This window comes from Equus quagga, chromosome 10 (genome assembly GCF_021613505.1).
Source record: "Equus quagga isolate Etosha38 chromosome 10, UCLA_HA_Equagga_1.0, whole genome shotgun sequence".
NCBI classification, from domain to species: domain Eukaryota; kingdom Metazoa; phylum Chordata; class Mammalia; order Perissodactyla; family Equidae; genus Equus; species Equus quagga.
Window position 1 is genome coordinate 87,145,440 of NC_060276.1, and position 72,089 is coordinate 87,217,528.

The 72,089-nt window shown below is 40.2% G+C and overlaps 1 protein-coding gene across 1 annotated transcript; it reads left to right on the forward strand.

Annotated features, from left to right (window-relative positions):
* Positions 1-17,482: 17,482 nt before the first annotated feature.
* Positions 17,483-42,930, forward strand: NDP (norrin cystine knot growth factor NDP). The gene is made up of 3 exons (XM_046673590.1): positions 17,483-17,676; positions 31,932-32,312; positions 41,729-42,930. Exons 2-3 carry the CDS (start codon positions 32,139-32,141, stop codon positions 41,954-41,956), a joined length of 402 nt encoding a protein of 133 aa, XP_046529546.1. The 5' UTR covers positions 17,483-17,676; positions 31,932-32,138; the 3' UTR covers positions 41,957-42,930.
* The last annotated feature ends 29,159 nt before the right edge of the window (positions 42,931-72,089 follow it).

The window sequence follows — 72,089 nt, forward strand, 5'->3', positions numbered from 1 at the left end:
AGAATTAACACTTTAAAAATAACGGATTTTCCTATCCAGAAATAAGTTGTATTTCTCCATTTTAAACTATTTTTAAAGTGTTTTTTGGTTTTCTTTAAGCAGTTTGCACGTTTCTTGTTGAGATCATTTGTAAACATGTTATATTTTTGGTTCATTTTGTGCATAAAATAATATTTATTTTTTGATATATGAAAATTATTGATACTTGTATGTTTATGTTGTTATCCAACACTTCTTAGGAGTTATAACATTTTCATGGATGGTTTTCTTAAGTTTCAAGGTAGGTAAAAAAATCAAAAATACTTTTGTTCCTTTTCCAATATTTATACCTCGTATTTCTTTTCTTGTTTTACTATATTGTTTGGAACTTAGAAGAAATGAAAAATAATAGCAATGATTTTAATCATCCTTATCTTATTCCCGACTTCAGCTGAAAAGCCTGTCAGAATGATATAAATTGTTGCTTCACAAAATATGCCATTTATCAAGCTAAGAAAGTTTTCTTCCAGTCCCAGTTTACTACACATATTTATAATGAATGGATGTTTGATTTTATCATCTATTATTTAATTTGGGAACATCTATTGAAATTCTGGCTTTTTCCCTTGATGTGATATGTTATGTTAGTAGATTTTTGAGTATTAAATACGTTTGCATGCCTGGTATAAACTCTTTTGCAGTATTGTATTGTATTCTTTTATTTTCATGCTGGATTCAGTTTGTCAATGCAATCTTTAGGATTTTTGTTTCCATATATTAGCTAGACTATTTAATAAGCTTTCTCTGTGAATGTTTAATCTTTATCAGGATTTGATATTGTGGTTTTGCCCATTTCATAAAATGAATTGGAAGCTTTCCATCATTTTCTCTACTTTGGAATTATTTAAATAACATTGGAATATTATAAAAATGAAAATAACTAAATACTTTATTTTTGACAAGGTTTGTAATCTCTTCCACGGTTTCTGGTCTATTCCAATGTCATACTTCTTGAACCAGTTCCTAGGACTCTTTCTCAGGAAAGTGCTTCTGGAAGGTTAGTGTGCACACAGATCCCTTAGGGATCTTATTGACGTGTAGATTCTGATTCGTGAGCACTACACCATGTAGTCCAAGTATCCCACTCCTTAATGAGTCACCTTAATTCACAGAAAGATAATAGAATATCTAAGTGGATGAATTATCTCTTAGGTCTTGTTCTCCAGAAGCGGATCTTAATTTGAGGACTCATGCACATGTGATTTATTTAAAAAGTGTTCCCAGGAGAAACTGTCACAGGAGTAGTGGGAAGAAGATAGAGGAGGGGAAGAAGTTGGGTCAGGGTATGAGTTTAGGTGATGTCCCAGCCTCAGCCTGATTCCGCAGGGAACTCTGGAGGAGAAATTACAACTCAGAGTTTGTCCTGACTCGGGGCAGAGGAACTGGGCTTTGTTCTCCTGCACCCATCAATCATTGGCTAAGGGCTTTGGGGTCCAAGGGTGAGATGGGGGAGTGATGTAAACTCCCAGGTAATTCCTGTCCTGGTGCTTGTGGGCAAAGTGGCTCCAGTGGCCTGAGGTCAGTCTTTGCAAAAAGAGTTGCAGAAGATGCATGAGGGGTACACACTGGTGAAAGGGATCCCAGGGGATCTGGGCAGGGCTAAAAGAGTGCTGGCTACTGGGTGGATTCTGTATCCCTCAAGTAACCCTCCCTAGACATTGTTTATTTCAGACAAACCTTAAGTTAAAAATAGGGCAACCGAAAGTTCAAGATTACACTCTCTGATGCGTTCTGACAGTCAGTCCTTTTATGTTGGAACACTTTTGCAGACAATTGATTGCCTGGGAGTAAGGGGTAGACATCATTTTGTGAAAAGTGAGAAACCATCTGACAAGGGTGTGTGCCTGAATGGAGAGCCATATTACTTTGCTTTAAGGTGAGACATGGGAAAACTATGGGCAAAGCCAAGATTCTCCTGGAAAATTGTTTTTCATTTATTGCAGTGCATAAACTCATGGGAAATAAAAGCCTGAAGCTCTACTCCATATAATATAACAAAAATATCTTTAGCTTGGAATTTTTCAAGGCTTCAAAACATTAAAAATATCCCAGTAAATGACCCAAATTGTTTCCAACAATACAAGAAAACGAAATAAAATAATGTCTAAGGAAATTTACTCTATATGCTAGTTTGTAATTTGAGGTCTACTAAAACATCTTTAATTTTAGAAAAGCTCATCAGCTGCACCTCTTTTGTGCAATTATTAGCTAGAGTGTCAGTAATCTGTTCAAATCATAATATTTGCATATAAGGCAATATCTGTTATTCTCATCTCTATAGTAGGAAGGCATACATTCATCTTGTTCAAAAGTACTATTGGATCTTTAACAAACAAATTACCTATTTGCACTGTGTCAGATTGTATTTTTCAAAGGTGGATGATATAGATCTATCTATCTATCTATCTATAAAACATACATAATTCTTCATGCCCTTCTTACAATATGACATTGACACTTCTCCATTCAGAGGTGGCTTCTGTGTTCCTTCCTTTGAACCTGGGTGAACTTTTGTAACTGCCTTGATCCGCAGTCTATGGCAGAAGTGCTGCTGTGTGACTTCTGAGGCCCAGTCACAATAGGCAATACTGCTCCTTTTCTCGCTACATTCACCCTTAAGACCTAGCTAACATGTTGTGAGGATGTCCAAGCTATGCAGAGAGGCTGCATGTGGGTGTTCCAGCTGACAGTCCAAACTAGGCCCCTAGCCAACAACCAGCATCAAACTCAGGCATGTAAGTGAATGAGCCTTCAGAGGATTCCAGCTCCCCTTTGAGCTGCCCCAGCTGAGGCCCTAGACGTTGTTCAGGGTGTGGAGGCAAGCTGTTTCCATGGTGCTGTCTGAACTCCTGACCCAATGAATCTATGAGAGATAATGAATGATTAGTGCCATTTTGAACTACTAAGTTTTGGGTTAATTTGTTAACTGAGACATATATCAGTAATCCATCTTTCTACACTGATTTAAGACATCATTGTCATATACTAAACTTCCAAATAGACATGGGTCTATTTATGAACCCATATTTCATTGATCTGTTTAGTAGAATTTACCTAGGAAAGTGTCCTTTTGTGTCAGTATATATTTATATAGTATGGCAAAACACAAACTCCAAAATCTCTGTAGTTTAATACAACAAAGACTTATTTCACATTCACATGAATTCCATTGTGGGTCAGGCAACTCTTCAGGCCAGTTGTCTTCCATGCAGAGATTCAGTGACACTGGCTGCTTCTGTGTTGTAATGCCACTATCTTAATATATGGCCTCCAGGTCACCAAAGCATGGGAAGAGAGAACTCAAGAGTTTGTGCCCAGGATCATAAATGATTTGACCCAGAAGTGACACCTTTTCTGCCTATTGGCCAGAATTAGTCACATATCATCTGATCAACAACAAGGGGGATGAGAAATGGGGAAGAGTACATGGACACTGGTTGAGCAGCAGATGTTTTTGCCACACCCTTCATTATTCATTGTTCATTTTCCTAGAAATTTCTTGGCTATTCTCATATATATTGTACCTGATTAATTTCAGAATCCAATATATTAAATTTTAATTGTTTTTATACAAAAATACTTCTTTTTTTTTGGAGGGAGGAAATAAGCTAAAACAAAGAGGGACCAGAATGGTTCCCTATTTCATGTTGTTGGATGTTTTTATTTGTTGTTCCATTCTTACCAACCAAGACTCTTTCAGTCCCTAATTAAGTATTACTAATCATGATTTAATCTCTAGTTCATTTAGCTGAGGCCATAACCAATTCCTGGCTCCAGATCGAAAAGTTGAGGAAAGGTCAATGGCATTTTCAAATTTCCTTGATGATTTCTCCTCAGAGTAAGAAAGGATGTAAGAGTGGCCGGTAGTGGAATAACCATGTCTGAAGCATCATTACTCTGTAATTGAAACATTGGTCTGAGAAACGTAGACTTGAAATGGAAAATACGCATATCACGTGAGGGAATGTCAAATAATTTAATAATTCTATAGTTTTGGAGGAGGAGAGAGTAAAATATAGCCCTATTAATGATAAGATAAAACGTTGTATTTGAAAGAAAAACAAACCCTGCTCAAAAAGCTTTGAAATAATTATATAATTTTAATTGAAATCTCTGAAAGAGTAAGCAAATTACGGAGTTTTGTCGGTTTTCTGTTGAGCTGGCAGGTAATTCCCCTTAGCAGAGTGAGGAGAAAGCTGTGCTGTTACTATTTGTATGTTCCTCATGTTCTGAATCTGTGTAGAAATATTCACCCATTGCGTTGGAACATGACACTTCAGGTCTATCTCAGGCCTGCCTTATGCAATAAATCACAGGTATTAGTTTGAGATTACATTGTGCTTGAATGTTTCTTTTCTTGGTGTGGGCAACCAAGAGTCTGCCTGGAGAAGTGGGTATTAGGCCTGTTCCAGGAGTTTAAATATTGACATAACCCAAGCAGGGTTCAGTTTGCAGTCTTTTTCTCTTTCACATTTCCTCCTAAGTTGATCCAGTCCCATGACTTTAAAAGGCACCTACATGCTGATGACTCCAAAATTTATATCCATCATCCAGATCTCTCCCCTAAATTCCAGGTACTGTCCACCTCTCTATTTGGGTGTCTATTAGGCATTTCCAAATCAGAACTCTTGATTCCATCTCCACCCCCTCCACACGTTCCTTCAACCTTCCTTATTTCTGTCAATGACAGCATGATTAAATCCATTGTTCAGGACAAAAACCTATACATACTCCTTGATTCCTCTTTTTCCCTTCAAATCATAAAGTCAATCCACCAGCAAGTTCATTGAGAAATCTACATTCAGAGTATTTCCAGAATCCAACCACGTTTCGCTACTCCACTACTACCAACTTAGTCCAAGTTTCTACTAAGAGGTAAGTGTTAATTTGTCCATGAATTAGCCCCTGTAGAGAAGGAATTTGCCTCCTGAAAATCTCCATAGAAACTGGCCAAGGCTAGTACTTCAGGCAATCAATCCTGGTCAGCCATGAGGCTTGGACCTCAGCCCTCCAAGCATGCCTGGATAAGGGCTGGTACTTCTCCAATCATGAGCACTGATGTGGCAAATCCTGCTGTTAGCTTTCTTTTTTGAAGAAGAAGAAGAAGATTAGCCCTGAGGTAACATCTGCTGTCAATCCCCCTCTTTCTGCTGAGGCAGACCAGCCCTGAGCTAACATCTGTGCCCATCTTCCTCTACTTTATATGTGAAATGCCTGCCACAGCATGGCTTGACGAGAGGTGCATAGGTCCTCATCTGGGATCTGAACCAGCGAATCCCGGACTGATGAAGCAGAATGTGCAAACTTAACCGCTGCGCCTCCAGACTGGCCCCCTGGTGTTAGCTTTCTTTGTCATACAGCTGCAACAGGTAGCGTGGATCCTCATCTTACTCCCATAATGCTAGAAGAGATGCTGGCACGATAGGGATGGAACAAGGTTCTGCTATGTCGTCTTCTTATATCCTGATCCCTGATCACCTCAGAGGAGAGATTGGCAGGATAAAGATGGGACATGATTCTAGTGTATCATATTGCTATTACATTCTAGCTCCTCATTATATCAGGGAAGAGTCTGGTTCTTCCCTAACCATTCAGCTTAAAAGCCCCACATCCCAAAAGTCACATCCCTTTTCCACATCTGGCATCTGGGGTGAAGCCATCCCAGAGTGTGAGGGGCAAGGGGGAACTCACATATCTGCCCTGATCTTGTCTCCATGAGTTTTTCCCAGTGAATGATCTTCCTGCAGGTCTCGTCCACGTGCCAGCAGAACACTTGTCCTGGTCATACGATAGGTGTTCTGTTATGTTCGAATCCGAACTCTTGTTTATGCCTCCCCCATCCACTGTACTCATTTTCTAATCTTCCCTATTTCAATCAAATGAGAACAGCAATCGATCACCAGTTGCTCATACCAAAAATCTAAGTATCATCACCAATTTCTCTTCTTTATCCAAACCATAAATTCAATCCATCAGCAAGTTCTGCAAGAGCTCTACTTTCAAAAATATAGTCAGAATTCAACCATGTTTCACTACATTGGCCTCCTAACCAGACTGCCTATTTCCACAAAAGACTCAAGGTTGCCTTTTATAAACATGAATCAAGTCTTGTCACCCTCTAGTTCAAAAGTCCCTAGTGGCTTCCCATCACATTTAGAATATAGTCTAAATGCCTCATCGCGGCTTATCAAGGCTCTACATGACTTGACCTTTGTCTTTTCTTCCACTCCTGCTGTTGTTTACTCTGCTCCAGCCACCGTGGCCTCCTTTCTTCATTGTGAACATGCCAAGTTTGCTCCCATCCTAAGGCTGTTCCCTCTGCCTGGAATGGTCTTCTCCTAGCCCTTGCATGACTCTTACTTCTCTCGTATCTCTGTTCAAATACTACTTCCTCCTGGGTGCATTTCCTGATCACCCAGCCTAAAATAGTATTCCCCCTCACTCTGTATCCCCTTATCCCTTTTGATTTTCATCATGGCACTTATCATTACCTGAAAGCATATTGTATACTCGTTTACAAGCTTGTTGTCTGTCTCTAATGGAATTTCAGCTTCATGAGAGCTAGGACCTTGTCTGTCTTGTTTGCTACTCTATCTGCAAGGCCTAAGACAGGGCTTGGCACTGCTCAAAAATTATTTGTTGAATAAATGAATGAGTGGGACGGAAAAAAGTTCTGAAAATCATTTTTCAGATATCTGGGAAAATCAGAGGATACTGCTGAAAATATAATTATTCATCAATTCGGTAAGGAAGGTGGGGTTTTCTGCACTTAATACAGATTGAATAAGTAAATGGATAAAATGAAGCTGCTTGTATTCATCACGTAGAACAACCATGGAATACCTCTAAGCCTGTTATTTTTCTTTGACTCAAACCACCAAATATGTTTTTTAAAATTAAGTTTTAATTGAAAAAGTCATAAATTTGGGGCAGACAAACGGTTCAATATGTGAAAAAGTTCTTTTGGGAAAAATAAAGAAGTGTCAAATATGATGAGTGGTATCATTTTTGTGCGTGTGGGAGGAAGATCAAGAAATATAATCTTTCTCTGAATATCCAATCACTGACTATTCATCCTTTCAAAAGCATACGTTAATTATAAGCTGTCAGTACAAACTCCTACAACAATTATTTCTGTGTGAAATTGACCTAAAGTAGGATTCAAACTGACCTAACATGAATTTGTTGAGCTACTAGTGAATGTAGTTTGTACCTGATGGCTGAGACACACAAAGTTAATTAAAAATAGATTTCTAAATGAATGCCACATTTTATGCTAAAGGAAGTGAATATTTCTTAATACTGTGAAATTTAAGAATTTGAGAAAAGAAGACTTGACAGTAGAGTTTATTATTTTATAGCAAGAACATAAGAAATTGAAGTTCAAATATGACTGAAACAGTTCTGTTTCATTCTATGGAGAAAGTTGTTACTTCCTAGCCTGCCAGTAGTTTTATAGCATCATAATATGGAAGTCAAAGACTTGGGGCCTGTTTATAGCTGGGGCTGAGTTCACCGTTTCCTTAGGTGTTCTCCAACAGGGCCTTGTCAAACAATAACACAGAGCAATAATCTTTGAAATCTAAAGCAATGTCAGTTCAATGTCTCAAATAACCTTCACGATGAACCTCTTAAATTGGTTTTCTTTACCCATAAAACAGATGAAGCAACTGAGGTTGTAAGATGTTAACAACTTTCCCAAAATTGCAGAGCCAGTAAGATTTTCCAGGCTGGGGCAACTGTGGTGTAATTGTTAAGGATGCAAAAAAATGGAGCAGCAGGGGCTGGCCCCGTGGCCGAGTGGCTAAGTTCGCGCACTCCGCTGCAGGCGGCCCAGTGTTTCGTTGGTTCGAATCCTGGGCGCGGACATGGCACTGCTCATCAGACCACGCTGAGGCAGCGTCCCACATGCCACAACTAGAAGGACCCACAACGAAGAATATTCAACTATGTACTGGGGGGTGTTGGGGAGAAAAAGGAAAAAAATAAAATCTTTAAAAAAAAAAATGGAGCAGCATTAGAGGAGAAGATAATCAGTTGGACTTAGTATCCCAGTGAGTGGTGTCAATGGGATATTCAAATGGTGATTGCTCGGGAATAAGTGGAAATTCTTGTTTTGAAGTTCAGAAAGTAGGCTAAGAACAGAAATTGACCTCAAGGTAACATTTGAACCATGAACTAGATAAATCACTCAGGTGGGTATTAGTGGAGAAGAGAATTGAGGCCATGAAGGAAAAGGATGCCAGGGTAGGAGTGGATCCTATAACATGATGAAGACTAAGGGAAGAAAGAATTTTAAGGAAGAGTTGCTCATTTGTGTCAGATACTACTGAGGGGTCCTGTGGAGTGAGGAACAAGACCTTTGAAATAAAATGGACCTTTGGAGTCTTTACTGCTAGCATGGAGCCCCTCAGCAGTTTGACAGAGTAGTAAGTGATGTAACTAAGTAACTAGCCCTATTTCTTACCTAAATAAGGAAGAGCTAATTTTAGAACAATAATGAAGCACATAACACATTTTGTTAGAGAGTTTGTTTTTCTTCTTAAATATAAGTCCTTTTTTTCTCAAATGTTCTCCAGACTGCTTTGAATGCTTGCATTTTTAATTTTGTGTATAAAATGATTTTTCATTATCTTTATGGAGTAACTCACTGACAGAAGAATGTATTTAAAAAGAAAAGGGCTAGATAAAAATCTTTAGTTTTTTGTTACGCTAATAAAGTTATTCTTAAAGTGATTTTTATAAAGTTCAAAAGGTGCTTAAATTTAGAGCTGAGAGTCTTTTTTCTTTCGTCATCTTTTTATAAACCAAAGATTGTACTGATTTATGCCTTTGATGAGATGTACAGCATGTTGCAAGACAACGATGTCCTCTCAACGCTTTGAAGATGATCATAAAATGGCGGAAACGATGCCAAAAAAGATTATTCACTAAAATTAGCACATATCTAGTGGTTCATTAGTTTGAATTTACACTATGAAATTATTTAGAATTGGTTGACTGGGTATTTTTATAATGGCTAAAGATGTTCTTAACTCTAATTGAGCTTTAGAATTGCCTGGGGAGTTGGGGTTCGTTTTTTCCCCTGAGGCTGTCTCCTTAATTGGGTAATATTTTTGGGAGAAGGGGATGTGCCATGTTGTTGTGTTTCTAAAAAATAGACGATTTTTTAGAGTAGTTTTAACTTCGCAGCAAAATTGAGCAGAAAGTACAGAGAGTTCCTGTATTTCGCCTGTCCCCACACATGCACAAGCCTGCCCCCCGTGATATCAACTACCAGAGTGGTACATTTGTTACAATTGATGTACCTACATTGACCTTATTATCACCTAAAGTCTATAGTTTACATCAGGATGGACTCTTGGTATTGTACATTCTATGAGTTTGGACAAATGTAAAATGATATGTGTCCATCATTATAATACATACAGACTATTTTCACTGTCTTAAAAATCCTCTATGCTCCATGTATTCATCCCTTTTCTATTCCAACCCCTGGCAACCACTGATCTTTTTACCGTCTCCATAGTTTTGCCTTTTCCAGAATGTCATACAGTTGGAATCAAATCGTATGTCGACTTTACAGATTGTCTTCTTACACTTGGTAATGTGCATTTTAAAAAAAATTTCAGCTTTATTGTGGTATTATTGACATATAAAATTGTAAAGTATATGCATTTAAGGTTCCTCCATGTCTTTTTATGGCTTGATAGCTCATTTCTTCTTAGCATTGAATAATATTCCATTGTCTGGATGTACCACAGTTTACTTATTCATTCACCTACTGAAGGACATCTTGGTTGTGTCCAACTTCTGATGATTATGACTAAAGTTGCTGTAAACATCCGTGATCAGGTTTTTTTGTGGACATAAGTTTTCAACTCCTTTGGGTAAATAGCAAGGAGCATGATGGTTGGATTGTATGGCTAGATTATGTTTAGCTTTGTAAGAAACTGCCAAATTGTCTTCCAGAGTGGCCATACTATTTTGCATTCTTACCCACAATGAATGACAGTTCCTGTTGTTCCACATCCTCACCAGTATTTCGTGTTGTCAGTGTTCTGGATTGTGGTTCTTCTAATAGATGTGCAGTGGTATCTCATTGTTGTTTTAATGTGTATTTATTTCCCTGATGTCGTATGATGTGGAGCATCTTTTTATATGCTTATTTGCCATTTGTATGTCTTCTTTGTTGAAGTGGCTGTTCAGGTCTTTTGCCCATTTTTAAATCAGGTTGTTCATTTTCTTACTGTTGAGTTTAAGACTTCTTCATATATTTTGAATAACAGTTTTTTGCAGATGTCTTCTCCTAGTCTGTGGCTTTTCTTTTCATTCTCTTGACGTTGTCTTTCATGGAGAAGAAGTTCTAATTTTAAGGAAGTCCAGCTTATCAATTAATTATTTAGTGGATTGTGCCTTTGGTATTGTACAGGAAACCTTTATTTTTTACTTATTTATTTTTATTTCTTGTCTTCTCATTCTTTTTTCCAGCTTTATTGAGACATAATTGACATATACCATTGTATAAGTTTAAGGTGTACAATGTGTTGATTTGAAATATTTACATATTACAAACTGATGACCACCATAGCATTCGCTAACATCTCCATCATGTCACATAATTACCATTTCTTTTTGGTGGTAAGAACGTTTAAAATCTACTCTCTTTGCAACTTTCAAGTATTATTAACTATAATCACCAGGCTGTACATTAGACCCCCAGAACTCATCCATCTTATAATTGGAAGCTTGTACCCTTTGACCAGCATCTCTCCATTTCCCCCATACCCCAATCCCTGGTAACCACTACTCTACTTTCTAAGAGTTTGGCTATTTAGATTCCACATATAAGTGATATCATATGGTATTTGTCTTTCTCTGTGTGACTTATTTCACTTAGCATAATGCCCTCAAATTTCATCCATGTTGTCCCAAATGGCAGGATTTTCTTCTTTCTCATGGCTGAATAATATTCTATTCCATATATATTCCATGTATATATATATATATATATATTACATCTTCTTTATCAATTCATCTGTTGATGTGCACTCAGATTGTTTCTATGTCTTGACTATTGTGAATAATGCTACAATGACCATGGGAGTGCACATGTCTTCTTGAGATCCTGTTTCCATTTTCTTTGGATAGATATCCAAGAGTGGGATTGCCGGATCATATGGTAGTCCTATTTTTAATTTTTTGAGGAACCAAGGGGAGATTTAAAAAATACCAAATGCCCACTCTCCACCCCTAAAGAATCTGCTTTAATTAGACTGTGCAAGGCCTGGGTATCAGCATTTTAAAAACTCTTTCTTCAGTTCTAAATTTGAGATGCACAAGTCTAAAGCCGTAGTTCAATCTCTCTGGGTTTAGGCAATATCCTTCTATGATTAAAAAGCAAAACCAAAAGTGTTATTTGTTTTTCTAGTGAAAACTCACTATCCTGGTTCTCCTCCTATCTCTCTGATCTCTTCTTTTCAATCTCACTCAATGTAGGTGAGCTGCAGGGCTCCATCCCTGTTCCTCATCTTTAGCAGGATTCTCTCCCCTGGTGATCTCAATAAGCCACATGGCTTTAAATATCCTCCATAGGTTGACAACCTCCAAATGTGTAGCTCCAGATCTGAAATTGCCCTCAAAATTCAGACTTGTGTATCATACCATCTTCTACATTTCAACTTGGACGTCTTATAAGAATGTCAAACTGAACCTGTTCCAAACTGAACTTAATGATTCCAGCCCCACCCCTCATCAAACCTGTGCTTCCCTCAGTCCACCATGGGGCAGGAATCATCCTGGAGTCTTCTTTTTGTCACCTCTCACATCCAATTCAGGAGAAAGTCTTGTATATTCTACCCCCAAAATACCTCCGAAATCTGTCGACTTTACTCCACCTGCACTACTTCAACCTTAGTGCAAGCCACCACTTTCTCTTGCCTGGGAGACTTCAGTGACCTCTCTCCTTTGACTCTTTGTCCCTTCGCACTTCCTCATCTATCCATGATCCGTCACTACACATGAGCCAGAGTGAGCTTCTAAAAATGTAAATTATTGCTTTAAACTTACCCATGAATTCCCATCCAATTGCAAACAAAACTATATTAGTTTCCTAGGGCTACTGTATCAAAGTACCAAAAACTGGGTGGTTGAAAACAACAGAAATGTATTGCTTCACAGTTCTGGAGGCCTGAAGTCTGAAATCCAGGTTTTAGCAGGGCCATGTTTTCTTTGATGGCTTTAGGGGTGAATCCTTCCTTGTCTCCTCTGGCTTCTGTTGTTCGTCAGCAATCCTTGGCCTTCCTTGGTCCAGTCACATGACTCCTTTCCCTGTGTGTCTTCATATTATCTTCCCTCTGTCTGTCTCTGTGTCTAAAATTCTCCTGTTTATAAGGACAACAGTCTTATTGGATTAGGGCTCACCCTAATGACATCATTTTAATTTGATTATTTCTGTAAAGACATGATTTCTAAATAAGGTTTCATTCTGAGGTACTGGAGGTTAGGATTGCAACATATCTTTTTTGGAGGGGACACAATTCAACCAATAACAAAAACCCAAACTCCCTACACTGGCCAATAAAGCTTTATGTGGTATATATGGCAACTGCTTTCATCTCTGACCACACCTTCTGCCACTTGCTCCTCTCATTCTGTTCCAGCCACCTTGGCATTTCTGCTTACCAGGTTTGCTCTTAGCCTATTAACTCATCTTCTTCCTCCACTACTTCAGATACTCTCTCGTTACTGTTTCATTTTCCTGATAGCATTTGTCCCTCTCAGAAGTCACCTGGGTATATATTGTCTCTCTTGCTGTGGCACATACTACTGGTTATCTACCCAACTAATCTTCGTCCTCTTTTATCACTAAGAATCTGACTATGTCTAGTCTGCCGTGCACCCAGCCTCAGGGCATGGATCATGACTGGGCCAGGCCAGTCATAGCAATTGTGTTTCCTTTTGCAGAGATTACTGTTGGGGTGGGAATGTGGCCAAGTTCTGGTCACTGGGGTGCAAGGGGAAACCCTTGGGCTTTCTGGAAAGATTTTCCTCCTGATTGAAGAAGCAGACAAAGAACAAGTACTTTTCTCCTTCCTTCTTGACTTCTGAATTTAGATGTGATTTCTAAAGTTCCACCAGCTATCTTCTATCCATGAATTGACCTGCCAGAGAAGAAAAGAAGCCAACAATGCTGAGCTTGATGGAAGCGGAAGGAGCTTGAGTTTTGATAATGCCACGGCCACTGTACCAACCCTAGAACTATCTACTTCCTGATGGAGCGCCATAAATGTCCTTATGTTTTAAGCCATTGATACTCAAGTTTTTTGTGATTTGCCTTGAAAGCATCCTTACTGACATACTTCTCCACCATCACCATGGAAACTTTGTCTGTTTTATCTAATGCTGGAGCCCTTGAATGAGAATAACATCTGACAGGTAGGAGACACTTAAAGAATATTCGTTAATTGAATGTATGAATAAATGAAAGTACCTATTTGAACCCCAGCACGCTACTTATCTTTGCTTCTCTGCCTCAGTTGTCTTCTTGCACTTACATAATCTCTCCTTTGTCTCAGACTGCCTTACCACCCTATTCTCTCCTTATCTGGCCCCAGCTCCTAGCCTGACTCCTCTGTTCACCATATCCTCCTGGCTCACATAGCTTAGGTTTAGGCTCAGCCAAATGTCTGATTATGTGTTGCCCCACAAACTCACCCTTGTCCTCTGGTTCCCATTCTGTGCCTTTAAAGCTCAGACCCAATGGAATTCTCCTGGATGAACAACCTCCAATCTCATTGTATCTTTTGCTTTTCTTGTGGCCCTGATCATGTTCTAGCTTGCAGTGTCTCCATAAGAGAACATTTATTTCTTCTCTACAGTATCATAAACACCTTAAGAACCGGATTCATGTCCTACTTTTATTTGTGCCCCTCCCAAATAGCAGATCATTACTATAAGAGAATTGCTCAGTGAATTTCTGTTGAATAGGGGCAGCATGGAATAGTGGCTAAACCATGGTACTTTGGAGTCAGGAAACCAGAGCTCATATCTGCCATTTGCTTGCTGTGTCAAGCACAAGGAAGTCACCTAACCTTGCAGAGCCTCAGTTTCTCCATTTATAAAATAGAGAATAATAGTATTTACCTCATAGGCTTGTTGTGTATCTCTCTAAAAGAGACAATACATATAGAATATTTGGCACAGATTCCCATAGAGAGTAAGCACCCATTAAATAGTTGCTATTATTATTAATAGGTATTTTTAGGTGAATATTATCATATTTATGAGGATGATAAAGGTTAGCATTCTCAAGATAATTATAAACCATGCCTATCAAACTACATTGGTATGTTGGGATTTTGCATACACACACACACACACACACACACACACACATCTGTATCCATGATGTCAAATATTACTGCTTTTCAGTGGGCATCTTGATAAGTACCAATACATAAGAACTATGGATCTTGCTATATACCCACATAGGAATTTTCCACTTTTGAAATGTTATAGCAGAGACTATAGCTGACTGACATTGAATCTAAAAACATTTGTTTGTTTTGGAAAGTAGCTAGGAGGAAGTAGAGGCTACATTTCCATTTGTATGTTAATGATGTTAGTTCCCCTATATTTGGAAAATGTAGTGTTCAGGTCAGGTTGCCAACCTTAAAAACTGTCTCTAGCTAATTAAAGCAGAAAGGAATTTATTGGAGAGATCTTAGTGGGCGTGGTGATTGGGGGCAGTTCACAGAGTCACCAGGAAACCTGGAGATTCAGGCTCATTAAATGATGATGAACACAAATGTAGCCAAAAAGACCAGACTGCTAAGGATGCTTTCTTGGACCCTGTGTTCCCAGGACACCCACCGTCACGTGGCTGGGCTCTGTTGCCCCCAACATTGGCTGCTATAACCTCCAGGCTCTCGATTCCAAAGTGACCTCTGAATGTCTGCATGCCTTGGCCACTCCTCCTGCATGGCATATCTGGTGAGCCAGGCTTGATTGCACCTTGCTCTCCAGCAGCCCTGAGGAGGGCAGAGGAAACACCTGCTCCTTTCAGGTTCTGCAGGGAGGAGGCAGGTCCCGCCTCCCACCTGCCTTGGGATTACCCAGCCCTCCAGGGGTGTTTAGATGCTGGGTGACTCCTATAAATATCCACTAGAGCTACCAAGAGAGAGGCAACCTGAAAAAAGTACCAGAAATGAAAGGAGTGGCGCCTTGAAGGATTTCCCGTCAAGCTGACAGACATCTCTTTCTCCAAACTCTTTCCATCCTGAGTGCATATGAAATAATAGCAGGAGTATTTTCATCCTTTTTGCATGGATAGAAATTTAAAGGGAGCCCTTCTTTCTCAGCAATGGTAACGATGGCCAGTAACCACATGTGACACAGTAACCTTTCTAAAAAGCATGGTGCTGTGATGAAAAGAGTTACTGTTGCCAGATACCTATTGGTAGGCTCAGAAACAAGTCCCCTGGAGCCCAACGGGCGGAGGCAAAGCCTCCCTTTTGAAAGGGGCAGCAGATGGTATTCTTCGCCACCCCTGACAGAATAACGGCTGGAGGAAGCAGTGGGGCTCCATCTGGGAGACAGCCTGTCTTCTGTGGCCAAGCAGTCAATATGTTTGCAATCTTTACACTTTCTGTGGTGCTCTTGCAGAAGGGCAGATTGTAGAAGGCTGGAAAATTCCAACCAGGAAGAACCACACCATTTCATGTTACTTCAGAGCAGATAGAGTGACTCTGAGAACCCAAAGGAAAAGATAGCAGGGTGGAGTGGTGAACATATGTTGAGAAAGCCACAAATCATTTATTAGGAGAAATGAAACGGTGGATGGACATCAAGCTCTGATACTTGAATATGTTGGTGGCCAAAGAGTTTATTCTCCCTCCCAATCTGATCCACAAAATTGAGCCAGAAAATGTGTTCACGGCTATTTCCATGGCTCTTACTCAGCTACAAGTCATTTCCCCTTTCAGATTATTTCCATTTTTCAGGCCCAATTTCCATTTGCTTTTTGATCTTCTGCTTTTAAGACATTTAGCCAATATCATCGGCCAAGTGCCAGGTTTTCTTTCAAGGCTTTGAACTTGTCATTTATCCTTTATCCTTGCAAGTGGATTCTGTTTGTGACTGGCTAGCCCCAGGTAGACAGGATTTTCCTAGTGGAGTAAAAGAAAAGAGGCTTCTTATTAAAGAGTGGAGATAAAACTGAACATTTTAACACACCTCCTGTAAACATCAGTGACTGTTTGGACTAAAGGTTCTGTGGAAAAGTAATAATGTGATTACCAATTTATTAATAAATAATAAATGATGTGATACAGCTGAACATGACAGTTTCAGCATCACTGATTATATTGGGCTCCCAAGAGAAATTCCTTCTTAAGTTTTATGATGTATTTACTCTTCTGTGAAATATTGTTTTTTCATATTTTCAGTTTAATTCTTCATCAGTGTTAATAAAAATCCTCATGCTGGGGCTGGGTCTATCTGACATAAAAAAATGTTATAAATGGTTCAATGGTTCTTTGTGTTTTCCCCCCAAATTGCTGATGGTTTTCTGTCTTAATTTTAAGCTTTTAAGGGCAAGAATTATGAAATATTTCCCTTTATATTCCCACAGCTCCTAACAGTATTATCCAGCTAGCAAGCACTCAGACCACACACATAGTTACCTTTGCCATTTTTCTACTAGCTGTGGTGCATTGGGTTGGCCTTACCTGTTAGTTTCGCACTCACATATCTCAAGGAGTCAAGGACTACACTGTCTTGGTGTTTCTAAATCACATCTAAAGTTTTATTCTAAATTATGCAGACAAAGGCGCATATTAAAGTGCCATTCTGGATTTAATCATGGATATGCTGCTAAAAATCATTTAATGGATGAACAACTCAGAAAAGAAGAGCTCTCACCACCCACACACATCGTGATAAACCTGGGCAGCGTTTTGCACTTGCTTCAACAGCCTCGCCTGACAAGTAGCTCTGATTCCCATCTTTCTCCTCTCTTACTTAGAATTTCAACTTCATCCCGGTCAGCTGGTGAATCGTTAAACAGAATGCCACACTGTCTTTGTATTTCTGAAACTAAGTGTCTTTACTGCGGACTGCACATCTTTATGGCAGCCACATGCGTGCCAAAGAATTAGATCCAGAATATTCATTTAGCCCCTTATTATTTCCGTAATACCAAAAACCGGGGCGGGGTGGGGGGGGGGGGACTTCCTTGCCCTTGTTCTTCTATGTTGTTCCCATTGTAAGATGCTCCGTGGAAGGGAGCCCAGCGGAGGGCAGCGGCTGTGAGTCCCCGATAACTAACAAGCGCCTCACATTTCCGTGGCATTCCCATTTGCTAGTGCGCTGCTGCGGCCGCACGCCTGATTGATATATGACTGCAATGGCACTTTTCCATTTGACATTCTCTCTCTCTCTCTCTCCCTCTCTCTCTCCCTCTCTCTCTCTCTCCCTGTGTCGCTTAAACAACAGTCCTAACTTTTGTGTGTTGCAAATATAAAAGGCAAGCCATGTGACAGAGGGACAGAAGAACAAAAGCATTTGGAAGTAACAGGACCTCTTTCTAGCTCTCAGAAAAGTCTGAGAAGAAAGGAGCCCTGCGTTTCCCCCAAGGTAAGCAGGAAAACCAGCGCTGACGGCTTGCCTAGGAAATGACTTCTTTCCAAACCGAGCATTTCATCCTCCTTTCAGACAAAGAGACTACCTTTAAATACCACTTAAATTTGCATTAATTTAATTTGCATTAATCTGTAGCATGCTAGCATTGTGTTTTTTAAATGAACGGGTCTTTGAAGTCTGTGACAGAGCAGGGGAGCCTCACAGGGAGGCTGGAAAATCTCTTTTGGTTTGACTTAAAGAGATTTTATTTTCAAACTCTCTGCGTAGTTAGATGTAACTTTGTAATGGTTCTTATATTTGACCCTGTAAAAGGAGACTGAGAAGCAGCAACTTGCCGACATGGATTCCTGGAGCCCCAGTATCTTCCCCACCACCCTCATCCCTCTTACAATGGGGGCACTATTAACGCGGGCAAGCCTGCGAGTTTAAAAGCGCACTGTTTACTTTTATTACTACTTATGTATGCTGCTGATCTCCTGCCAGGGCTCTGCCGGAGTGCCTAGAATGACTTCAAACAATAGGCAACATTTATTTCTAGCTTTCTGTGTCACGCTTTGCAGGAATCCTGTTCCTTTGCACTCTTCTCCCAACGTGCAAGGACTTTGCTTCCATAGACGCAGTCAGGAGCGGTGGGGAGAGAGGAGGATGGGTTTACTATATGATTTTGATTGGGCAAAAAGTCCAAGGAAATGCATGCTGTTTGCCTTGGCCTTATTGCAAAGGGTTATTTTTAGTAGTCAGCTTGTCCCTGCAGCACCACCGATGCTACACTGTCCGAGCAGTGACCGGGAAAGGATGCTCCCACCAGCACAGGGACCAGGACCTGTAGGAATGACTCCTACAAACACCTGAGCAATATTTGGAGGGTTCTTTCAAGCTCCTGAATACAAATTCTCTCTTTAAATGAACAATTGGGCTGTAGGAGGCCTGGGCATAACTCTTTCTTGGGGGACGGGAAGTTTGACTGTGTACAGAATGTTAATGACTCAGAACGCCCTGTAACTGAGGCTCATTGTAATCGAGGAGCCCAGATAAACCTGCATGAAAAAGGGAGTCTCCCGTCTCTGCTGAGATTCAGGTGCGGGAAAGGAAGCTATTTGGCAAGATGGGAGCCCCACTTCATTCTTTGTAACTATCATTTATAACAGATATGGATGCTGCGAAACATCTCTCTTTTCGTTTCTAATATTAGCGTATTTTAATTACAAGGAACTGGCATTGGCAAATTGCTCCAATAGATAACATTAAATACCAGGTGCATCTGAAAACATGGAGATGCCTAAAATGCAGTGTTGGCTGAGGGTGTCAACCAAATACAGCATGGACTGCAGAATCCTTCTCAATTGTGCCTATAAAGCAAATGCAGATATCTGCCCATTTTCTTCTCACTAGTCTGGCTTCCGAAAGTAAACTGTCAGAGTTCTATTTGCCAATTTTCATTGTGGAGTGGGGACGTGGTTTATGGGGAACTTTTTCGATTTTCTTTAATAACTAGCCTAATAAGCATTGTTAAATGAAAATCTGGCTTTTGAATGAGTTAATTTACAACTTTGGGATATTACAACAGTTGGAGAAAGCCTGTAATGATACTATGGATTCTATTCCTACACAATATTACTGTGATTTTTGTTTAAAACTACTGCTGTTAAGGCATTTGGCTGAATGAAAATGATTTTCTTAAACTATTATTCAGATCATTATATAAGACTGTCTGAACACAAAATGCGATGTTTTGCATCATTTGCTTTAAAATCCATTTGGTTCAGGTGAAGGGAGAACTGGCTAAGGCCTTCCTGATGCCTGTGTACCAAGCAGCTGGCACCCACAGATGGAAACAAGCCTGTGGAGTTTTCAATCTTAATTCGAGTTCCAGTGACACTATCAAGGGGAAAATAAATCATTTTTCAATACATTTAACAATTTCCAACTCATTCATTTTCCTGGGCCCTTGAAAAATGGGGTAAGTTTCTCAGAATTGTAGCCACTGATGGTGGCCGGCAATTTCTACTGTATTTTAAGAACTCTCAGTTCAAGTATTATTATTCTTATTGGTTAATTATTCATTCCATCATTATTTTAATCAATTGTGCTAGTCCCGAGGGATGTAAAGGTGAATGAGACATTGTCCCATACCCTAATTCTCAGTCTGTACACTGTAGATTTTGGAACCGAAATGGACTTTGCCAATGGAGAAGCTGGGCAATGACTTCCATGTTATAACGAATCCTTTAAAATATCTGCTGGTACCCAGATTTACTTGAAATGATTGTCACTTATCAATGGGTTTTCTCTCCACTTATGATTAAGGGGTTCTTCTTAGGCCTTTACCGCCAGATCCTGGCTACACATCACTTGCACAGCTAACAAAGACCGGATATTTCCCGCCTGGGTAGAAGAAGCCTGGAAAAAGGGCAGTTTGTCCTTTCTCTGCTCCCTTGAGCACCCTTTGGAAAGGACCACGTGCTGTCTCTATCAGGGATAGCAGTGAGTCACCTACTCAGCAGCTGACATCAGGGCCACTTGATGAATCATTGAATTAGAAACATGCACAAAGGAAGATGCAGTCACTGTCTCCCACCACTTACTTGTCCCACCCCCAGGATCAAACCAGTGACCTCTGGATCTGGCCTAAATTCAACAAGCCCCTGGGAAGAAGTTGCCGGATGCTGTTCCCCAAACCCAGGTCTCCATGAGAGCCACACACAATGTTGCTTTCAAGTAATGCAGGCTTGTGTTTTCTGATGTGGGTAGGTTACTGGGAAAAAACCCTGAAGATAGCATCACCAGGGTCCTTGATTTGGTCCTTATCAGCAGATAATCCCCTGTGGTTGGATTAAAATGCCTCTGACTCCCTGGGGTGCCTGACTCACCCTAGCCAGCCCTCAGCTTCTTGGCCAGTGGCCTTCAACTCCATCCTCACCTCTTCCCATGACAATCAGTTACTCTTACTTTGTCCAAGCCCCCTGGCTGGGCCAGTGGGAGCAGAAGGGATGGGGAGGCAGGTGGAAGGACTGAGAAGTGCTAAAGCAGAGGAGGGAAGCCGGGCCATGTGAATGTGGGTGAGCTCCAGGGCCCCGATTGCTGTGGCCTGCCCTGGCTGTGGTCAGCTGTCATTTCCTCTTCGTGTATGACACTGTGGAACATATTAAAATTTCTCTGGGATGGTATGTTTGGAATTCCTCTGATGCCCCACCTCACCAACTTACCCGGACAATAAAAGCAAGGTTGTAAGCCTTTGAACAGCTGGCAGGCTATATATTTCCCCTCTTTCTTTCGCATAATCTAATTCAGAAAAGAATCCAGCTAGACTGGCAGTGCCATGTCTGGGTACTTGTTTCCTGCAAGTCCTTCCTCCACCACCTCCTCCCGCCCTCCCTGGAATCTTCCTGGGTGGCATGTGGCTTTTCTTTTCTTTTGCTCTCCACCACTCCCACCCCGCCCCCTTTTCCCTTCGCCTGAGCTCCTTCCATTGTGAGCTTGCTCTTTGCTCTGCCTGTTTTCCAGACAGCCTGGGTTCTGTTCCATCGGGGGACAACAGCCCATGAGGTCTCCCCATCTCCATAGTATTCCCAGGATGTCATTCTTGGCAGCAGCTCTGCCGGGCTGATAGGATTGGGGGGCTTTTTGGAGCCCCGAGCCTGAAGCCACTCGCAGAGAGAAGCAGCCACATGGCTCGGCTGCCCTTTAGGCTGCTGAGAGCAGGACTGGAGTGACCCGGGTTGGCAGGGACAAGCATACCATCACAGTGACCCGCACATCTCCAGCAAAGGGCTGGGGGTGGGAGTGCTATGGGAACGCCCGGATGCACTTCGGCCTACATTAAGAGAAATGTGGTTATTCTCTGTTTCAGGGGGAGAGACAAGTGACTTGAAACAAAGCTTCCTGGATCCTTGGGCCATGCCCTGCCCCCTTTTTCCTTCCCACATCCTTTCCTTCCCAAGGAGAAAGAAGGAGAGACAGGACTTTTAATTTCGCTAGCATGGCTTGAATGTCTTTATGAAACCGGTTTGGTGAAAGGGAGAGGGGAGAAATGGATCTTGCATTGAGCCGACTAAAAATGCATGGGGCTGGGGAGATGGGGAGGGATTTTTCTTTCTTTCTCTTAACAGCAGAACAACAGATTGGTTTATGAGTTGCAAATGGAAGGAACTGGACTTCTCAATTAGAAGTTCCCATTTAAGAACCTCATGTAACCCCCTCTGTGCAGCATCCTTAAAAGATGCTGCTAATGTCCTTGGGACCAAAAGGTATTAAAGAGCAGTTTACAATGCAAGCTTCCTATTCCTTTTCTTTTCCTGGGGGCTTTGGTAGTCTTTTCCGAATTAGCGAAAGTTCATTAAAAGACCCAAAAGGAAAAATTTAACACAGCTGAATTAAAATGAGTCTTTTTCCTGTTAGCTTGACAAGAAGAAAAAAAAGAAAGAAAAGAAAGAGAAAAAAGAACCAACTCCCCTCCTCTGCCACTTCTTGGGTTTTAATATGAATTATTCCATACAAGTCTCTAGACTAGAGGATCTATTTAAAGACGCCTGGCAGCATGAAGAGAGAGGGTAAAAATACAACCACTCTTTTGTCCATCAAAGGTTTTCTTTGGGAGGACATTAAGAGCATTCCTATTTTCCTGTCTGCCCCTGCCAGTGGCAACATTCCAGCTGGTAGTACCCACTCCTCACCAGTCAGATCAGCAACCTTGAACTTCTATGTTTGATCCTAGGAGAAAACAAAGGGTGGGGAATCCTTCCGAAACCCCCATGTGTGTGCAGCGGGGTGGGAGACGCTGGTACTGAAATGAGGGCTAGCTTGGCTGTGCAGGTTGCATGCTGCAAATTCACACACCCACACATTTGAGTTTTTGAGGAAGATTGTGCCGATGGCATTATTTCTGATGCCAGCTGCATCCGAAATCAGAAATTCACATCTGCAAAGCGTTTTTCTTGTGTGTCTGGCAATAGTTTGCTTGGTGCCATTTGTGCTTACTGTCCTCTTCATCAGAGGCTCTCAGAACTGATGGGTGAACGTATACTGCTAAGAGTCACACCCCCTAAACCCATTTCCAATAGTCAGAATGTAACACTCTGGATGGGGTTCACAGTCTGGAATAACTGCTTTGTTGTTAGAAAGAGTGCTGACTCAGAAAATTCAAAGAATGGGTAACTTCAGTTGGCAATATATCCCCAGTGCTTATAATCAGGAATTCCTCCAATGGGGGTCCATTTCACCCTCATGTCAAAATCTGCACAGGACCATTGACTAGTAGCTTTAAACTCGGTTGTATAAGATTCGCAGTAGATATATTTTTCTTTTTGTTTTTCTACAAAAGCTAAAAATTTTCGGACAGTTTTCTCTCTTCCAAGGCCTGGCTCAATCCCAACTTTTTCTTTTAAGCTGTGATCCAACCAATTGCAATAGCCTTTAAAAATGAAAGGGCAACAGGTTAATACATTCAAGAAGTTGATGAGCTGTCAGAGAATGCACAGGGGTGACCTTTCTGCAGTGCCACAAACCAACAATCGCCCTAAACATGGAGTCCCCTTCCATCTTCTATCGATAAGGAACAAAAATAGGGAGAGAGCAGGTCATGGGAGAAGTAACAAAAGAGAAGGGGAAAAGATTATTATTATTATTTTTTTTTTGAGGAAGATTAGCCCAGAGCTAACATCTGCTGCCAATCCTCCTCTTTTTGCTGAGGAAGACTGGCCCTGAACTAACATCCGTGCCCGTCTTCCTCTACTTTATATGTGGGACGCTTGCCACAGAATGGCTTGATAAGCGGTGCGTACGTCTGCACCCAGCATCAGAACTGGCAAACCGCGGGCCACCGAAGTTGAATGTGTGAACTTAACTGCTGCGCCACTGGGCCAGCCTTGGGGAAGGATTATTTTTGATGCTCAAACTCTGCCACTGCAGATTTTCAAATAGCACAATTTCAGAAAAGAGAACTTCCCTTAATTTCACTTACTCCCTCCCATAAAGAGGGGTTTGAACTCTGAAATTGCCTTCTTTACTTGACGTTAGGAAAGGAGGTCAACTTTTTAAGTGAAAAAAATATCCCCCATTCTCAACTCTAAGCCAAATGTAGGCACACACATAACTAAAATGGACGTGAAGAATCAAAGAAACCCAATTCTTAATCAAAGTTTAATTTTTCTTTAAAACACGAGGCAACATTTTAGAACTTGATACATTTCTGTGATTTTCCCCCAAATTACGGGAAATTATTTCTTTTCAGAATTTTTTCTTTTGTGGTTTCAAATCCAAGGGCAGAAGAATGGAATTGTTATAGGAAGATTGGCAATCAAAAGACGTAGCTGTAGTGTGGGTGGTTTAAGCCAAGCAAGATACAAGCAGAAAACCAACAGCCTGATAAGTTCAGAGTTATTAGCAATATAGGGAAACATTTTTGTGTGATTTTATTTTAACTTTGACATAGGCCTGCGTCCACAAGCGTTCCAGATTGCAACTGGGCTGAATTTAGTATTCAAATCCCACCATTGGGCAGAAAAGGCAAATTGAATGGGGAATGGAAAGACTGAGTTGCTCCTATTGTTTATGCCCCATTTCTAACTAAGGGCTCTACAGCTGTTAGGTGAGATCACTACCCACCATTCCAAAATGCTGTTGTAGATGAGGAGATTCAAATGCAGCTTTGGAAACACTTTGCTGGACACTTTGAAGAAAAGCCAACATACTCATTTGGCTCCAGGGTAAAGGGGAGCCTGTACCCTGAGATAACATTGGTCACCTCTCTTCTCCTAAGACCATACCACAGCCAGCAGTGCAGTGGCAGGGCCAGTGTCAAATTACATTAGCACCAGGGTCCCCAGAACACCTGACCACCTTTTCTTTGCCATAGGGAGAGTAGACATTCATGTGTTTTTGGAAGGAATGTGTCCCCTCGGTTGGGTTGGATATCTCAGAACTCTCGTGCTTTCTTTCCAAAGGGTCTTATACAAGGTGAGTGGTAGAGTGTGTCTCATTCTTCATGTGAGTGGGAGTGGGTGAAATGAAAGGAACCATCCGTTTCTGAAATTGTGCCATTTGAAATCATTGAAAGGGCAGTGGCAGATTTGGAATATCAAAAATAATCTTTCCTCCTTCTCTTCTGTCACTTTTTCTGTGGTTTCCTCTCTCCCTGTTTTTGTTCCCTGTTGGTGAAAAAGGATAGAAGGAGACTCCATGTTTAGGGCTATTGTTGATTTGTGGCACCGAAGAAAGGCCACCCCTAAGCATTTTCTGACAGCTCATCACTGTATCAGTCACAGCTTTTAGTGGGCTGGCTAGATTTACAGAAATCATCCAAATTCTCGGAGGAAAAGACTTCAACTGTATCGTGTTTCCTGATACATGGGTAATGAGACCTGGTCATTTCCAATTTATCCAAGATTTGTATTCTAAAAATCAGTTAGTTATGTCAACCTTTAAGAACTCAGAATGAGTCTTTCCATAGAAGTTATAGAAGCCTATAGAAACCCAGGACAAGATCCAAGAGCCACACCCAGCGGGCAACTCTTTTAGACCCAAGTCCCAGCCCAAGGCTTCAGGAATGTACCTCCCCTAACACAGAGGTTCTATACTTTATGAGGCAGAGTGCCTTGTCCTTGACCACTAGGACCTTATTCATTCTACATCTGCAGAGAAGACAACTCTTCTCACTAATCTTCTTCTATCCTGAACCAGAGCATCACAAATGGCCTCACTAGGGCATGAGGATCTGTGACTCAAGCTCAATTTAGAAATAAGGGTCATTCATGGGAAAAGTGCAGGAGGGTTGATAACCTATATCATCAGCCTATATCATCATCATCAAATGAAAGAAGTCTAATTCCAGCACGACTGATCACTATTAGCCTTTCTCCTTTCCCCGTTTGGTGGAGACTGGAAAGAAACACTACAAGTTTTAGGACAGCTTTAAGAGAAATAAGAACTGGTTAAATATCCTCACTAACTGCTTCCTGTTATTAACAACACATTATTAATTTATAAATCTTATTTAGTACATTGTAAGCACAGAATCAATTGTTTATTAAGGGGTATTTTTATTTCAGGCCACCAATGTGGCCTCATCAAGGGGAAAATTCTTACAGCTCAGCCTTCAGTTTTGGCTCAGACACCATGTTAGAACTTGTTTAGGCTTTTTTGCAATCATTAACTTCTTGAGTGAGGAAAGAACTCTTTCTGTAATATTGCCTTGGGGAATATGCAGCCCCAAAGCAGGTGCTGGCCTCTGAGAAGCTTGGGTAAAGTTAGAGAATGTTAGAAATGGAGAGAACCATAGAAGCATCTAGACCAATCTGTTCATTTTGTAAATGAGAAATCTGAGTCCAAGAGAAGGCAAGTGAGTTGCTCAAGATAGAACAACCAATGATGGGAAGGTAGGGCTCAGAGCTTGAGGTGCCCCAGATCAGCCTTCCTTCCATCAGAGCAGACAACAGTAGAATGGTCTTTAGGTTTTGGCATGTAGAGGAATAGTTAACCAATATTTCTGACAAATGAGTGCAAAACACTAGGACATGGGACACTAACAACATAGGCTAGAAATGGGTTTGGGAGGAAGAGATGAATGCTGTATGTGGGAGTTTGGATAACAATGAAAACTTCCTCTAGATTTCCTGCAAACCAGGATTTTAAGTTTCAGCCAGTCTCAAAGTCCAGTCCTCACATGCCAGTCTCTCCCTAGACAGTAAAACTATTCAATCCAAGGGCACACACACAGGTGGGGCCACTTGACAGTCAGCTCATCCCCAGAAATTACTTCTATTCCCAGTCCTTGTTTTTGGACCCCTATTTACCCCAAGATTATGATTTACTGCTTCGTTCATGGGCTATATTTCTTCTTCCTTTTTGCTTCTCTCATCTCTTTTCTTCCTCCATCATCGCCACTGCTGAGTTTGGCCATGGTTGGCTAGTAATGCAGGTTGGGAGAACGCAGAGTCTCAGCCCAGTTTGGAGGCTGTTGTTTAATCACAAGGACGTTGTCTTCTCTCTCCTAAGGTGGCACTAGGGGGGCAGACATTGCCTCACACACTCCCCCACCTCTGGCTGTAGAATAAACACCATGAGGTGACAGTGGCAGGAGCCACTCCCTTACCGCTGACCTTGCGGCTGCCCATCTTTGGAGATACCTGGGGCTGGCAGGCTGGAGGCCTGGCAGTGTTTGCAGTCAGAACCACTGCCTCTGGGTCAGCCCAGGCTTGGCTTCTTGGCTGCTACTGATGTGCTGCCAGATAGGAATAATATCAAACACCATTCATTGAGCTCACGGCATGCTTTATAAAATCCAACGTGCTGTTTACAGTTTATAAATTAAGTGCCTTGGGAAGAGGCATCTGACTTATTCTCCAAGGCATCTAGTTGACTAGATCCAATTGGAATTCTTTGAGTTCCTGGGAAGGGGCTACTTAGCACTTCACACTATCTGATTAGACCTAGAATTTCCTGCTTTTCTAATCCCAGTATGAAGTGTTATCTAGTGGCAAGCTTTCTTCTGCATTTAAGTCTTTGATTTTTTTTTATGTTGGCAATTCCTTTGAGAGAGGCTCTGTGCTCTGCCATCTTTACCTTAATCATGCCTGATATGATTGTTTTAAATTATAGTAAACATCAAATAATTCTGTTACACTGACGCCATTCCAAAGTCATTATATTTTATCTGCTTAACTTGATCTTCCTAGAAATGATGAAATGCATGTTGGATATGAGTTAGATGTTAAGGGAGTTTATTAATGTGTCCAAAAAATTTCCCAGGAAAACAGCAGGCCAAGACTCTTTGCTTGTGGATGCAGTGAGCTGAAAGAGGGAAGTAGAATAAGACATTTTTTTCCCCTGACTCTTAACTCTTATCTGCTAGAGCAAAAGGAGACACATAGTAGGTGCTCAGAGACTATGTGTTAAGTAAATATTTGTAGAAAGAAGGCACGGGAGGCAATACCTGCATATATTAGTACTGAAAACAGCCTGGGGGGAAGTCCGGATACTGAAGCAACACTCTCCCTTGCCTGGTAAGCAGGCCAAGAATAAGGCCATTCTTGGCATATGCCACTTGTCTTAGTCTGTTGCTGGAATAACTTGTGTGAAACCAGCACTTTACCCTCTGCCAGGCAGAAGGTCAGCCCAAGAGTGAGCTGATCTGTGGACACAACACCATCTCTCACCCAGGAGGCTGGGCCCACTGTAAGCTCTGCTATATTATTTCGCTGAGGATGACAGGTGGGGAAATCTGGGCACCAGTTGTTCTTTTCCACTGGTATCGTTTGGAGGGTAGCTCCAAAGTCGGGCACGCCGGCCTACGTGCCTCTCCTGCCGGCAGAGGCTCCACATTGGAGCTATTAGAACGTGGGCTCTGTACATCGGCCAAGTCCGTGTCTCAGACACTGTACCCGGAGCACGGAGCAGCCACAGGGCTACTAAGTTCAGCAGCAGAGTTGCTCTCTCATTCAATCCATCATTGGCTGGGCGGAGGTTATAAGTCCTGATAGGCAGCATTTGATTTTATGCTACATGGCTTTAAAAAATTAAAACAAATTGGAATTTTAATTTTGAGACAAATGACAGAAGCTCCTACAATACAGACATAGAACTTTTAGGCCGCCATAAAGTGAAGATCTCAAGTGATATAAATTTCCTTTATTCCTGATTTTCCTTTTTGTGAGCGCTTCCCTTGGCACTCTGCACATTCTCACCTATGCACACCCCAACCTACACAATGTTAAGACAACTCGACTCAACATCACTCTTTTCTTGAGCATTATGTTTATTTCTTCTTCAACACAACAGTATTGGTTCATTCAGTTCAAACACTTAAGGCAAAAATCCCAATGTTATGCAGCAAGAAACTTACCTTTCTGTTTTGAGGGTTCTGTGAGTTCTGCAGCATATTTACATTGTCTCTTGCATTCTTATTTAGGAATTTAAAACTGAACAAAAAGTATCATGCCTTGTGAGTGTGTTGAAAGGAAAAATCTGTTTCTTACTAGTGGTGAAGCAACAGTTCCTCTGTTATTCTTTTATACTTTGTCTTTAATCCTACTTCTGGGTTCAGTTTATTATCTTTAAAGAGAAAAATCAGATAAAGTTACATTTTGTGTGACATTACCTACCTATCAGTATAAACTTCATAATATTTGCTTGCAAAAGTGTTGTATTCACCTTTTGGGAAAAAGAAAAAAAAAAATTTAACTGTGCTTGCAATTCAAGATGTTGCTACTAGGTGGCAGTAGTGCACAAGAACGAAATAGTCCACCTGGAAGAATATTTGACTAAGAAAGGAGACTAGCGTGTCTTCATATGTTTATAAGAAATAAAAATATAATACTACTAAAATACTCAAATTGGCACAAACATTAAACATCCATTAACTTGATTACTATTTTTAAACCAAGCTTTTAAAAGAGAAAGTATTTTTAACAGAAATTTTGTGTAGGTAATACATTCACAAATTTAAAAATCTACAAATTAAAAAAGGTACACACTGAAAAGTTTTTCTCCCATTCCCATGTTACAATTCCTACAGGTAACTAATTGTATTTGTTTCTTGGTTATCCTTCCAGAGCTTCTCTATCTAAATACAAATATATATATTCTTATCAACCCCTGTTTTAACACAAATCAGTAAATAGAGTTTCTGCATCCTTCTTTATATGGTTGCATAGTATTCCATTGTATAAATATTGTATAATATATTTAACCAGTCCTCTACTGTTGAATATTTTCTGCTGTTTCTAATTTTATGCTATGACAACTAATGTTGTAGCGAATAACCATATGCTTGTGTGAATTCACATGTAGGATAATTCTCAGAAGTGGAGTTGCTAGATCTAAATTATATACATTTGCAATTTTAATAGGTATCACCAAATTGACCTCTATAAGATTTGTACCAATTTATACTGTACTGTCTCCAAAATGGCCCTGTTTTCCCCCAGCCTTGCCAACAGGGTGCATGATCAGATTTTGGAATTTGTAAATCTGATCGGTTGAACAAAGTATCTCGAAGTACTTCCATTTTTATTTCTCTTAAATGAGTGAGGGTACCCATCTTCTGTGGCTAAGTGTCCTTTATTTTTCCTTTTCTGTGGAGAAAATGCAAACGCCAACAAATACAACCACACATACACATATGCAGGGTTTGTTATGGATGTTGTTGCTTGTTTTTTACAATCATGCTATACATGTTTTTCTTTCATTTGCTTTGCTCATTTAACCATATCTCCTGGCCATGGCTCTGAGGAGAAGTTGCTGGCAGTGAGGAGGGAATGTCTGTTTTTCCCTTCATCCCTTTGCCATTAACTCCTGGGAGAAATATCTGTAGACTGGAGTGGTGAAAGGAGAAATCTAATAAATTCTCTTTCTGAGACTAATTAAGGCTTCAAAGAAACAGATAACCACTTGGGATAATTTAGTCATATCAAAACTCAAGAAGTGGTCAGTAATATTGCAGCCTCTGAACATGGAACCCAAGAAAGCTCCAGCTTTTTGAGCCGAAGTCTTGGTGAGTTTCAGTGAAATGTGCGTAGGAAATCCTATAATATGCAGCTGAAAAGAAAATTTAAAAATGTCTTCTGTATTCTTTGCTCATTTGGAGTGTTAGGCTCAGGTTTGATCAATTTTAGTGAGATGTTGCCATTAGCATGCACATAAAGGAAAGTGGTATAAAGTTGTATGAAAATATGGTCTCCTCAACTTTAGAATTCTCTTCTGCATATGGAGATGGCGGTAACTGAACCCATTAGTATCAAGTGCTGGCATTTTAGAGCAAGAGGGTCATGCACATGCCATCTCTTCCAGTTCCCCTGCTCTACAGATGAGGAAACGGGGGCTGGAACCGTTTAAATGACCTGTGCAAGGTCCTTCAGCTAAGTAATTATAGCGCTAGAGTCCAGGTGGGTCCCCTCATTACTAGTCCCTGCCCTTCCTGCAATTTATAGGACCTCCCTGAAACATACACGCTGAGGTTTTGCCATTGCAAGGGGTTCTCTGCTCTGAAACAGCCCTATGTCACACACTCTCTTCTGCTTGGGATCCCCTGCTCCACACTCACAGGACAGCTAATTGAGGCTAAGTGGGTCTGGGGACAGTCTATTACAGCAAAACTAATTGACTCATATGGAATCGAACTTCCAATCTTGGTCTTACCAATACTTTGCCCTGCTTATTCAGAATGCCCATGAGTAGGAAGTTAAAAAAGATGTTCTACTATGAACAAAATAATCAAACTTTTATCTGAAATACCTCTGAAAGCTTTTCTGAAGCTATAATTATCATGTTATTTTTGTTTTGGATGTAATGTCAGGTCCCTCCAGTTTTCCTAAATATTTGAAAATATTTTTGATACTCTCTGTCTTCTGGTGTGATAAAAAGCATCAGTGTTGGCCATACCTGTGTGTGTGCGGGGGCGGTTAGTGAGGTGATTTAGGGAGCTCTCTGGACCCCAGTCCTTTGTCTAAGAGTTATGTGATTAAAAGAGCAAAGCAAATTTCAGGAAAATTGGTATAGCGTGATCCCATTTTAATGGTAAGTCTCTGCTCCAACAACCACTTACTTTTTCAAATTATACCATGTGTTCAGGCTACAAAGGCTCTGCAGAAATGTGTGACTCTGTTGGTAAATACACATCTGTTGCCTTAACCACACTGGAGGCCAGTTAGCATAATGTGTATGTCAGATGCAGTTTGTCATTGATGCTGGGTGGCACGCGGCTTAAAACAAAAACAGGATGAGCCCAGAGAGCAGTAGTGGAAAACTAGGTGGGTGGGTGGGTATGGACTTGGAAATGGAAAATGTACTTCCTGTGGGGTATGACCTGTGTTCAGTAGTGCTGACCTGCCTCCTCTCTAGCCCTGTAAGCTGATGTTAACACCAAAGCTGACTGAGAAACTGAATAGGCCCTCCCACTCCCGCCAGCTAGGGATAAGGATGAGACCACCCAATTCAGTTATGCTGTGGCTAGAACCACATGTTTAATCTTTACCGTGGGTTCAAACTATTCTTGCTCCTAGAAACATGGACTCCAGCAATTAAAGTCAACATGTGCTTCCATTAAACCATTGTGTTTACCTCCAAATGGTTATAAATATGCAGCATAAGCTATGGGGGGCGGGGTGGAATGGATGACAGCTTATGCTAATGACACTCTAGAAACCAATATTGTCCACTCAAAATGACATGGAAAAATTCTACTCTATACCTCATGGGTTCTATTAGTGCTTCTGGGTAAATGTTTCTGGGGGAAATAATTTCTGTTTTCATTCCAGCTGTGCAGCAGATACTGTGATGATGGATTGCAAGTGCAAAGAGTAAAACGAAACTCAGGCATACAAAGGACAATGACAACCAGAAAGCTTCAGCAAGATCCTGCCCTTTCCTTGAAAGGAACTGGATCCTAGGAGGTGAAGGCATTTCCAATTTTTAGTCCTCTGCCTCCCTCTGCTGTTCCTCTTGAGAAGCTTTTCCTTACAACAATGAGAAATCATGTACTAGCTGCATCCTTTTCTATGCTCTCCCTGCTGGTGCTAATGGGAGATACAGACAGCAAAACGGACAGCTCATTCATGATGGACTCGGATCCTCGACGCTGCATGAGGCACCACTACGTGGATTCTATCAGTCACCCATTGTACAAGTGTAGCTCAAAGGTAAGACCAAGATCTCTGTGAGGGTAGCATTACCTCCAGAAACAGGAGAGAGGCCATATTCCTTTGTCAAGGGATGGAGAACTACGATCACAGCCCAAACCCGAGCTATATGGCTGACCCACAGGGCTTGTAGGAGAATCATGCTTTTAAGGTTTCCCACCATGCTTTGCACTTTTGTCAGCAAAGCTGCCTAATTGACCATGTGCACACCCAGCAGCTTCTCAGTTTTCAGGCTGCTCAAAATCAATAGGAAAGGCTAGAGGGTTCTCACAATAAAATTGTTGCTAAACACAAGGCAGGTGTGTTTCGTCACTGGCTGTGAAATTTATAAGCAGTAGAGTCCTTTTTCAAGAAACAAAAATGGAGTCTACAAGTTATTGTAACTCCTCCTACCTTCCCCAGCAATAGAGAGGAAGGGAATGCAGAAATGTGATTGGGTGATGAAACATACTTCTTGGGTGGCTCTTCGAAAAGTTTCCTGGAGAAATAGTTGGTCACTGGCCTTGTGATCCAAGCCTTTCTCCACTTGCCATGTTTATGTTAAAATGGTTTCAAAAGATAAACAGCAATTTGATAATTTATTATTTTTACATTGATTATCCAAATCATTCTTATCTGGAGTCGATTGTATGTTTTGTGCACAGGCAACCTATGCAATTGATGCTTCAGTGTTGAGACAAGGTGTATGAGGAAATACTATGCTTCGAGGGCCACCAAGACTGGCCAGCCACATGGATCACCCAGAAGGGAGGCACATAGTAGGGAAGAATGGACTCAGAATGAGAGTTCTCATGACTGTCACCGCCCCCAAACAGTCACACAAGTGAAATTTGCCCAGATTTGGTAAATAAGAATTTGTTTAGCCCAACCTCAGAGATTTTCACTTTTAGTCCTAAAACTAAAACCACTCAAATATTCTCATATTTTTAAAATTACCATATAGTTAGGAAGCTTTTGTAATATCAACCACTAGAATTAAGACCATATAAGTTAATCTCTCTATCCTCCTTTTAAAAAAATTATGACTTCTGTCTGCCTATAAAAATTTCCATAACTTCTCTGATTATGGCTCAATGATGATGGTTTGTTTTAGTTTGAGGGGGATCAGAATTTGAAATAAATCACTTTAAACGTTATATTAATAAGATCTATGACTGTGGGAAAAAATAGAGACTTTCCACTTAAGAAAAACCTTCTGGCTCTTATTTGTACTTGTAGAACTAAAAAAAAGGAGTAAATAGATAAATTTTGCAAGACTGCAATCCCGTCTTAGGAAAAAAAACTAAAACAAATTGAGAAAAAAGATGGGATGTGTTTTTACAACTGTGATTGTTTAGAAATTGTAGGTCTGAGTGAGGTTGACTGGAGCAATTATTAGCTTCTCCTCCCCTCCCACTACAGATAGCACTAGTATTTAGTGTTTCTCATTCCATAGATGATTTCTCCCTCTGTTAAATTTTCCTCCATAATCATGGTTCTTTAAAAAAAGAATTAGAATTATTTCAAAGAAAGTGTCAATGTGATGATAGGAAGGAACAGAGAAATAGAAGCATCTGTAAAAACTAAAAAACAATCTGGAAAGATTTGGTGAAATGAAGGAGGAGCGCCTTAGCAATTATCACGTTAGTTAAGGGAAGGTCAAAGAAGAGGTGTCATTAACTCGAACCCAACAAGCTCACAGTGCTTGGGTGTGAGTCCTAGAAATGGACTTTAGTCTACCTTTGTTTACCTCTGTTCCTTCCAGAATGCCATGGTAAATAGCTCCAAATTGTGATAATAGGAGAAATGTTTGTAATTTCATGGGAACAATCTGTTTTCAAACATCCCAAACTATCCCAAATATAGCAATAGTTTTATGTAAATGGTGCTTGTAATTGTAAACCTTTCTTCCTTGGCCATAAAATATGCCTGGCAGAATCTCAACTACCCAGACCTTTTCTGGATTAGATTTTCTCTGTGTACCCAGGAACAAAAAACGTTTTTCATTTTGAAATATTCTATAATTCTCGACTCTCACAGACTCAGGCTGGTCTTGTCTCTAATGGGTCTCATTTAACGAAATTGTTCATCTTCATTAGCCTGTGTCTAGAAAACAGGCAACGGGGGTTTTTACAAAGAAGAGTCTAAGGTAGATTTTTCCTCTTTGCAAAAATTTTCCCTCAACGTGATGTTCAACGGCCGTTATTTACTAGACACACGTCCACTGTTTGCCTGTCAATTGTTAATGCTTCCTGACTTACATTTCTCCAGTGTCTCGCCTCGGGAAGATAGATGAAGGGGAGAATGTGACCCAGGCTCAGGGAAGGGAGGGTGTAGGCTTGAACAGCTAATATATGTCGTGCACCTTATAATATATGGTCTAATCTTTGCCAACAAACCTGTGAAGGAAGGCATTATCATTTCCACTTTACCACTAAGGAAAACTGAAACCTAAAAGAAGTATTAAGTAGATTGCTTGACGTTATTTAGCCCGGGAATAGCGATGTCTGCGTCGGAGCATTCATCTTTCAACTCCTTGGGTCTTCATATTGGTGGGACACAAGTTAAATGTAGGAGTCACTATTTAGAAGTCCAGGCTCATCTTCTGATCTGCTGGAAATAACGATTTATACTCAGCAATCTTCCTAGAAAATAGAAATAGTGAAAGCTTTTCTGGGAGCCTTCGATGAGACCGTCTGTTCCCCTTGCCCATGAACTTGCAGCTGGTCAGCCCCAGGGCCTGTTGTCCATCTTCTAGCAATTCAGGAAAGGGCAGAGATGGATTGAGGCAGAAAAGACTGGCCGCAGTGATCCACCAAGGAGATCAGTGTGGCCACAGATTAGGATGCGCCTGGTAGCTTTCAGTGGTGACAACACCTAGAATTGAATACAAAAGATCCTGGGAATGGCAGGTTCATTGACAATCTTCCCTGCAATTTTGAATCAGTGAAGGCTGTAGAGCAAACAAGCAAAAGGTCAGTGATTAGTGAAAACGAGTCTGCCTGGAGAATCTTTAAGAGAACTGAGGCATCCCAGACTTTGAAGTGAGAGACCTGTTTTCAAATTCCAGCTCCATAGCTTGCCAAATGGGTGACTTTGGGGGAAGTCAAGTAATTCTTTAATGCTTCAATTTCTTCCAATGTAAAATGGAGCTAATGCTGTCTACCTGAAGGTGTGGGTTCGGGTACTGGTGATAATATTTGTAAAGCATTCAGCACAGTGTCCAGCATATAATAGACGTTAATAAATGATACTATGAGCTTGATGATGAAATTATAAACTGGACAGGTGTTTAGACTCATTTTTCTATTTTAGTCACTACTGAGCCCTCAATAACTGTTGGGATCTCCTACAGCCTTAAAGGATTAGGAAAGTGAACCTCAGTGCAGTTCTTGCTAAACACAGAAACCTGGCAGAGGTGGGGGGAGCGTGCAGAAGAGCAAAGTAAATGTAAGCCACTGTGCTGGGTGCTAAGAGGGGGGATAAAAGAGAAACAGATCCTGCAATCTGAACTTTCTTCCCAGGTGAGTGGAGGAAGGAGGGTTTGGAGGGAGGAAAGTTCTGGATTCAGGCCAGGGAGGGGTTTTCAGGAACCCAGGTTGGGAAAGCAAGCCGGTGGGGCAGGCCTGTGAAGTCCGAGTTGGGTGAGGAGTGGGAAATGGTGGCTCCAGGCCAGAGGCATGGAACCAGGGCATGTGGTTGTCTGAACTCTGAAGGGCCACAGGAGCGGCAGCAAAGAAGGAGGAGGAGAGTTCAGGGGACAAAGCCTGGGAAAATTCCCAGAGGAGAAGGGACCTGGCATGCCAAGGGCTGAGCCTTGGGGTTGAGAGGGAGCAGTTAGGATGCCCAAGCCATCTCCTAATGCTGCCCACGAAGCTCATAGTGTGGTAGGATAAATGAGGGGAGTCAGGAATATCAAGTTCATAACACAATTAACTACTGGAGAGATACGACTTGATTTTTAAAGGAATAAACTTATGCTTCATGCCTGCTATGTGCAGGCACTGTGGTAGGTACTGGAGGCACAAAAGTAGGAAAAGAAAGACAAAGTTTTGTCCCTCATAATGCTTACCAGTAAATGGGGGAGAGAGGGAAGGGAAGTGTTCTGCGTATAAAGATCTCTTGGTGTCAGTTTGAGTTGTGACCAGACTAAAGGGACCAGGTGCCAGTTGGAGTTTGTTGAGTCCCCATGCTCCCTGTCAAAGCTCCCCCCACCCCCACCCTGCTTCGTTCCCCTGCTTGCAGTTTTGTTGATGCTCTCAGCCCAGCACAGGCCCTTTGGAGGTTGACCTGAGTCCCTAGAGACGAGCTGAACAGTCATTTATTGAGGGTGTTGGCAAGGGCAGGAATGGGAGAGGCATGGGTGAATCTTGTTCCCGAGGAGAAAGGGGGTGCTTCAAGGGGTGCCATGGAATAAGAAGTGCACCGTGTTTACTGCTGAGAAAAAGGCAAAATCTGTTTCTCACTCATTTGGGGTAAAATAGCCAAAACCCTGTTCTATGGTGGCACAGGTCGGTCTTCATTCTGATGTTAATAGAGACATCTAGTCAGTCATAGCCTGAGCTAGGAATTCATGGGGGCTCCCCATGACAGGAGAGAAAAGTGGCTTTGGTGAATGGTGAGAGTCTTTCAACAAAAGGCGATGAAAACCATCTGTGTTTGGACTTTTTCTCACTCAGAAGATAGTTGTGTATTGCAGCAGAAGATATAACTGTCTAAGAAGTATGGTAGGTCACCAGAGAGAGCAGGGACCTGAGGTCTCTGGGTGCAATCCTTGGTCTGGACCCAGGAATCACAGCCGGCTACAGCCCTCACAATGTAGCCTGAATGCACCCTTGACCAACTTGAGCATCTTATGAAACATGAGGGCTTGACAAGCTGCCTGTCATGGCCTAACTGTACTGCGCAGTGGTTAGGAGAGAATGCTCAGGAATCAGGCTGCCTTGGTTCAGAATGCTGGCCCTCCATGATACAGCTATGTGACTTCAGGCTGGTAACGTACGATCTGCCTTTTAATTTCTTAATTTGTAAAATGAGGAGAGTTTACCTTTTGAAATGGTTAAGAACTAAGTTTCATGTGAAGAGCTTGGCACAGTGCCTGGAGCCTAGTAAACGTTTGATGCAAGTTATATATCATCATCATTACTGTTCTTTTATTATTACCCAAGGACCTTTCGTTACTCTTAGCCTCAGCACAGGGAAGCCAGATTAGAACATGAAGAAGACGGTCCTTGAGCAAACACTCTGAACCTGGCAGCTCTGTTCTTATTGGACAGAACTGGCTTTCACTGGAGCTGGGTGACTCCAAGGCTGGGAGGTTATAAGGGGCTGTTGGAGAAGTTTCCCAGCTTCCTGACATCAGGCCACTTGTTTGGGGAACATCAGATAGCAAAAGTTAAACTAGACCCAAAGCAGATAACATGTATCTGTCACCCACCTGAGCTGTGAGAAGTCAACAGAAGGTCATATGAGCAATAACCAACTGTTCAACCCAGTCTTCTAACAGTGAAGCTCCATGTGAGTTCTTTGTCAAAAGAAGTTCATTTCCTTATTTGATAATGAATCAAATGTGGATGTGGATGCTCTCTATTAAGAGCAGTTAAGTGCAGTGTAAAATGCAGAGGAGTCTTCCCACGTCAGTAAAACGCAGCTACATCACCCAGGCATGAGGAATGTTCATCGACCACAACTGGGGGCCAATGTGTTTTGACAGGTGAACTGATGTTTGAAGGTGTCAAAGGTTTATTGAACTGAAGGATGAATTGGTTAAGGAGTTAGAGAGTGTGCAGTACCATCCAATAAATTGCTTGTAATTCTTGGGAGTCCCCAAATCGTTGGGGGATGAAGCTGGGTGAGGGTCTCGACAGTGGAGGAGTTCTTATTTAGCACTGCCATGGTTCTCAGCAGATTCAGCTCTGCGTAAGCTTGGAGGTGATGATGATGTGTCCAGGAAGCCCATAGGAAAAAGGTCAGACTTGTGTGTCTCTGGTTATAATATGGATAGGGCTCCCAGAGGCAGGTCAAAGTAGATTAGAGAAGGGTGTGAGTTGGCTCATGCCTCAGGAAACCATCTTGATATCAAGAGGAGGGATATTGTGGTGGTTTAGGCCAGGGATTTGGTTTTAAACAGACCTGAATTTGATTCCAGCTCTGCCTTTTACCAGATACGTGAGTTTGGGCAAGTTACTTCAATGCTGTAAAGCCTCAGTCTACTCATCTGTAATAATAGTACAGATAATAATAGTACCTTTCACATGGGATTGTTATGACAATTAAATGTTGTAAGCAATCAACAAATGTTAGCTGCCATTATTATTATTAGCTAAATGATCACTGCCTAGTGATTCCCCTCGAGCAGAGCCTCTCAAACTTTAATGGGTTCAGAGCCCTGCTCCTCAAAGTGTGGTCATTAGCCCAGCAGTACTGACATCAACTAGAATCTTATGAGAAAGGTAGAATCCTTGGCTTCACCCCAGAATTACTCAATCAGAATCTGCATGTTAACAAGATCCCCAGCTGATTCGCATGCACGCTACAGTTTGAGAAGCTCTGGTCTGGAAGAGATCAGAAGCGATCATTGAATCTGAAACACAGGTGAGGCATGACAGAGACTAAAATGTGAAATATCAAGAATGAACCTGGAAAGCGGATGTTTATCCCTTCTGTTCCTTAATGATACACATTTATGGATTTTATCTTCCAAACCCCTGCTTTACCCCTCCAACACTGTACACAAAACAGAGCTAGATATTGATATAGTTTCCAGCTTTGAGATGGGATCTATATACTGGGAATCTCCGGGAGAGGGAATTTGCATATGTGTGTTGAGAATCAATAATTGTTTCATAGTCTCTTTGAGGAGAGGGCATTGAATTTGGCAGCGGAGAATAGTTGGGATTTCATCAAGCAGAGCTGGGAGGAAAGGGCATTCCCGAGAGGGAAAAGACGTGAGTGAAAACAAGAGACAGGGAAATTCAGGGCAGTTCCACTGACTCCTGAGTAATTACGGTTGATTGGAATAGGGAGCGGGTGATGAGAATGAGAAGAGTTGTAAGTTTGGAAAGATGTGAAATTCAGGTCATGGAGGCCCTTTACTCCTCAGGATTTTGGATTTTATTCTGAGGGCTAGGAGTAGCCACTGAAGGTATTTATTATACATGTCTGTCCGTTCTCCCTGCCCAGAAGATTCAGCTCCTGAGGAAGATGGGCCCATTGGAGATGGTCCCAGGTTCTTCAGTGCTGGAGTCCTTGTCCTTCAGAATGAGCTGAAGGTGGAGCTTGAGGCCTTGAAAATTTTTAGTGAAATCACTAACAGGTTAGTTCTTCTACACATGGTCCTACATCGCTCACAGGTCATTTTATAGATAGTGTAAAATATATAATTATAACTACAAAATATACATAATTGCCTGGTCATTCAAGGTCTACATTTGGTTCACTTGTATGTGTATCATTTGAGTATGATGCACCACCTTATCTTTGTCCTTCTGAATTAAGTCTGCTGGCACAGGTTTGCTGTATCCACCCAGGCTGAAACTGGATCTCTAAACACTCCATTTTGGGAGGGAACTCTTTGAATAACTGCTTAGTTTGTCTAATAGATGATCTGCACTAGAGATGAGCAAATTTAACACTACTCCAAGCCAGGTGTCACAGAGCCCTTCCTATGTACTGGCGGATGTGGGACAAGGGACTGGGGAAGACCTTGGACTCTCTGTCACAAGGGGGATGGGTGTCGACACCAGGGACTGGCTCATGGACTCCTGACCCATGGCATAATCTCTCAAAATCTATTTTACATCTTGTTTGTTTTGCCTGTCAATGTGAAGAACAGGCAGGATAGAAACAAAGCTTTAATAAAATCAAAACAGGCCACAGCTGCTATTTTCTCTCTGCCTCTGTGATCTTTCAGAAAATAAATTAGTTGGTCTAGTCCAACTTATTATTCACCAAGCCTTGTTAGTTGTTGCCTAGTATCTCATTCTCTTGTTGGTTGCTAAGGGATTGTTGGATTCATCCCAGAAATTTCTCAGATAATGATGTCAATAATCTATAATTACCCTTCCCTTCCTTTTGGGAAGATGGGCAGGCCATTTCCTTCTTTTAATCCTTAGGTACTTAATTCTGTCCTATAGGATGATGTCAGAGATAATAGCTGGTGAGTTTTTAATAATAACTGCTAATTCCTAAAATGTCATGAGGTAAATGTCAAACAGTTTCATACATATATATGTATTTATATCTTTTAATCTTTTATATTTGAATGGTTCTGCTTTTTATGTTACCGTTGTTGGTTCTGAAATTATAGGGCAAGTTTTTCTCTATTACTTAATATGAAATTCACCAAGCAGGGCCCTCCCACATAAACGTGGACCAATAATCTCGGATTGCCCCCACTCTCTGTGCCCCAATATATAAAAGGTTATATAGCTGAATGAATCAAGCTGCCCCACCCTACGTCATCCATGACTGCCGCTCCCAGGATAGCAGGATTTATGTATGGGACACATAAATGAGCCTCTGGTGTATCCCCTTAAACTATATACAAATTATTGAGTGTGTGCCCATTGTTCCAAGGATAGCTTTGGTAGTTTGCACTGGATTCTTAAAGGAGTCTGTTTACAAAACCCGGATTCAAAGCCACTATAAAGAACACACAGCCTCTGTTCCTCCAGCCCAAGCTTTATTATCATCTTAACCTACCTTTGGAAATGGAGATGGTCAGAGTGAGTGCTTCCTAATGTTTGCCCTAAATGACTCTGAAGATGCGATTGTGCAAATCTCAGACCCTTCAGTGCATAAGCCCAGAAGTGTGATTCCAGGGCCCCAAACATACCTTGTTTCCGCTCATTCTCTTATCTCAAGTTGTAGTGCCCAGAATATTTCCTCCTAAGTATCACTCAAGTTACCGTCTTTTTCTTCTTCAGAAACCATATTCCTTTTCTTTAGCAACTTTCTGCACATAACGAATTCCTTCTTCCTGTAGTCATTCTTTATTTACTCCCTAATTTCAATTTCGAATGGCTTTCTGCATTTCGAGACTGGTAGAATTGGCATTGGGCCAATGGTAGACTACCACCTATCAGGAGAAATTTCTTTTGTTCTTTGGTTTTCATTTGCACGTTGTGGTGGTGGGCCTCTTCCAGTGCTTCTAAACCCTCAGTGCACATCAGAATCACCTAAGGAGCTTTGAAAACCACAAAAGCCTGGGCTCTACCCCAAAACATTTTAATTCAATTGGTCTGAGATGGGGTCTGAGTGTTGACATCTTAAGAACAAGTTTGCCAGGTGATTCCAATGTGCAACCAGAGTTGAGAGCCACTGGTCTAATCCAGCAGGAATTGGCAAGGAGTGGTAGGGCCTTTTAAAGGATGCTGTGGGATCTTGGCTGAGGTTTTGGCTTCCCTGCAGGGTAACCACTTCTCTTCTCTCCCCAGATGGTGCTCCTGGCCAGGTGCGAGGGGCACTGCAGCCAGGCGTCACGCTCCGAGCCCTTGGTGTCCTTCAGCACTGTCCTCAAGCAGCCCTTTCGCTCCTCCTGTCACTGCTGCCGGCCCCAGACCTCCAAGCTGAAGGCGCTGCGGCTGCGCTGCTCAGGGGGCATGCGACTCACGGCCACCTACCGGTACATCCTCTCCTGTCACTGCGAGGAGTGCACCTCCTGAAGCCTGCTGTTGCGTGGATTCTAGATGGGACAACCTCCCCCGTCGCCGAGGCAGTTCAACCAGCCAGGGGAGGACTGGCAAGAAAAGAGTTAGGGCAAAAAAAGATGCATCAATTCCCATGGGATTCTGCATATTCTAGTAATAAAGACTCTACAGGCTTGTTGACAGAGAAATACTCTGGGAATTTGTTTTCCATTCCCGTCTCCTTTTCTTGGTACAATTTCTTTTGGTTCCTTTTCAGATTCAGGCATTTTCCCCCTTGGCACTGAATGCTGTTCACTTCCAACAATACAGCATTAGTGGGAAAATGGGCCCCCATGCAAGAGTGGGTCAGGCTGTCACTGTTTGGTGCAGATTAGGGAAGCATTCACTTTGGAAAACAGGAAAGCCCAACTCTTTCCCGGACATCGTCTTTTTTTTTTTAATCTTGTCATTTGGTCTAAGGTTGCCATTGCTGCTAAAGGCCACCAATTTCAAATTCCAAGCACCAACTATATGGGTATGTTTAGCCAGGTTCACTCACAGCCAGCTAACCTACATTAAAATAACTAACAAACGGATTCTCTTATGTGATGCTGGAACTTCTGATAGCCGTAATTATTATTCAGAAATGTCTTTTGAGAAGTAAAGGTGGCATAAAGAATTTGTCACCTGAAGGCTCTCTCAGATAAATTATGGTAAAATTCTGTAAGGCAGTAGACTTTTAAAGACCTGCACAAATACGGATCCTGCACTGACGTTGAAAAAGGCATATACATACTAGTGGCATGGAGAATGCACTCTACTCATGCATGCAAATTAGACAACCAAATATGACTCTATTTGTGGGTGTGCTATAGCTTTAGCCATGTCGCAGGCATCATTCTCTAACATTCATTCGTCCATGTGAAGCTTGCTGCCAAAATGGTGGCCTGGCTCATCTTCTGAACATTTGGTTCAAATGTATTTTGGTCCTTGAGGCTCAAAATTGGAGTTATTCCCATGTTTTGAAATAAAAAGAGTATCTTCAAAATTTTGACTAAGTATTATTTTTTCCTACTCAATATCCTAGCATGATGCATCTCCTGTGGTGTGTGTGTGTGTGTGTGTGGAAGGGGTCCAGAAATCGAGGGAAATAATGTTCTGGAATTCATGGGGGGCATTTTTGAAATCAATGTATTAGGGTGGTGGGGGCTTATGAAATTCTGCTTTTAGCCCCAGAATTTAGATTATTGAATGAACACAAAGTCTGATGCATTCTGGCGTTCTTAGGTGCTATGGAATGAAATACAGAAGTCACCTCCTTTTCAATCTCTCCACTTTTCTCAGAAGAGAATAAGTATCCATGAATTGGGTCTGAAGAACCAGAAGAAGGACAAATAGTTCACAAACAATGGTTTCTGTGCCATTGACTGTCCAGTGCTCCAGGCCCTATGATACTCCTCAGCATTATGAGGATACTCATGGTGCTAGCATAGTACTATGTCCACTTTAGGCATCTCAATACTAACCCAGACTGGCCCAGTTTCCAGGGCAACCTTGACACCATGCTGTGTTGGTTCACCAGAGATGATGGCACACCCCACTGTTAGTACAGCCAACCTGTGAATTACTTTTCCTGTAGAGATGATAGTTTTGTACAGTATTTGGCATAGCTTTCACACATTTTTTAGAAAGCCAGCAGGGTTAAATTTTTATTTGTGGCTTTCGAACAGAATGAAACTAATGTTATGAAACCTTGACCTTGATCTTAACCTTCATGGTGGCAGAGCCAGCCAGTCCGCTAAACTGGAGGTTCTTGCCATTCTGAAGGCATACGTGAAATAGTAATTTGGACTATTACATGAAGAGAAATTTTGTCATTAAAAAATTAAATTTAATACCTAAGTTAAATGGTTATAATTCTTAACTGATAATAAAAGTATTAACTGCTGGTCACATTTATAGCTATTCTTTCACGTCACTAATCAAAAAGTGGAAATAGTACTTCTAGCCTTAAAATATCTCTTCTTGGCTTTGAAAACTCAATTTGATTTGAGAGTCATATGGCCCAAACGCCAGACTTTATTTCCTTACTACCGATTTGGGCCTGGAGGGGGACAGTTACATGACTTATATTTTCCAAATTCTCTGGAAGCCACAGAAAATATTCCCTTCAAATCCCGTGACATGGTCTAATGTCAAAGCTTCCCCCACGAGCAGAATATGCTTGGAACATTAAGAATCATGGAACAGTGGCCTTGGGAGGGCCACTAAAAACCATCCATCCTCCTCTCTTCCTAAATAAATGAGCAAATGGAGGCCTGCAGAAACCCAGGAACTTGCCCAAAGTCACACACTTAGTCTTGCATTTGGAACTAGAAGCCAGGCTTCCTGCTCTCCACAGCCATGGGTGCTTCTCTTCCCCCCACCAGTGAAAGGAGCCTCACTCTTTTCAGCATCTTGGATGCTGAATATGGTGAATGGGCTGGAAAAGAGTGCAGCAAGACAGCGTAAAGTTTAATGGGGCATACCAGGGCTGAGAAAGAGGGAAAAGAGTTATATTTTCCCCAAAGACCTAAAAATAGCCCTGGGAACTGAGAGAATTTAGACATTATTGGATATTATGTTACTATGGAATTTGTATAATATCTTTAAAAATTAAACATTTTTAGCCTTATGCTAATGTTTGCCCTTAAGGATTGAGAAAGAACCAAATGAAAACATTGACCAGTTAAAAACATTACTCCTAGAATGCCTAAGGAATGTTCACCCGTTTTCCCCACTTGCTATGCATGAATAAAGGGAAATTAAAATATGTTATTTTAGTAGGCTTACATCTTAAAAATCTATGTGATAATCCACAATGGTGAAAGGTAAGCCTTTTGTAAACTGATCTTACCCTCATCATTTATAAGGATTTTAATAATAATGAGTTAATACTGCAGTGGAAGATAGGTTTACAGACAGAATTGATTTTCTTAAGATTTCAGTTTCCCAGACCAATCTCTTAAGTCTTATTCATGTAACCTCCTGAACTTTCCCCAGAAGCTTAGAATGAAGAACAAATCAACTCTTCTTGGTCCTGAGGAAAGAACAGTTGGTTTTCCTCTAAACTCAAGTTTTTGCTAATCCATTCAACATGTTGTTTTGTATTAGGTAGAATGGGCTGCATACGCATTATGACTGGGGAACTGTTTGAGTAAGTTGATTTCTTCCTTTGACCTTGGAGGTATTAAGGCACAGATTTGCTTTTGATCACTTCTTCAGGCCACGTTGAAATATACACACTTGAGCAAGAGAGCTGCCCAAGATGAAACATCAAATGCGTGGGGCCAGGGTGTTAGGAAAGCTTTGATTTGAAAGGGACGCCATATGCTACTGATGCTGCTGTCCTCATGACCTCAGGGTGCAGCCACATCGTGGTGGACAGACATGCCCATTCCCTTCAGGAGCTAAAACAGTGGAGAGGCTTGGATCTGGGAAGAGAGATTCTGCCCATAGCTGTGTCATTACATCCCAGGGGGAAGCGCTTTGCTTAGTAATGCCTATTTCAATGCACAAACCGGTACCTAGCAACTACTTGCTGAAGGACAATATTTCGTGAGAAAACAACATCACATGCCAACAAACCAACGTTTTCCTATAAGTCTTCACTATATTAATGAAATGTTTTGGTCTACTCTACCATAAATCTATGAGAGTATAGACAATTTCTTTAATTCGATTATGAATGTAATTCCAAATTTCTCATTGATTAAAGTCATTTTGTGCCCTCAAATATTAATGCCATCTTCTCATGTGGTAGACAGAGCATTTAAAATTTGGTGACTACGGTGAACATGGACCCGCACCAAGGGAGGATTTGTTGCCTCTGCTGTCAATCCTTTCATGGACTGCCTCAGCTACAGAGTCACCTTGCTCAAGGGCATGCTCTTCCAGGGTGGCTCATATCCAGTGGCTGACGGAGGTGCGGTAATAACAGCCTGGCTATCTTGGCCTGATAAAAGACAACTCTAGTGGACAATCCTCTCTCCAGAGCTGTCCACCAGGTTGGCTGAGGCATGCCAGCTCTACTTCTCTTTCTGCCCAAGCTTGCTTCCCCCCTTGCCTTCCCCACGTGCTGATCCCTAATAAATACCCTGCCACACAAGCTCCATCTCAGTGTCTGATTCTTGGGAACCACAAAAGCCTGCAACAACGCCTTTTACATATTTTATTGGCCTGTAAAAGGAAACAAGTCTATCTAAGTCATCTACTCTTATTATGTGGCCCATAATATTTAGGGTTCAAATCAATGTTTCTGCTTCCTTTAAATGCATAGTTTAAACATATGTACCAGCACCTACTATGTGTCAGCTAGAATGCTAAATGCTGGAGATATTGAATTGAAAAAGTCATAGCCTGGCTTTTAATATGTGCACAGTTTAGAGAGGGTGAGAGATGACTATAATAAGTGTACTGATGACATATGTAGATAATCCACAAAGCAGATGATCTTGTGTGCTTAGTTTTAAAGCGGCTATTTTAAAGTAAAGGGATATGACTTTTAATGATAACATTAGCATTTGTAAAGCACTTGCACAGATAGTATCTCATTTAGTTTTCAAAATATCCTTATGAGGTAAGTTAATTATTACAAAAATCTCATGGATAAGAAACCAGAGGTTGTCTTCTGACCTCAAAGTCTGTGCTTTCTTTGCTGTTCCCAAACACTTTCTTTTTTTTTTTCTAAAGCTTGTGGACAGAAGGAAAGGACCACCAAACCATTTTGTGTTGGTATCTGTCAGTTCTCATTAGCAAACTGTGATCCCAGAATGTGAGGAGCTTGTTGACACAAAGCCCACAGGACCTCGATCCAATAGAACTTAAGAGAATATACTATTCTAATATAAACTTCTGGAGAAAATAAATACATTCCAAATTTTATATGAAACCAAAGCTGTGCTTATGAATTCAAAACCTTATCACATTTGGCTGTAATCTTTTGAATAGCTTCTATGCCCTAGTGTTATACGTACATGTTAACTTAAATGCTTTCTTTTAAAATTGTCAAGAGTTGGCCATGACTCCCTAGGAGCAGTTTGTTTTGTACGGCATGTTGTCATGTCATTGCTGCCATCATCATTGTCATCTCATCATCATCATTGGTAACCTTGATTAATAGCATATAATGAAGCAAATGTTGTGCTTAGGATTTTCTCTGCTTTATCTCACTTAATCCTCTCAACAGACCTTGAGGTTAATATTACCTCCGCTTTACAGATAGTTTGAATAAGTGCTTATGGTTTCTAATCATTCAGACTCTCTTTTTGGTATCCCGGTATCTTCATTATCTTCAAAAAGATCACCAAAACTAGTATTGCTATCATCATCACAAAATGTATATCAAATATCTGTACTTGCATATGTGCTATGGAAATAAATTTAAAGAGGTAAGCTCTCTCCTTGTAAGAGCTGACATTCTAAACCCTGCTTTTGGTTTTAAACAACTAATCTCATGACAATGTGTTCTCTTCAGCTTTGTTCTACACCAGCAGTGTGTTTTTTCCGTAATCCTAACATCCAATTATTGCCTCTTTCTCATTAGGACAGTGTCCTCTTTCTCTTATTTGATTCCACAGCTTCGTTTTCGGTTCATGATTTTTCAGGTAGCTGTTGTTGGAAGAAGCCTTGAGAAACCATATTACTAACAGAATCATTCGTCTGAAAAGAGACATGGAAAACATGTCGTCCAACTCTCGTTTTATAGAAGTTTTTTATCCTACGTCTCCCAACTTTTCAACCCCTGCTCATGCCATTGGCCAATGCTACGTTCTTGATTCTTCTTGCGTGACAGTTTCCCATGAACGATGCAACAGGATTCTTTACTAGTGTTGTTGAAACCAACATTCTAAGATTTTCTTTGACTGCCCACTTTGCCTACTAATTCATAGTGCTCAGCCCATGTATCCTTATATGTTGAGAGCATGAACTCTGGGGCCAGACTCCCTGAGCTCACATCCCTGCTCTGCTGTTTATTAGCCATGTGAGTTTCAGGTAAGTTATTTGGCCTTTCTGTGCCTTGGATTCCACATCTGTAACACAGGATGAGTCTATGTATAGACCTCATGGTACTATTATGAGGATTAAATGAGTTAATCCATGATGTATAGAAACCTAGAACCATGCCTGGCACTGAGTAGTACTCATGAATATTAGCTCTATTTGTATTATGCATTCAGAGTTCGAACAAATCGTAACTTCTCAAACATAGCTTTGGCTAAGGTGAACGTTATTCTCATCCATATTTTTTCCCAGCAAAAATTATGCATTCTTAAGATTTCTTGCTACATTACTATGCAATAAAAGTTTCCACTTTTAAGGTTATAGTACTAAATTGGTAAAAATAAATCAGAGATGGTTGCTAATTTATAGCTTAACTTTTAGCTTGTGTATTTTGGCTTAAAATTACATTCATGCTAGTGGCAGAAGACACCTATTGATCATTTTATTTGCCCTCCTATATGCCTGAATAAAGCTTAGATGGAGACAATTAAAGCAATGAAATGTGCAAGTTTCTCAACACTTTTTCTGGGAAATTAATTGACTGTAAAACAATGTACAGCCTTCTCTTCCTCCCATCACCCAATTATTCTCAGAAACACTATCTTCTCTCCTCCTGTGCACACCTCCTGCTCCTTTAACAATTCCTCTTACAGGTGTGAGTTAACCAGCCTATTCTGAAGTAGGTTCTGGGTTGTGGCCTGCTGAAAGAACCTTATAAAGGCACACTTTTGGTTAAATTTAAATTTAAGAACATCAGAGAGTCAGGGACTATATGGTCCACTCCAGGGAAGGGAAGATTATAGTAAATAGTACGAGATAACACATACAAATAATTTATTCCTTACATTAATTTCTGCTTTTCTAGAACAGTACAAGTATTGATTAGCACAATTTATACATTTTTCCAAAATAGCACAATTATTACTTAGTTTAATACATCTGAATCATTTATCTCTTACATTAATTCCTATTTTTCCAAAACAGCAGTCATTTATCCAGAGCCAGAAACCTTTGTAGCAAGTCTTGGATTTGAACAAAGGGTAGAATATCAAATTAAAATGGAAAAACTACAATTCTATATTACCTAAGTCCATGCTGCCTAATAGAAATGTAATGTGAGCCACATAAATCATTTTAAACTTCATAGTAGCCATATTAAAAAAAGAAAAAGAGACAGGTAAAATTAATTTTAGCAACATATTTTACTTAATCCAATATATCCTGAATATTATCATTTCAACGTGTAATCAATAAGAAAAGTTATTAATGAGATATTTTACATCCTTTTTGTCATACCAAATCTTAGAAATATGGGGTTTATTTTACACTCACAATGCATATCAATTTGAACTATATATTATTTTTGAGATTTCATGGGCGTACTGAAATCCCTGAGCAAAAAGGGCATATATGGTGGACAAGTCTAAGAACAAGAGCAAAGAGCTTGAGCCTGCAAATTATGGATAAGCCTGCTTAGAACCTGCAAGCAAGAGTTGCTTAGATATTTCAGAGACTCTTGTCAATGTGACTTTGCCCAATAATTTGCTAGGAGTCAGGAAACCCCAGTGCACTCCTGGCTTCACCACTAACCGGCTGTGTGATCCAGTGTGTCACTTATGCTTTCTGCTACTCAGTCTTTTAGACCACATTATGAAGATCTCTTCCCATATCCCGGATATTCTTTCTATACACACACACACAGGCACACACACAGATACTCACACCCCTGCTCTAACACTTACCTATTCTTATGGTAAAGGAGCTTTTTAAAAATCTATTTCTTCTGTCTTTTCACCACTAAGAAATCTAATATTTTTACTTATTGGGTTTCTCCATTTTTCCTTTTCTTCTTTTCAAGAGATGTGCATGGGTGATGGTTTATATAAGTGACTAAAAATGGAAGTAAGCTCATTAAAATATTGCTTTCACCAGTCTCGGAACATAGTGAATTGCTGAATTTATCGTTCATTTTGAGAATTCAAAAAAAATTTAAAGATGGTGGTATCTTTTATGAAAAATGTTACATTTTTCCTTTTCTTTTCCTCCAAGCTCCCTCTTCCTCTCTTCTCCTCTAACAAAGGCATCGAGCAGCAGATGGTTGGCAAAGGATAGGGGTGGTTCAGTGGTGGGTGGGTGGGTCAGCCATCGCTTTGCTTTGGTGCATTGAGTTCCTGGATATATGCCAGGGATATTTGAAGGAAAAAGAGAGTGGTACAAGCTTTTAGGCAGAGTGTTCATTCATAATTAAGTTGCTTAGTTGCAGGGCCATCAAAGGAAAACTTCAAATACTCTGACAGCAAAGCCACCTGTGCTAAAAGCAGAAGCAGGATCATGCAGGGGAAAGGCAGGGCTGATGGCAGATACTCAGGAAGCACTGAGCAGAGAGGATATTTTGAAAGACAAAAGCAGGAGCCTGGGCTGTGTGTCAGAGGAACCAGGCAAGCATTTGCTAGGTCTGAGACTCAGAATCTATCACCTTGGCCTGGGCTGATGGCACAAGAATCTTAAGCCTTTCTTTGTGCACTGTGTTGCCTCAAACAGGAGAGTGTGATTTTAGAACAATAAGCCAAAGACATCACTCATGGAATATTTACTCTGCATTGAGTATGATGCTAGACACAATGAGTACAATATCTAATTTAATCCTCTCAACAACTTTGTTGTTAGCTGCACTTTACAGACAAGGAAACCAAAGCTCAGCGAGGTTGAATGATCTGCCCTGAGTCTCACTACCAGTAAGGGGCAGAGGCAAATTGACCACAGGTTTCTCTGTCTGCTAAGCTTAAGATTCTTTTTCTTTTTGCTTCGTCCACCCTCCGTCCCTGCATCCACCTTGGTTTGACCCTCAGACAAGACACATTCCCACCAGACGACTGCATCAAACGGTCAGGATCAAAGGTCAATCTGTTCTTAAAACCTCTTACCACTTGAGTCTTTTTAAGACCAGCCCCTCTTTCTAAAATGTCTTTGGGAGCCTCTAGGGAGTCTGGAGACTCCAGATAACCACAGGGGCCCTATGACTTCCTAAGGAAACTTTAAGTCAGACTTTCCTTGGCCTTGAATCCAAAGGATTTAGGTAAAGCTCAGTTAGGCTTAAGACTCCATAAAAGAAACCTGCCTGAGTCATTTTATTTTGCTCCCTGAGATGATATGAAGTAGACATATGGGACCAGGCTGTCTACATCGCCTTGTCAGAACCCAGGGACACACTGACGGTAGAACAGGAGAGGCCCCTAGAGATAATCTAGTCAAATGGCCTTGTTCTATGCATGAGAGGCCCGGAGAAGTTAAGGTGACAAATGTAGCAAACAGCAAAGCAGAACTGGAGTCCTCATCTCTCCCGCCAAGGCTAATGGCTATTGGATGACAGCCCCATCCTTCCCCTCCCTCCCAAACTCCTTTCTCCCTGCACTGATGGCCAAGTTGAGACTAGGCCTGGCAGAGTGAATTTCCTGAGCTAAGGCATGACAGGTAGCTACATGAGAAAACAAGCCAACACAGCTTCTGATACACATGGCTTACTCCTTCAAACAGGCAAGCACTACAGATGACATGCACCTCTCCAGGAATATAATGGTCACAGACACATAGCATGCCATAGTGGCCTACTGCTTCCTTCCAGGTAGGCAAAAGTTTTCACGGTGTCAGGCCCCCAAAGAATAATATCATAGTAAAGAGTATTTTGAGGAACATTCGCATTGAGAAGACATTTGGTATGTAGCCTTTAGATGGTGCTAATGTTCTACTGGAACACAGAGTCTGCAAGAACTGTTTATGCTCAGAATCAAGGAGGTGGAAGAGACCTCAAGAAGCTAGCTATATTTCATGCCTCTTGTGCCAGGCCCTTGGAACACACTCACAAACATGTTTGGATAAAAATACATTTCCTGGGCTTGCGTTGCCACAGCAAGGTTTTGGTAGTGCTAAATGTACCAGACTACTCTAGGCAGGTCTCATGCACTCCATGCATGCCATCAGTCAATACTTTAAATGTGAATACACATCCTCAGAATTCAGATTCATCTTATGTCTTTGTGCTTTGACTAGAGTTTATGGTGATCTTGGTTCATAATGTCCGATTGTGTTGCCAGATTGTGTGATGGAGCCATTCATTTTGTGAGACAGTTTTCTTCAGGAAAGCCTCATTCATTCACTTAAGAAAGAACTGGTGAAACCTAGCACCATTCATTTTTTTGTGGCTCTGAAAAGAAGGGTGGGGAAAGACACATCACACCATAGCAACCTTTCTACAGCAAGCTTTTATGTCTCATTTCTTCTCTTTTCCACACATTGTAAGTTCCTGAGGCTCCAATTGTCTCATAGTCCTGCCAAAAGAGACAATGCTTTGCTATCTAGTTTTTCTTTGCCAATGCAGCGGGTGACAGGCTGTGTCACAGTTGCATTGTGAAGCCTTGGACATTGTTGAAGTTTTTTACACAGGGAAGAAAATAGCTCCTTGTCCATTCACATGGACAGCTCTGCACGTGTGGGAGCTCACAGAGACTCCCAAAGTAGAATGTCACCCTTAGTATATATACGTGGTCCTGGTGAGTATGTGTGTTTGTGTGTACGCATGTGTATGTGTGTTTGCATGTGTGTGTTTGTATGTGCCCTGAGTAGAGGAGAAAGAAGGACTGGGGAGCAGGGAGGGGTGAAGGTCAGGAGGGAGGCAATGATCCCATCCAGATCATCTGGAGTGAAAAATTTGGGGAGAGTCATGATACCATCATTCCAATGTCTGAAATTCTATTATAGTGGGAAAAAATCAATTTGTCCAGAAAGATCTAGGAACAAGCAGTATTAGGTCCAAAAGGATGGAAATCTTTGGGAGATAGATTTCAATTTCAGCAACAACTTTTGTTTTTAGTTTTTTAAAATTAAAAAAAGAATTCTAACTTACATAAGAGTTGCAAGAAAAGTGCAAAGAATGCCCACATACTGTTTATCTAGATCCCTCAATTGTTAATATTTTGCCACATTTGTTTTTTGTCTCTCTCATATATGTATTTATATTTTTTTGAATTATTTGAGAGTAATGGCATTATAATATCCCTATATTACTAAATATTTTATCATGCATTTTAAGAATAAGGACATTCTCTTACATAACCAGAGTAAAATTATACACTCCATGCTCAAATTTCAACAATTGTCCCAATAATGTCCTTTATAACAATATGTTTTTCCTCTGATCTAGGATCCACTAGGATATGTTACTGGTGATGAACTTTTTAAAATTTAGGATTTTCAGAAACAAAATGGGCTGTATCAAATATGAAATTTCAAATATTGACTTTAGCAAGTATATCATATGGCACTTACCAGCTTGGGGTGTGTGGCAGAATAAATGACCTATTTAAATAAATAACCCTAAATAACCCAAAACCTTTATGGTTGAGGCTTTTAGGGTCCCGTGTACGAAATTTGCCTGTCCCAAAGTTATGAAAATATCCTCTTATGTCTTCTTCTGGAAGCTTTATAATTCTAGGTTTTACATTTAGGTTTATACTACATCCCAAATAAATATTTTTGTGAATGGAGTGAAGTAGGGGTCAAGGTTCTCTCTTTTTTTTCTATACCGTTGTTCCAGTTCCATTTCTTTAGAGCATTCAGGCCCTGCTAATCATCACGTATGTTTCATAGATGAAGAGATTTGGCCAAAAGTTTGCACGAGACGTAGAGCTGGGCAGAGGGCATTGCACTGGGAGGGTGTGATCATATGAGGAGCAGAGGGATAGCATTCCTTTACCTTGAATGTCAGTGGTTGGGGATTAGTCCTGGGCGTCTGAGGTGTCACTTGTGGTCTTCGTGCTGAATTTCAGAAGACAGCAACTTGCTTATTGCTTCAGAAAACATCTATCAGTGGGCTGGCCAAATGGTAAGTTACCATTAGAGGGAAGTTGTTCCTGCCCAACCACCCCTGAGGGTCCAGTAGTGCCCCAAAGCAATAAATACATAGATGGCGATTCTCACGTGGATTTTACTTGCAAAGCACAGAACACTGTACGAGTTCATTTCAGAAGAAGAGATATTAAAACTGAGACTGGAAGGACGGGCAGGAGAGAATCAGGTGGAGAGAGGGTTAAGACGGCACCAGCACGTGTAGGGGGTGGGGAGTTGGCAGACAGAAAGAGACTGGGTGTGGGAAGTAAGGCAGAATGTGGAGGAGCATGGAGATGACATGGAAAGGCAGGCAGGGGCTGACTTGCCTCTCCAGGTCCTTTGTCTTGTGCTAGATATTTTATTTTATTTTATTTTATTTTTTTATTTAGTGAGAAAGATTGGCTCTGAGCTAATAGCCATTGCCAATCTCCCTCTTTTTGCTTGAGGAAGATTGTCGCTGAGCTAACATCAGTGCCAATCTTCCTCTATTTTGTACATGGGATGCCACCACCGCATGGCTTGATGAGCGGTGCATATGTGCACGCCCAGGATCCAAACCTGTGAACTCCAGGTGGCTGAAGTGGAACACGTGAACTTCGCCACTACACTACCAGGCCAGACCCTTGTGCCAGATATTTTAGACTTAATTTTAGGGGAATTGTGAAGCCTTTGAAAAGTTTTCAGCGTTAGTGACTTTTCTGTCCGAAGAACTTTTGTACACAGAAAAATATTCTTATAGTTTCTTGTGTCTTACTATTCAATTTATGAAAATAATAAATATAAAAACATATTTTTCAAGCTTTTAGGCTCAACTTATAAGTTATATTTATAATAGTTATAATCTTAGTGATTTTTGTATAACAAAAAGAGCAATCACTTTAATTGGTTATTTGATTAAGGTGCACTTATTTCATAGATTTGACAGATCAAATTCTTGTAAATATTTAACATCAGTTCCACCTTTAATTAATTGAATTACCTTAGATATTTCAAACTACATTTACAAATTTAATGTATTTGATTCTCTCACATTTACAAAGGCAGACCCACAAACCTAACATGAAACACCTTCCTAAAATTTAGTATATCAAATTCTCTTAAGCATTTCAGAGATCTTAAGAAAAGAGAAGCCTGCTTGGAGCAGCACATGCCTTCAACACTTGTCCAAACACAGTGTACCCAAAGTGTTCTTGTTTTTAATACCTTCCTTTTGTTATCTGGTTAAGCAAGGGGAGGACATGTACTTGTTCAGTTTAGCTGAGGTTTCTCAGTCAGAAATTCTGGGCTGTGAAAGTCTGACCAGAAGTCTCGCAGGCCCTATGTTTTACAATGTACCTGGGAATTGTTTTACTCAGATATGGTATGACATGCAGATGTGGAAAAGACCATCATGAAAGAAGAAGTTTTTACTCACAGATCCTTAAAATCAGGAGGCACTCTGTACCATGCAGAGCCACATGGGGAAGCACCAGAGTCAGTCAGGAGGCAGAAGGAGTGAGAGAAAAACGTGGGCAAGAGCTTTTATTGGGGTTTTGGTGGAAAGGAATGGGTGAGGCAAGGTAGGCTAACAGAGCAGACTTAGGACTGAATAGCTTGAATAATTTTGGCAAGCTCTGGGCTATAAGTTGTTGTTGTTGTCTGGTACCTGGCCCTGGCGTGATTTAGGGCAGAGGGATAGTGTCCTGGACTGCAGGAGCCTGATAAAAGGAGGTGGGGATGGACTCAGGAGTAGTTAGGTTGCAGCAAGTTGTTTGCTATTCCTAGGGATTAGCTAACCTTAGGAGGGACAGCCCCTACCTGAATCTTCAAGGCCTCAAATGCCAAAGCATCATAAAATACAAAAAATAAAAAAAAACATGAGCATCCTACCCAAAATGAAGCAGGTAACTGTTGGAAAGGACTTTTTTTTGTGGTCAGCTTTTGTCTACCATGTCACCTGTCATCTGGAACTTAACTGTAGCCAATCACACAAATTTTAGGTTCTAACAAAATAATATAAACTAATATTTCTGATCTGAGATCATTCATCTACTGTATCAGCTGGGGCCCTTTTTGGACCCTCTGATTGTAATTCTCTTTTGCATAACCACTGGTAATGCCTTACATTAGGGCCTATTACATTATATATGGAGGAATTTTGAACCCTGTACTCTGGCCTCAATTGTGTCTTCTATCTCTTTTCTCTTTCTAATTCTCATATACCTCATCAGTTGCTCTAATTTTAGTGCTTTATTCACTTATTCACACAACAACTAATTATTGAGGGCCCACTATGTGCCTGGCACTGTTCTAAGTGCTGGGGATACACCAGAGAACAAAACAGACAAAAATTTCTGCCCTTGTGGGGCCTTAATTCTAACAGAGAGGTAGACAACAAACAACGCGCGTAAGTTACTTGCATAATATATCAGAAGGTGGTAAGTGCTATGGAAAAAAGAAAAAGTAGGACAGGGTAAGAGGGATTGGGAATGCTGGAGAGGGGTGTGAGACAAGTTTGAAATAGGGTGAAGGGCGTAGGCCTCACAGAGAAGGGAGCATCTGAGCATAAGTTTCACATTTACTAAAAGAGTAACATCATTATAGCTGAATGCCAAGGCTGTGCTTCCATTGTCTACATCTCCCATCCTTTAAAGGTTAGATGAGGGCATACTAGGAGGAGGAGTAGAAAGAGAAGGGACATGTGACTTGCAGATGAGGTGAGATGCTTGGATGTTGAAGGTGGTGCTAGGGTGAGCATATGTGAGCTGCCCTGCACATTCTGCAAGGGGTGGAGTGCTAGGCCCTTAGAAGCTCTGTGCTGGGCTAGGCAAGACGGAGGCCACACAGACACAGGAATAGCAATCTTCAGCCCAGAAATGGTGCTGGAAGCCATGAGAATGAACAAACTTAAAAGGGGACCCTAGGAACACCCACATTTAGGGGGCAGGTAGAAAAGGGGGAACCAATGGAGACTTCTGAGTGGTTTCCACCAGAGATGCTGAGGCTGGTCCAGGAAAGAAGGAGCTGAGGAAGTGGAGGTTGGAGAAGATCCAGGGGGTGGTCAACTGTGCATCCCCCACCCAAGGATTGTGTGAGGATTTGGGGTCCGATGGCATTATGGGGGAGTCTTTGGTGACCTTGGCCAGAGACATTTCATCAAAGTGCAGAGGAGAGAGGCCAGACTACCAGGGGAGGTGGACTATAGTGACTGAAGGCTGCAGAAATGGAGCCAGCAAGACAAATCTACATACTGTGCTTTTTCCAGATTCCTGGGTAGGGAAGAAGAGTCCTGAGTGGTGAGCTCCTGTGGCCTGCTCTGTCTTGTCCAGGACCTGCAGGCTCACATCTATTGTTCTCCACCACCCTCAACTTCCTTTTAAACAGCATTTATTGTCTTACACTAGCTTGCATAGTCAAGGAAATTCTTCTGACCCTTCAGTGTCATCACCGCAAAGAGGCAGGAACATGACAGGAGCGCTGTTGTCCTGTGATATGTTTGCATGCTTGCATGATTACTTTCCAGTACCCAAATCTTGCCTCTGGCATCTTTAAACTGTATTTTCATATTTTTATTTATCTAATTCCCTTCTACTTTTCTCCTTTTGGCCATTTCTGTTAAGACATTTTGATCATTTTTAAAGTAAATTGCTCTCAATAACTACAGGGGTTTACAGTTGTAGTATTTTATCTGGAAACATTTCTAAGAAAAATCCAACGATGGGAATATGAATTTCCTTTTTCCCAAGGACACCTTTTATTCAACCAGTTTATTTCACTCAGACTTTTTGTCTTCTTTTTCTGTCGGGTTCTGCTTCTGGAATGTTGCATTGAGAATTAGAATACCAAGACGTTAAATACTTGCCATCTGTTTCCAGTGTATATTTTAATAGGATAACAATAATCATCTAGAAATACAGGAGTTTTGATTTCAGTGTGTGGAGTCTGATTGCACCCTACCCCCACGTCACACTGAGCAATCAATGATTATGAACGTGAGCTTGTTAATGTCTAGTATGTGGATGTTGCATTGAATGTGGTCTAAGCAATCAAAGGACTGTAGTCTCTCTCTCCCATGAGCAATATAAAGTAGCGTGTGTAGATTGTTCTCTGGTTTATGCATGTTATCACAGACATTTTCTCACTTGATTTCTATGATAACCTTGTGGCATTGGAAGGTGGGTTTTATTATTATCATTATTTATCAATATCATTTTACTGAAAGGAATTCTTGGAAGATAGTGGTGCTGGCAGCATCATAGGTTTTGAATCTTCTCAGAAAAAATATAGAGCAACTAGGATAGTAACACTAGAACATCGACAACAAAACCATGTGGCGAGGTGTCCCTACGAAGTCCAAAAGATAAGCAAATCTGGGACAAAACACCAATAGCGACAAGACCCGTATAGAATCAGCCATTGTACAGGGGAAGTGAAGGAAAGAAATGGGAACTTCTGTGAGCCCAGGAAATAGATCCAAAAATTGTCCAATGATTTCTCCAAAGGAATGTATTTCCTCTTAGCTTGGAAAGCTCATGGGGTCAATCTGAGAACAGCCAAAATTAGGAGGGGTATTTCCAGGTTACAATCTAGGGACCATGTTAAGGTAGGACTTTGCTGGAGTCGTATGGGCCCTAGGAACTCTCAGAGCTAACAATTGAAGCATCCTTCCCAGACAAGGGCCACACTGAGGAGAAACAGGTGCCCTAGAGGCAAAGGAAAGAGAAGGCCTAAATAAAAGAGGAGGAGAGTTAGGAGAGACAGCAGAGCTCAGGAAGGAATTCAAGAACACCTTCCTGGAGTAAAATGAAAAAAAACTTGAAAAGTTGTCTAGGACAATCCACTAGAACAGCCAGCTTCAAGACATATTCTAATAAAACTATTGGATTTTAAAGTAAAATAAAAAACATCCTTTAGGTATTCAGGCCAGAAGACCATGTCACTGATAAGGGAGATAAATCAGATTGATATTAGACAATTTATGAACAAAGACAACGGAGTTAGCATATTTATGACACTAAAGGAAAAAAAAATGTGAGCCATGATTTTTATAAGCAGTTAGGCTAACCTTTAAATATAGAGGCTATAGGCAAACTGCTGTGAATCTACAAGAACTTGGGGAATATTATTCCCATGAACACTTTCTGAAAAATCTACTAGACAACAAGCTTCAGAGAATCAATAAATGATCTAAGACTAAAATCATTGTAAGGTAGAAAGTAGTTATAATGGTTATCTCTGACAATGTAAATGTGGTATTCAAAAAATTGAATGAGAAAGGAGAGAGTACATAAAAAGCAGAATACATTTGCTGACTGCTTTATATGTATAAATTGGGATCAAAAGGATATTACTTTAAAATTATATACTAGGGGAGACAAGAGGGGAGAAAGTGTTTATGAGCTAATTTCGATATTTCTCATTGTAGACAGTATAAACAAAGAAGGGACTAAGGGCTTCTACAAGGGCATTACTATATAGGTAACTAATAGTATTAGTTTCCTATTGCTGCTGTAACAAATTATCACAAACTTAGTGGCTTAAACAATACATATTTGTTATCTCACAGTTCTGGAGGTCAGAAATCCTAAATGGATCTCACTAGGCTAAAAGCCAGTGTTGACAGGGCTGCATTTCTTTTGGAGGCACTAGAAGAGAACGCATTTTCCTGCCTTTCCAGCTTCTGGAGACCACCACATTCCTTAGCTTGCAGCCTCCTTCCTCCATCTTCAAAGCTCACAAATGTGAGTTGAGTGCTTTTCACATCATGTCACTTTGACCTTTCTTCCATCATCGTATGTCCTCCTCTCGCTCTGACTCTCTTGTCTCTCTTCCACTTTTAAGAACACTTGTGATTACACTGAGTCCACCCAGACAATCCAGAATGATCTCCTTATCTTAAAGTCAGCTAATTAGTAACCCTAATTCCACCTGCGACCTTAATTCCCTTTTGCCATGGAACATAACATATTCACAGGTTCTAGGAATTAGGACATTGACACCTTTGGGGGAGCCATTACTCTGCCTATTACAGTAACTATATACTAAGTTTTAAGAAAAACACAAAACTTCCCAAATTTCAAAATGTATCCTCTACCCTAAAAGAAAGAGAGCAAATAAAATAGAAGATTGAGAAGAAAACTGAGGCTCAGAAGTAAATAAGCTAATACTTGGTAGACCCAGGGCTCAAACCTAGAATATCTGATTCCAAATCTGCTTCTCTGTCTATTGCTTCATGTGATATAGTCCAAAGGCTCATCTCTTAAGAAGTAGGATTATGACTGTCAGTTTGGTCCTTGCTAATAAGGAGTGTCTAAAGATGGAGAGATAGAGGATTATGATCAAGATCACTGTTCCTAAAGAAGGCCAAAAACTAACTGAGGAAGGTAGAGGAGGTCAAGAGGCATAATTACTATCTTCAAATATGTAATAGGATTTTCATGGGGGGTGAATTAGGTCATTTTTCTTTATTTTCTTAGAAGACAAAAATACAGTAGTGGATTTAAGTTAAAACTGCAGGAACTTTAGATCTTCATTAGAAAGAAATTCTTTTCTTTCAAGAAAAGAAAACACTGGAAGAGGCCTGAAGTGGAGAAGATAGGGACTCTCTGCTGGAAAAGCTTGAGAAAGGAACAGAATAGCAATTTAAGAGAGCTTGAGTCCATTCTCCAGCCTTGAAGTGAGGGCCAGGCAAGATGGATGATTTCCTAGGACCTCTCTTAATTCTAGTAAGAGATGACAACATTCTGAGCACAGGATAGAGAGTGCATCATCTGTCACGGTCCAAACTCTAACTGCTGTTGTTTCTGACAGTCCCCCGGTAATTTGGAAAACTCAATAGACCGATGTGCAAAGGAAAGCTTGAGTCTCAAACATTTGGAAAGTTAAGGCTGCTTGCTCTGGGGATGAGAAAACATGATGGAAGAAACACCTGCAGCACTTCTCCAGTCTCGGAGGAAGCACTTGGAGATGTCAAAGCATGTTTCAGGTTTCAATCGTGATTCTGTCATTTACTAGCTGAGTAATCTTAAGCAATTTGCTGAACTTCTCCGAGTCTCAGTTTTCTGATCTGTAAAATGGGCATAACAATACGTATGCCAAAGTGTTTTTAGGAAGACTAAATGAGGGAAGGTAAGCCAGGTTCTTAAAGGTGGGCCTGCATCATGACAGACACTAGGTTAACGATATTCTGCTTCCTCCAAGCAAATCGTGAAACAGGCTGCATTTGATTTGAGATATTTTCATGCTGCTATTAACAGGCCTGAACAATGCCCCCCTAGGATCTAGCTTCTTAAAAATGTGTCCTCTGTGCCTACACTTTCTCTGCCCCCAGCACATTCACATTTGCATCAAAAATTTGCAACAGATTTTGGGTGAATAAGGCATGCTCCTACTCTCAATGACAAGGAGAAAACAGAACAGACACAAAGAGACCATCATAGAACAACGTGAAAGCACCATGAGAGATGTGAGAGCAGCCAGCAGACCTCATGGTGCCCTTAGGGTCATAAGGTGCTTGGCAAGGTGGCAGGTAGTAAATCTGAGCTATAAGTTGGGCTTTCTGCTGGCCTGGTTGCACTTTGATTGGGCGCTCCTGGGAACAGGTGCCTCCCTATTGTTAACTCCAAAGAAGTGGCTATAATGGTGGAAGATAGGCTATCGGTAGAGATCGATGCTTTTGGACCAATTGGGTCCCTTTTCATTCTCAGGTTACCCTACTTGTTCATTTACTATACATAAGATAGATAGGGTGGCAGTCTTGATACTGGCTCAACACAAGGTTGACATAAGGGAAGCCATATTGTAGAAAAGAAACTATATCATAACTTTGAATGACCTCTGGCTAACTAACCCAGCTGTATCTGCACCCTTCAGGAGATCTACCTGCTCCGTAGATTTTATGACCCCTGCTTGTGCACATACCTCCCAGCTGCAATGAGATGATAACTTTGTTCTTTTGAGTTCTTTAGGAATGTGATGACCTCCAAACAGAGAGTCTATGCTAATAGCCGTATCCATCAATGACAACAGAAAGATCTGGTGTGGCGACTCCCAGTCTGTAACACCAGAGGGTCAACGTTCCTAACCCCTCCCCTATAACCACTGGCCTATACAACTGCTTCAAGATTCTGTGCCCCCTTAAGATGGTTCTTTCGGACATATAGTCACCCATCATCCCCCTTGCTAGCAAGCTGTAGTAAAATGCCCTTTCTCTGCCACCACTTTGCCTCTTGACGATTGGCTTTTGTCTCGCGGCAAACAGATTGTGCCCTTTGTGTGGTAACAGTCTCACCAGGACCATCTGACCTCATCCAAGAAGGGAGAACCATTCTAAGAGATTTTGTACATTCCTGCTCTGCCTGCAGAAGGGGGACCCAGGATCAACGCAGGAAGCCTGACTATGCCTGGCTACTATGAACTCTAGCTGTGTCTTGGCTCCTCAGTATATATTGCTGAAGATCATTTAGTTAAGTGAATTATGATTGGCCGGGAGCTAAGGGATCACAAATGGCCACAAATTCTTCCCTTTCCACCAAGAAGTGTAATCTATTTCTACACCCCTCGAATTTGGGTTGGCCTTCCGCTTTGCTTTGGCTAATAGGGAGTTAGCAAACAGGATGCAAACAGAAGCCTGAAAAGTACTCATCACTTCAGCTGATGCCATTCTAGACCAGGCAGCCCACAGCTGACAAGCATCTGACACTAGGCCAGGGATTGGCAACTACTGTTTGCTGGACAGCTGCCTGTTTTTATAAATAAAGTTTTATTGGAAAATAGCCATGCTCACTCATTTACTACTATCTATGGCTTTGTAGTGCTCTATTGGGAGAGTAGAGTAGTTGCGACAGAGACTGTATGGCCCACAAAACCTAAAATCTTTAGTATCTGTCCCTTTGCAGAAAAAATTTGCTGACCTTTGCCCTAGACACATGAGGAAGCCCAGTCAAAACCAGAAGAAGAACCTTCCTAGCCAGTCCCAGCCCATATTGCCATAGAATTATAAACTAAACAATGGTTGTTTTAAGGAACTGGATTTTGAAGTAGTTTGTTGTGCAGCAAAAGCTAACTGGTACAGTCACGCAAAAGTTTCTTAGAGAAGTTTGCGAAGCATGTGTAGCTAAAGGAAGCGTCAGAAGTCAGATGAAGGTAGCAAGATAGCCAGCACATTTTGCCTTTAGTCTTTGACCATGTTTTGAAAAAGGAAATTGATTTATTTTCATAATATCCCTGCACACATTTATGAACTGCAAACAGAGCAATTTGTCACAAGAGTTGTACGTACAGTTCCACACCCATCAATCTATCAACATCTATCAATCCATCTCTGTCGTGTGCTGGTAGTGATTGTGGACAGATTAAATAACTGCATGGCACAGCCATAAAAGATAGCAGAGAATTGGCAAATAAAGACCCTTGAATATTAAGTTTTGACAAAATTTTTGTAAAAATCAGTGAGACTCTGCTCTCCTTGATAATTACGAATATTGACTTATTGTTGTTAAGTTGTATCATTTTCCCATCAGAATGCACTTAACCCAAAATTAAATAAAGGCTGTTTGGTGGATATTTTAGTCTGTCAAGAAAACATCCTCTATGTGGTAAGAAAAAGGAAGATTTTCTTTTTTAACTCCCAAAGAGTGGATGCATTATTTCTGTTTCAGCAATTAGAATGATACTTCCCCTGCCCTATAATTCTAGGCCCACAAACTCTTCAAAATAGAATGCCTTTTGGACAGTAGACCACTTCATCATGTCTGTATGCAAATTACTTATTCTTAATCATTCTTTGTGTCTGTTTTGAAAAAGTTATGAGGAACACATGAGATTAGAAGGCCCAAAATAACTAAATATTTTTGGTTGGTTGATTGGTTTCTTAAACCAACATTTATCAAGACTTACGTGATACAAAGGGTACAAACTCCCAGTTGTAAGATGAATAAGTTCCGGAGATCTAATGTACAGCATGAAGACTATAATTAACAGTAATGTGTTATATACTCAAAAGTTGTTAAGAGAGGAGATTTTAAATGTTATCACCACACACACAAAAAAACAGAGATATGTGAGGCGATGGAGGTGTTAACGAAGCCTATTGTGGTAGTCATTTTGTAATATATATGTGTATTAAAGGATCACCTTTAAGGTTGTCCACCTTAAACTTACATATGTTATATGTCAATAATATCTTAATAAAGCTGGAAAAAATATTTCCTTTTCTCGCTTAAAGTATCACCTACATGTACCTCAGTGTTATCACTCTAAAATACAGATTCAATACTCTTACCCCTTTAAAAGAAACCCTTACAGGTAGCTTATTGCCCAGGTCTTCACCTTTTTGATTGTGTACTCCATCAACAAATTTTGAACGTGCAAACAAAAGACATGTGAGAAAATAAGAAATTGTGATTGCCTCCATTGTGTGAAGGAACTAAAGCCAAAAGTTACATAAAGCTATCCTATGCATTGCCATTAAAGCTAAGTTTGATGCACACAATTTCCTGGCACCCAGACCTCACTCAAACTATGTGTTCACTCTCTCATGAAAATTCCCAAAGTTAAAATGGCAAAGACATTATCCTATTATTATCATATACTATTATTATGCCATAGATTTCTAGGGACACTTTTCTCATGACAATATATGATTCACGTGATCATCACAACCTTTCACTCTTTAATTAAACTGCATATTAAATTTATGTTTCTTCATCTGCCAGTTACCAACTTGTTCAGGTTCTGATAAATTATTAGCAAGTGTTTTGCTGTTCTAATGAACTCAGGGTATTTGAAATCACTAGATGATATTTCACATACGGTTTTTTCAGCCTCAATTTTAATTTAAATGATCTCAAAGAAAAAGCCAGAAATATAACATCTTAGTCTTAAGAGACTTATCCCAGAAGCCTTTTTCCTGTTTGAAAAGAGAAAAAAAGACCTATTCATAATTATAAATTTTCCATCAGGGCTTATATAATCAGTCCCTGGAGAATTACCAAGAGATATATGAAGAAATTATTTGATGACAAAGCAGGAATTCCAATTTAAAAGTAATAAAACCATCTACAACCCTCCACAAAAGCACTTTGCTTCTGCAGACCCCTGATGTTTCTCGGAAAAATATTGATAAATAGGGAATAAAAGGTATAGACGTTTTTTACAGCATCTTGGACATCATGTAGATAGGTAGATTAAAAACATAACTCTATTTGTAAAATATTTTCAAGCTAAAACAAGTATCTACCTGAATACGCAACTACTAGTCTTTTCTTTCTCAGGTCACCATTATCTTTGTGAAAGAGAAGAAACTATAAAGCAAGAAACAAGTTAGACTGTACATCAACATCTTAAAAACCAAATGTATCATGATCTGATCCAGAGGCATAGATCTTCTCTTTGAGGTAAATAATAAGTGGACAGGCATCCAGTTATTGGTGAAACAGAACCATCTGATAGTAGCCTGCTTTCACAACAGGCATATGCTTATTTGCAGGTTAAAGCTGTTCGGATGTACAAAGGTGGCACAGGCTTCTTTGTACTAGATGTGACAAGTGATTTCAGATCAAAAGAAATATCTTGCTATATTTCAGTTGATATGATTTATCATGTAAAAGTGTGATCAGGATTTTTGGCAATTTCATATTCATTGAACTATGGCAGCCCTGTTCTTCCACTTAAAAAATCAGCATAAAAATGTGTAGTTATGTAATTAAATACAATGATTAGGAAGATGAGGGTGATAGAAAGACTTGAAGAGAAGGAAGAGCATTTAGGCCAGCACTGAAATCTCTGCGAACAAAAGGAAATTTTTGTAAACCCAAGAAAAGCTTCACTCACAAGAGTGATATTTTCCCCTATTTTCTCTGTCAGTTTTTAGATGACTTCGTTCTCTAGTCTAGTCTACTTTTTCAGAGTTTAATCCCTTTGTCGATTCATCTTTACACTTCTTTACTTTCTCCCATGCCTTCACTCTTAAAAAATTTCTCCGTGAGTGGGACACAAGAGGCCAGGAGCAGTTCTAATCAAAAAGAAGAATCAGTGCAAATAAATGGCTAATTGCTCTTATAAAAAGGAGCTAAATGCCGTGTGTACTAATTTGCTAGGGCTGCCATAACAAAACACCACAGGCTCAGTGGCTTAAACAACAGAAATTTACTGTCTCACAATTCTGGAGGCTGGAAGTCCAAGATCAAGGTGTTGGCAGGGTTGGTTTCTTCTGAGGCCTCTCTCCTTGGCTTGAAGATGACCACCCTTTTGCTGTGTCCTCACATGGTCGTCCCTCTATGTTGTCTGTGTCCTAACCTTCTCTTCTTATAAGAACACCAGTCGTATTAGATTAGGACCTACCCTAATGACCCCATTTAATTTATTTCTTTAAAGACCTTATCTCCAAACACTGTTATATTCTGAGGTATTATAAATTAGGACTTCAACACATGTATTTGTGGGGGACACAGTTCAGCCCATAACACCATGCTACTGTAAGTCAGTGTCCCTCTGTGGAACAAGGTGAAGCGAAGCCCTTATACATGTAGTATTCCTTCTTTAGCAGCAGCACCACCATCATTGTCATCATTTCCTCCTCCTCCTCTTTCTCTCCCACTTCCTTGTCATGAAAAATAGCATCAGGAAAGGTTAGACTGGAAACCAAGAGGCCTGATCTGGCTTCTGGTCCTGCCTCTGACACTATACCTTGGGGAGATTCCTGCAGCTCCTTGGGTCTTGGTTTCCCTCTCTATGAAGTGGCTGATTAAGTGTTGATGGAAAGAAAGATATTCAAGATTTTGTCTATGCATGAAATTTCATTATTCCTTTATTATATTTATGGCCTTACCCATAGGCAAAGTAAGGAAGATTGGAGGTTATTCTGGGATGATTCCTGTTGTTTCAAAATCACTCCATAGCTCACTTGTTATACTATTAAACTGTGCTCTTAGAAGTTCCTTCTTGCTAAGTGAGATAACCTAGACACAGAAAAACAAATTCTGAACAACTTATATGTGGAATCTAAAATAGTCAAACAAGTAGAAGCAGAGAATAGAATGGTGGTTGTCAGGGGCTGGGTGGAGGGGGAAATGGGGAAGGGCTGGTCAGAGGGGACAAAGTTTCAATTACATGAAATAAATAAATTCTGTAGATCTATACTGCATTATATACTTAAAAATTTGCTGAGAGGGTAGATCTTATGTTAAGTGCTCTTATCACAAAATGGAAAAAAAAAACAAAGGAGATGGGAAAAAATGTTTGGAGGTGATGGATAGGTTTATGGCATTAATAGTGATGATAGTTTCACACGTGTGTGCTTATCACCAAACACATTGAGGTGTATACATTAAATATCTACAGCTCTTTGTATGTTAATAACACCTCAATAAAGTGGTTAGAAAAAGTGCACACTTCAACTGAAGATTTTGCCTCCTAAGAATCTTGTTAAAAGTATTAGTTTTGGGAGGAGCAAGTATGTAAATAATAATGTACACAATACATCTCAGGATTGGTTTGCTATTTTTCTGAAGAGTGTAACTGATTGCATAATTTCGATGTGCATCCCTTCCATGTCTATTTAGCCTTTGTTCTAGGAAATATTATTACTACTACTACTGGCTATAATTTATTGAATATCTACTACGTGATTTTTGTGTGTGTCTACTATTTCTAACAATTAGCAATTCTAGGAATTAGGTTTTATTATCTCCATTTTGCAGGTAAAAATTCTGAGACTCAGTAAAGTTTATTAGCCTTTCCAGATGTAAACAGCTAATAAATTTAAATCCTGGTGTACATGATAGCATTTCTTCTATCTAACACTGCATTACTTCAGAATGATTCTAAGTTCTTCCTCTTAGGGATCTTGCACAGTAGTAACGAGCTACAAGAATTGAAATGAAGGGGGACATGACAAGGACCGTGAGGGGGGAACTCTACTTCCTCAGAAGTAGATTACTGCCCAAACATTTTATCATTAGTGAGGTTTTATCATCAGCTCCAGAAGATGATGAAAACATTGATAACACTAACAATAACGATGATTTCTCGACCAGGAAGTTTGGAGATCATCATACTTATCTGTAAGACTACCTAGGGGACACCAAGCTTGAGATCTATTTTAAAACAGACCTTATAAGAAATTTCATGTCTATCTTTTTTTTCTAACATCCGTCATGACACAGGTACAAATTTTTTTTCTTGTGATGAGAAGTTTTAAGATTTGCTCTCTTAGGAGATTTCAAATATTCACTACAGTGTTACCAACTATACATTACATCCCCAGGACTTATTTATTTTATAACTGAAAGTAATGTACCTTTTGACTGCCTTCACCCATTTCATCACCCCCCTACATCCCCTCCCCTGGCAACCACCAGTCTAGTCTCTGTATCTATGAGCTTGTTTTTTTAAAAATTTAGATTCCACATATAAGTGAGATCATGTGGTGTTTGTCTTTTTCCATCTGACTTATTTCACTTAGCATAATGCCTCCAGTTCCATCCATGCTGTTGCAAATGACGAGATTCCCTTCTTTTTAATGACTGAATAATATTCCCTTGTATATATATACACCACATTTTCTTTATTCATCTTCCAATGAACACTTAAGTTGTTTCCATATCTTGGCTATTGTAAATAATCCTGCAGTAAATATGGGGGTGCATACATCTTTTTGAGCTAGTGTTTTCATTTTCTTTGGAAAAATATCCAGAAGTAGAATTGCTAGGTCATATAGTAGTTCTATTTTTAATTTTTTAGGAACCTCTATACTGTTTCAAATCTATTTTGATTGGCATTTTTGAAGTGTTAATTTTTTTCTTATAAAAATAATATATGTTAATTGTTGAAAATTTGGAAAATACAGAGAAGTATGAGGAAGAAAATACAGTAGTGTATATTCCTATTTCCAAGGATAATAATCAACAATGCATTTGTGAATATCATCCTAGTCATTAGTTCCCTGAAATTTTAACATTGTTGAGTACTTACCATATATATGACTTTGTTCCTGTTTTTTACACTTATCTATTTCGTCTCTATATTCTTTGTAAACACTATTAATGATGGTCTATCATTTTATTATATAGATATATAATTTATATAATCAATATTAGATAGTGTCCAATTTCTTATAATTTGAACCTTTGCATGTACAAAAAATCTTTGCATTTAGAATTATTATTGCTTAAAATAGGTTCCCAGAAGTGGACCTACAGAATCAAAAGAGAGGAGCACTTTTAAGACTGCTGATAAATATTACCAAATTGCTTTCACAAAGAGAATTCTTATTTTTATTTCCACTGGCAATATAGACAAGCACTTATTTCATTCCCCCTCTCTTGCCAACTTTGGGTTTTATCTTTTCTTTTTTTTTGCTGTGGAAGATTTGCCCTGAGCTGACATCTGTTGCCAGTCTTCCTCTATTTTGTATGTGAGTCGCCGTCACAGTATAGCCACTGATAGATGAGTGGTGTAGGACCGAACCTGGGAACCAAACCCAGGCTGCTGAAGCAGAGTACACCAAACTTAATCACTAGACTACCAGGGCTGTCCTGGGTTTTATATTTTCTTAATCTTTTTTAATTTGATAAGTAAAAATAGATTTTCATTGTTGCTTTTAGTTTGCAGTTATTTGATTACTACCATGTTAAGCAGTTTATCACAAGTTTACTTAGTAATTAAATTTACAATTTTGAGGCGTCCACTCATAACGTGGACTCATTTGTATTTTGGGGTCATATTGATTTTTGTGTTAATTTCCATTTCTCTTTAATTTACAAAAAGTTATTAACACTTTGTGTATAAACGTTTATTGAAAATAGTTTTCTCAACTTTTTGTATTTAATAATTCTCGACATATAGTTTTTTATTTCTGTCAATCAGATCTGCATATTATTCTATTTCTTAACAAAGTTTTTAATTTAAACTTAGAAACTCTGTGTGTGGAGGGATTAAATAAATATTTTCAGGGTTTTTTTGTATTTGGTTTTTGTATTTTTTGTATTTGCTTGTTTTCAATTTATAGTTAGTTATTCTTTATTCCAACTGAAATTTATTTCATGTATTTTGTGTGGTGAGGACATAAATTGATTTTATTCCCAAACAGCTAAATAATTTTCCAGCTCATTTTACTGATTAATTCCTCTTTGGGGCCACTGATTTATGGAGCCACTTTTATGATACATTATATGACTATCTGTCAATGATATACAGACTTATTGATCTATTAAGGAACACTTGCATTAGTTTTAAAAAGCTTTGAATAATTATACCCTTAGGATGCATATTTAAAAATGTGTATTTTGGATTTCTACTTACATTCAAAATGGAATAACTGGGACCTGAAACAATTTTCTGATGAAAAAAATATATGAAACAAGTTTCCAAACATTGGACACCAGGCAGCGCAGGGCAGTGATCCCTGGGAGGGGGTAAACAAATGAGTTGAGCTCTATAACTGCACCAGCTCGCTGCTCAAAGAGAAATTCCTGGCAGCAATGCAGGGAGGGGGAACCCAGATAAAGTCTGCTGATCTCCTTGAGTTGAGTTTGCAGGACAGAGTACTGAAGAAAAGAGTGTTTAAAGAGAGTTTTCCAGAGGTCTGCATAGGGCCACCTTGACTCCTCAGCTGAGAGATGATCCATGCCTGTGTGTAGGGGAACTACCAGAGGCTGGGGGAGAGAACAACCCCAAAATAACAGAAGGAAAAATCTCCAGAGCTCACACAGAGTCAAGAATAGTGTGTGCTCCCACTAGCCAGAGAGGAAAACCTCATAACTCACAGGGCATTGGATAGGGTAACCACACAGATATTGAATGAGACAAAATCAGACCTATACCAAAGGCTACTCAGGTCTTATCTAACAAAACTTAAAACAAACCCTCAAAATAATCAAACCGTTTCCAAGTAACTTCAATAATGTCCTAGAACAAAGCTCAAAACTTTTTTTAGGAACACAAAAGTATCCAACCACCAACAAGGTAAAATTCATGAAGTCTAACAACCAATCAAAAATGATCAGGCATGCAAAGATTTGGGGAATTATGAGGCAAAATGAGGAGAAAAATCACGTAATCAAAACAAATCCACAAATGACAGAGAAGACAGAATAAGTAGACAAGGATATCACAACTATTGTAGTTATATTCCATATCTTGTAGAGGGTAGAAGACGATTAAGCATATTAAGTAGAGATACGGAATAAATAGGAAAAACTCAAATGGAATGTTAGAGATAAAAGCAGCAATATGTGAGATGGAAAGTACTCGGGACAGGATTTACCACATGTTGAACTTTGTAGGAGAAAAGACTGGTAAACTTGAAGATAGAGCAATAGTAATTATCCAAAATGAAATAAAGAGTAAAGGGGCACATATGTATAGTGATGGATAAGAACTAGACTGTTGGTGGTGAGCACGATGTACGCTATACAGAAACTGATAGATAATAAAGTACACCTGAAATACAAAATGTTGTAAACCATCATGACCTTAATAAAATAATTTTTTGAAAAAAGAAATGAGTCAGAAAAAACACTAAAAAGATATATAAAGAGAGCATCAATAAGATGTGGGACAATGTCAAGTGACATATGTAATTGGGATCTCTAAAAGAAAGGAGAGAAATGGGACAGAAAAAAAATTAGAATGTGTGAAGAAAGGGTCAAATTTTGATGAAAACTATAAACCCAGAAATTCAAGAAGCTCAATGACCTCCAAGAATAAGAAACATGAAGAAAACTACAGGATTCACAACATGATCAAATTGCTTAAAACCAGTGACTTTCTCATTTCTCTTATTGATCAACTGCTCTTTTTTATTACTCGAGTAGTAAATAGTAATTATATGAAAGTCTGAAAATTCAAATAAGGAAAAAGAATGAATTGTAGCTTTCATTAGCTATGACAGATATACAAGAAAGGCAATGATTTTGTACGTTTTTTATTGAGCCCCTGCAATAAATTCAGTTATTAATTATAACAATTTTCCAAGTAATTTCATTGGAATTTTTAGGGAAATATTATGTAGTCTCCCAGTAATGGTAATTTCAACTTTTTTCATTAAAATGTTACCTCTCTCTTTTTGTTTTATAGGTATCCTATTATGGAAGCTATATTGACTAGAATTTAAAGCAAATATAATCAACTCTCTTTTTCCAAACTAAAAAATTTAGACTTATGTTCTTTCTCTGCTCTTGGGTGAACATCATAAAGGGGACTTCTTATCTTGTATCCATTGTCTTTTTAAAAATTTTGTCTATTTTTTCCCTGATTTCTTCCT

What these genes read in the sequence shown, in the direction of transcription:
- NDP (XM_046673590.1), top strand. Translation starts at nt 32,139, where the DNA reads ATGAGAAATCATGTACTAGCTGCATCCTTTTCTATGCTCTCCCTGCTG. An exon ending in TGTACAAGTGTAGCTCAAAG is followed by an intron (nt 32,313 to 41,728) that starts GTAAGACCAAGA and finishes TTCTCTCCCCAG; the next exon opens with ATGGTGCTCCTGGCCAGGTG.